Source organism: Macaca nemestrina, chromosome 19 (assembly GCF_043159975.1).
Source record: "Macaca nemestrina isolate mMacNem1 chromosome 19, mMacNem.hap1, whole genome shotgun sequence".
Taxonomy (NCBI): domain Eukaryota; kingdom Metazoa; phylum Chordata; class Mammalia; order Primates; family Cercopithecidae; genus Macaca; species Macaca nemestrina.
The window spans coordinates 1,905,629-1,977,717 of record NC_092143.1 but is presented as its reverse complement, the minus strand read 5'-3'; the positions used below and the strand labels follow the sequence as shown (position 1 = coordinate 1,977,717).

General features: G+C 46.1%; 1 long non-coding RNA gene across 2 annotated transcripts; it reads right to left on the bottom strand.

Annotated features, from left to right (window-relative positions):
* Positions 1 to 26,153: 26,153 nt before the first annotated feature.
* On the bottom strand, positions 26,154 to 55,335 carry LOC139355329 (uncharacterized). 2 transcript variants are annotated; one of them, XR_011617260.1, is made up of 4 exons: positions 55,065 to 55,335; positions 30,633 to 30,709; positions 27,043 to 27,146; positions 26,154 to 26,631 (listed from the first exon to the last, which is right to left on the bottom strand). It is a non-coding gene; the product is annotated as an uncharacterized lncRNA (long non-coding RNA). The 2 variants fall into 2 exon arrangements; XR_011617261.1 differs by lacking the exon at positions 30,633 to 30,709 and having other exon boundaries at positions 55,065 to 55,327.
* Between the last annotated feature and the right edge of the window lie 16,754 nt (positions 55,336 to 72,089).

The window sequence follows — 72,089 nt, the reverse complement described above, 5'->3', positions numbered from 1 at the left end:
TGGAAGCTGGGTTTGGCTTTCTTTATAAAAATTTTGTGGTAGTGAAATGAGTAAATTTGTAGTATATTCCTATTTCTTGCAGTAACTATTGTATAGGCTCATGTTTGATCTAAGAATGAAAAAAAAAAAGTCCTTTTCTGATTCTTGCAATAATTCTTTTGTAGCATAAGATCAAATATCCCCCTACAAAAATACTTACCACAAGAAACAGAACACTTTAAAATTTGTAAGTCATTTTTCTCACGAGATCGATAAGCTCAGTCATCTAAAAATAGAGTAGGAAGTCAAGAAGGAAGGAGAAACCTTGAGAATTTGAAGCCTGCATTGCTACATTTAAAACAATAGAATCAGCTATCGACTACATAGTAAAATATAAAGAACAAGAATCTCTCCCATTAATGAAAGCAAAAGATAGATTAAAATTATAACTGAGAGGTAGCTGGACTTTGAAATTAATGTCTACATAATAGAACTTAAAGAGGCAAAAGTACATAGAGAAAATAACCAAGAAAATAATTTTAAAACCTTAACTTCCCATGGGATCTAAACTGTGTCCCCCAACTTTATATCACAAATGTACACTAAATTCAAATTTTAGTTGATATGTTGAAGCCGTAACCCCCAGTGCCTCTGAATGTGACTGTGTTTGGAGATAGGGCCTTTCTGAAGAGGTAATTAAGGTAAAATGAGGTCACGGGGTAGGCTCTGATCCAATCTGGCTGTTGTTTTCGTGAGAAGACCAGACACACACAGAGGAAATACCACATGCAGCCATGGTGGGGAGTGACGTGGGATTCACCCACGGAGAGGCCTCCAAAGAAACCAGCCTGCTGGCACCTGGATCTCGGACTCCCAGCCTCTAGGACTATGAGAAATGAGTTCCTGCTGTTTAAGCTAGGAAAGCTGTTGTATTTCCTTACGGCAGCCCAGCAGACTGATGCCCTTTACCTAATTGAAAATTGCTCTTCCAAATGCAAATCAAAAGACAACACCACGTTCAAGAACAGTGTAAGAATTCAGGAGTTTCCACCCAGACAGAGCTCACCAAGTGCAGAGTGGAGGGAAAACAATGCCAGCCTTTGGGCAGGGAGGAATGTGACCCGCAAATGGATCTTACACTTTTACCGCACAGTGCCAGGCACTAGGGTTCAAGAAGGAAAAAATCTGTAGGCTTTTGAGAGGAAAATACATTCATCCAAGTTGGCCATCCTTCATGTGGTAGTAAAAAGCCACAACAGAAAGAGAGAGAGGGAAGGAGGGAGGGAGGGAGGGAGGGAGGGAAGTAGGGAAGGAGGGAGGGAGGGAGGGAGGGAAGGAGGGAAGGAGGGAGGGAGGGAGAGAAGGAGGGAAGGAGGGATGGAAGGAGGGAAAGAAGGAAAGGAAGGGAGGGAAGGGAGGGAAGGAGCAGGCATCACAGAGAAGCAGATGCTCATAAACCACCCTTCCTATGCTTCAAAGGCAGATAAAGGTAAATAAATAAAAACCTTAGGAATGGTGGATTCACAGCATAATAGAAGTAACTGTAAGGAAAGAAACCACTAAAAGTGAGATAAATCCAAAGAATTGTAGTATAACATGAAATTTAATTAAAAGAAGATGAGTAAAGAAAAAAATTATAGTAATTTAAATAACTGAATAGTAATCTGGCTCTAAAATCCAAGATTATGTCAATACACACTAATAATAATAAGAACAAGAATTAGAGATATTTCTAACTATAAATGTACAAAGTCAGTATATTAATTTCTTTTTAAAAAATCATAAGAGGAGCAATTTAAGTTCAAATCTTTTTAAGACATACAGATTAACATTTCTAGGATAAAAACAGAATGTAATTTTTCCGTTTGCAAAGAAAAAAAATGATCAAAAACATTATAGGTTACACAGAAAAGTAGGTAAAGTAAAAGAATAAATAAGTATAAAACAAGAAAACAGAAGTTAAAACAAGCTATATTAACAAACAACATTAACAAGTGAATAGGTTAAATGCCACACCTAAAGATAAAGACTCTCAGATAAAATAAATAAATAAAAATCAATAATTCAAACACGGTGATTCTGAGAGACAGAATGGCAGACTCCATATCCTGGCATCCCTTGTGACACTGAAAATACAGGGACACCAAATTAATGAATGTGTGAATCAATCATTTACATCCACTTAAGCAATACTGTGTCTAATTGTAGAAATCATATTCTCAGAACGTTCAGGAATATTAAAAATTCTCATGATATCTTATTAATTTTTAAAGCCAGTTATGAGACACAGAATTATATTGACTACATAGAAAATACCCTTGTTCTCAGTTGGGACATCTCAACTTCATCCGTTTGTGAGTCCTTCCTAGATTAATTTATACATTTAATTGATTCCAATAAAAATACCAGTGACATTATTTTTATGGAGCTTGACAAGTTGATACTAAAGTTATGTATAAAAATACACATATGAGAATAACCACATTGCTGGTGAGAATGTAAAACGGTACAGCCACTCTGGAAATATTTGGTAGTTTCCTTTTGAAACTAAAAATGGCCGGGCGTGGTGGCTCATGCCTGTAATCCCAGCACTTTGGGAGGCCGAGATGGGCGGATCACGAGGTCAGGAGATCGAGACCATCCTGGCTAACACGGTGAAACCCCATCGCTAGTAAAAAAAAAAACTACAAAAAAACTAGCTGGGCGAGGTGGTGGTGCCTGTAGTCCCAGCTACTCGGGAGGCTGAGGCAGGAGAATGGCGTAAACCCGGGAGGCGGAGCTTGTGGTGTGCTGAGATCTGGCCACTGCACTCCAGCCTGGGTGACAGAGCGAGACTCCGTCTCAAAAAAAAAAAAAAAGAAAAAGAAACTAAAAATGGACCTACCACGTGACCCTGTGGTTGCACTCTTGGGCATAGAATGCAGAGAAAAGGGGCGACAGGTGTGACAAAGTTGCATGGACCCCCACGCAAACTCGCACAGAGACACACATGGGTAGCTGGAGACAACTGTCCGCACTTTACAGATGCAAGGATGTCACGCTCCCGCCTGTGACCCTGCACTGTGGGTATGCAAGACGTCACCCATCATCGGAGGCTGTGAAGGAGGCAGGAGACCTTCCTGTGTGTGTGTTTTGCAACTTGCTGAGAATCTGTAATTATTTCAAATAAAAACGTTTTGTGAGAAACACATTCACCCATTCAAACCCAAAGAATGGACTCAGAGACCCAAAGAACAACAGAAACAGGACCTTTAACGGCGGTCTTGCAAGATGGGGCGTCTGGTGGTCAGGCACACCTGCGGCAGTTACAGCAGGTAATTTATCTCCTAGCACGCAAGTCCCTCCCCCAGTTCCCCATTGGTCAAGTACTGTGGGGTTACAATCTTCCTGGATGTGGCCAAAGTTCCATATCCCCTTATAAAGTCGTACCCCAGTCCCCTTCCCTGCTTAGGTTTTGGTTTCCCAATAATGAAACTTTATTCCTTTTTAGGGGCTGTCCCCTCCTCTGCATCCTGTCTGCTTATCCTGACTTTTACGGTGCATGAGCCGTGCTATTTGTCACATTTGCAGACTGGCTGCCAGTATTTAGATCTACCATGCCTTGAACACGGACCATGAAACTGTTTGCTCACGTTTCCAGTCATTTCTCACACTGACCTAGTAACACAACTCTTAACAGGTCAGAGGGCCGGCTCCCCTAATCAGTAGCTCCTTGTCATGTAAAAACTACGAAGAAAATTCACCAGTGCCAAAGAGAAGCAGTAAGTGACCGCGCGTCTCCTCTCAAGCCAGCTCTGGGAATCCAGGGGAGCAAAGGAGCAGAGGCTGAGGAGGGCGTGGGTGTGAAGCTTAGCAGAAGAGGTGTGAGGTGCTATGGGACCCATGGCCAAGGGACGTCTAGACACTGCTAACTGCACCCTGACCCTGGGGTGCCGGTGGCCGGCATGATCACCTGCCCTCTCCCCTGTGCCCTGGCCACAGCCAGCCCTCCCTCCCTCCCTGCTGACGTCCAGCCACACACCAAGCAAACTTGGAAGTGCTCGGGGAGGGCATCGGTTCAGCAAATCATTAATGCCTGGTTTGTTTGTTTGTTTCTTTTTGGGTTTGTGTTTGTTTGTTTGTTTTGATGGAGTCTTGCTCTGTCTCCCGGGCTGGAGTGCAATGGTGCAATCTCGGCTCACGGCAACCTCCGCCTCCCAAGTTCAAGCAGTTCTTCTGCCTCAGTTCCCAAGCAGCTGCGACTACAGGTGCATGCCACCACACCCAGCTAATTTTTGTATTTTTAGTTGAGACAAGGTTTCACCATATTGGCCAGACTGGTCTCCAACTCCTGACCTCGTGACCCGCCCTCCTCAGCCTCCCAAAGTGCTAGGGTTGTAAGCGTGAGCCATCGCGCCTGGCTGCCTGGTTTGTTTTATTCATGACTCGTAAGGGCCGCTCAGGGGCCACCAGCTTCAGTTGACGATGTCATATTTTGTTTTGTTGTGTTTGGTTTTGTTTCCCACTGAGCCTAATGCACACAAATGGAGCCAGGCTAATGGAGAGGAAGGAGAGCTTTTTCCAAAGCAATAGACAAAGGCCCACAGGAAATGTTGAGCAGATTTGGCAAACCCAGACATTTATGAAATCATTGTTCATTCATAACTTTACGTAAGTCTGAGCGTGCAGACAGTTGCTTTGCTTTATTTTGGTTTTACTTTCCATTTTCTTGCTTAAGAAGAACCCTAGAGCTTCAGGTAAACTCGACCCCATCTTTCTAGAAATGTCACTCACGCTCATCACAGATGATGCCGACGCCGAGGAAGCCACAGAGAGCAATCCAGGTGCAGGCAGTAAGTACCAGGTTGTCTTGGGGTACTTACCAAAGTCGTGTCCTTGAAAAAGACAACTCCAAGTCCTAAGACCTGGAAACTGTGAACGTGGCCTTATTTAGAAAAAGGGCCTTTGCGGCTGTAATTACGGTAAGATGAGTCATCCTGAACGAGGGTGGACCCTAAATCCAATGGCCAGTATCCTTAACAGAGAGGACAGAGAACGGCCGCTGAAGATGGAGGCGGAGGCTGGAGTGACATGGCCACCGCCCAGAAACACCAGGGGCACGGGACACCGGAAGAGGCAGGAAGGCTCTTCCCTGAGAGAAGTCCAAGAAAGGAGGACGGCCCTGCACACACCTTGGTGTTGGCTTCTCACCCCCAGAGCTGCGAGGGAATCAGTGCCTGCTGTTTAAAGCCAACTAGTCTGTGGCACTTGCTTGGGGCAGCTCCAAGGAACCCACGTCTGTCGGTGAAGGAATGTGTGTGCTCAGAGCACAGAGAGGGGCCAGGGCCAGGGGAGGCAGGGGTCCCACCCAAGATGCTTGGACTGAGTCTTGCCTGTGCCTCTGGAAATATTTTCCACTTTAAAGGAAATATTTTCTACTGACCACATTCAAAACTGGCTTGCGGGAGCAAGGAGCCTTTTCCTGCATGGGGCCCGCAGAAGGAAACGCGGCCGGCAGCTCAGCATGGCCTCTAGGCAGCCCCAGTCTCCGCATTTCCTCAGAAGCTCCTTGCGGGAAAAACGCATGTATTCCAGGCCAGACGCTCTTTGCCACATCTATGGACAGAGCACAGATCCCAGTGAGGAACGTTCACACGCCACGCAGCAAAACCCTTCTCACCATCAGAAACTGACTGTTGCCTGAGAAACACGCTTTTGTGTAGGAAACCGAGCCTTCATCTCAGATTTTAGAGAAATCCCTGGAAAGAAACGACAAAAGCAGAGTGGCTCCAGCGTTCTCCGCAGACACAGACGCTCGCCTCCACCGTGGGTGTCTTCAGGCAGGAGTCTTGCCTCACCCCTTCTCTCCTGTACCTTTCAGGACTCGGCCTCCCAGTGCCTCCCAGAATGCAGGGGTGCCCTTGGAAAGATGGAAAGTCCAAGGAGGGTAGAAGTCACGGCCGCTCGGGTCCTCAGAGCTTCCCCGCACTGGGCATGTTGAAGGCACACTCTCTATCCCACAACACACCATCAGATGCAGGAATACAAATGAGATCATCCCAGACTCCACGGGAATCACAGAGCTGGGGAAAGGAACGTCAACACTGGAAGGTTGGTCTGTGTCCTCAGCCTGAGATCTTCAGATTTAGCAAATAAAAACATGGGATGTCTGGTTAAATGTTTACATAAGCAAAGAACAGTTTTTAGCATAAAAATGCTGCATGCAGTATTCAGTGTCCTGTATCTCATCTGGCAGCCTCACCTCTCCAGCACAGCTATAGGAAGATGACTTTGTCTGCCCAGCCAGGGCCAGGATGACACCAGGGATGCTCAAAAGTCTACAGCCAGTTTGGTGACCCCTTGTAAATTTTGGAAATGCCACTGCTGACCCCTCACAGTGGAAATTCTTCACGTGGAACCAGCTCATAAATACGGTGGGTTGGAGGCACCTGGATGGTTAGGACTCAGGACAATATTCTCCCCAAATATTTTCTCAACATCCGTCTTCCTGGTGGGAATTAGTGTCTGAGGTTCTCTTTAACTTTTCCTTGCCAGGGGTGACTGCAGTCAGCTGTCAAGGCAAGAAAAGGGAAGTCTGAAAAAGTGTGAAACTGATCATCAAAACACAAAACTTTAGGTGTTTTTCTCTGAAAGTGCATGAAACTGGCTGCTTAGCTTCCAAATGGAAACCCCACATTGTGTCTTCTCCAAGGCTTGTCTGCTTTCTTTTGACATTTTGACACTGAGCTCTGAAATAATAGTGTTAACCGTTGATCTTTTTTTTTTTCCTTTGGAAATTGGCTTTTGACACCAGACAGCTGGAAAATCTGAAAGGTTAGCGCACATCTGGTGCATCTGCCTCAATACAAATGCCAGTGTTCCATCAAAGCTTTTCATAGATCAATGAAATAATTATCACAGGTGCCAAGACACAGGGATTCACTAAGAGGGACAGCCTCACAGAATTATGACAAGGTTGGTGGTTGTTTTTGTTTTGCTCTTGGTGTTTTGTCTCTATTATTCACGGAGATTTGCCCCTAGAAACACCGGAGAGAGCCTACAGTGCCAACAGCACAGCTCACTGGCAGGGTCCCAAGAGCCACGGGAGGGCAGGGCAGGTTCGTGGCATGCCTGAGATGACTTAGCACACTGTGAACCAGGGCTTGTGAAGAGGCAAGTGTTACTCAAGATGGAGCTTGACTTTACAAAAGCAAGCTTGTTCCCCTGGAAGGCTTTCCGATTTCGATAAACTGTACTGTGCGTTCATGCCTGTTCATTTGAGTGACTGCAGATCTTAAAAGAATCGTTTTCAGAAGACAAAAATGCACGTAAAATAAGGCTGGGCGATGTGAGAGGTGACACTGTAACATTGGGAGGTGGTCCTGCTCTGGCAACAGGCAACAGCTTCCTCAATCTCCTGCAGAGCCAAGGAAGGAATGGTTTTGCTGAGGAGTTCTGCAAAATTTAATGAGAAAGGCAGGTGTGAGGCCACATCACAGCAAGCGAACCTGCAGTTCACTTCAAATATGGGGAAGAGTTTTGAAGCCTTGACAAGAAACCACCTCTTTTTCAACATCCTTCTTCCTCTTCAGCAGCAAAGCTTTTTATTCCCACAGTACGGGGTAGAGACAGAAAACTGCTTGAACTTTCAAAGTGTACATTGGAAGACAAGCACCCTGTCTGCAATTGATTCTGCCTCCTTCCGGCTCAGAGCCTTGAGTAGCAGACAGGAGCAATTTCCTACCCTGCTGAGCTCCAGGGGCTCCCAATGGACCCTTCAAAGCTGAGCCCCTGGTAACCTCGCAGAGAACCGCTGTGTGGGAAACCAGAGTGGGAGGCTGGAGGCAGGTAAGAGCCGGGCCATCCACATCATAATGTGGAAACTGGGTTGCAGGGTTTGGACCAGGCTTGGGCGTGTGGCTGCTGCACCTGAGAAGCATCCCTTCTCCCATGCACGCCAGTGGCCGCACCGTTCTCTGAATAGGAACACCTGCTCTATGTACCCAGCCCAATGTGTTATAATATTTATCATGCTCTCCTGCTGTGGCTAGTTAAAGCGAAGTGACATACATTTTATGAAACTCGTGTCCCCATGTCTGTACCTTCATTCTGACATCACTGCTCTTGCCGGGAACAGATCAAATCCGTTGCGTGTTGGGGTTTGTTACTCCCTTGTTCTTCCCACTCTGCTGGCAAGAGGGCGCGGGCAGTAAATGAGGTCAGGAACACCTGCTCCATCGCAACTCCTTCTGGACCAGACCTCAGGCCACATGCTCACCAGTGCTAGCGTTGAGCCCTATTCTGTGACCTGACCGCAATGAATATTGAGGCAGAAGATCGTGAATACAACAAGGGCCTGCCCTCATACACCTGAAGAAAAAGGAAGATATTTTAAATGAAATAATCTTCATTGTTACATTTACAACTGAGGGATAAAAACCAAACACATAGAAAAATATTTTTAAAATTCCTGTGTACCCCCAGCGACATGTACTGTGACACCATGGGCATTTTGGCATCTATCCATCCAGATATTTTCCTACCTGCATGCAATGGCCAGGAAAGATCCAGATACGGATTTCCATGCCCGAACACCCTACACCTAGTGGGTGTCCCAGACCTGCTATCCCATAACTGACTCTTCCCTTAACAGCAAATCTTACATGTCCTCTCAGTCAACAGACACACATCAGCCTCGTCTTCAATGTCTGTCCAGTATTTGTGCCCTGCCACTCCATAATTTCTTCACAAAAATTCCCCATTTCAGGCAATTTAGGTTTATTGTTAAGCCAGTCACATTTAGCAGTGTGGGGTCGTGTACCAACTTTAGTGACACCAATGTTAATCAGTTCTGATAACCAATAACATTGGACTAGCCAGGATTTTTTTTTAATTCTTTCTTGTTTCAAACAACACTACATGTTTACAAGCAGGCTTTTATAATTCTATATTTGCAAAAAGTGTGTATGTGTCCGGTTCTTTTCTGAGGATACATTTCGGGAAGTTCAATCGCTGGGTTGGCATTTTGCACACTTTAAACATTTCTCGTACGTGTCCCCAAATTGTCCTCCAGAAAGTTGGCACTGGGTCACACCACACACAGCGCGGTGTGAGGCCTGAGACGAAAGTGATTCCTGTGTCTCCTTCCGAGACACAGAAGCTGCTGATTTCTTCCTGTTCTGGAGACTGACACTTAAATGTGTCTCAGAAGAGGTTTGGGGAAAAGTAGGGGCAAACATTTTCATGTGGAGGCAACAAATTTAAACAATCAAACGCAATGAACCAAAATTGTTGATTCTCTGAGTTGTTTTATAATGCCTGGAAGAGCGTCGTGGAGACTGGACACGTCAGTTCTCTGAGTCGTTTTATAATGCCTGGGAGAGTGTCGTGGAGACTGAACACACGTTGAATTGCAGTGACTACTCAACGTCATGCTCTTCACATCTAGTCTGGATGGAACATTCTAGAAGGACTCTAGGAGACACATGGATTCTGGAGTTAGTTGGTAAATAAATATGTTAAAGGAAGGTAGCTCTTATTTTACCAGAGCCAGTCCTTTGGTTTTTGTTAAATCCAGAGTATCTTAAAATTTAAGAATTACATTTTCAAGTAGAAGCTTCAAAACTGTTTATTTGAACAAAATAGAAATGATTATATTAACAAGGCTTCTTAAAGTTTATTGAATTCTCAATTTTTTATGACCTTATCATCTCCTTATGAAATAACTGTTACTGAACAAGAATTAAGTCTTATTGTTAGTTATCAAGGTTCCCCTGAATCCCCTCTTGCAAAAAGAGCTTCATACCTTAAAGCATTGACCATGGTCGGCCTTTGAGGATGAAGGGCCATATTTCCTAGTCCAAATAGTTCCATTTACGACTCTCACAAATAATAGACAGTTATTCTTCTTTTCCTTCAGAAACGCTGACCTTTTTTTTCTCTGCTTTGCATCATTTGAGATAGATCCTTAAGAAACAGCGAAGGCCTGGAACTCCAGCACTATGGAAAGCCGAGGCAGGAGGAGCTCTTGAGCTCAGGAGTTTGAGACCAGCCTGGGCAACATAGTGAGACCCCACCTCTACAAAAAATAAAAAATTAGCCAGGCGTGGTGGCATGCACCTGTAGTCCCAGTTACTCAGGAGGCTGAGCTGGAAGGATTACTTGAGCCTGGGAGATTGAGGCTGCAGTGAGCTACGATCACACCACTGCACTCCAGCCTGGGTGACAGAGCAAGATCCTGTAAAAAAAAAAAAAAAAAAGAAAAAAAGAAAAGAAACAGTCCCCAAAAGTATTATTAAAAGTTGTTCAACTTGATTTTTTGCACATCTAAATGTTTCTACAAATGGTCATTTAAGTTCTCTATTTAGTGTATTGTCTTCCAAAAAATTTCAAACTGAAAAACTAAAACAGGCTACTCAGAAAGATGTATGTGTTCTCACTTAGTTTTGTTTTGTTTTGTTTTGTTTTTAAATAGGACCATAGCTTCAGAGTTGAAGAGGTAATGCATATTTTTTGTTAATCTGCCCATTGGCCTCAAGAACATAAGCTTAGAAATATTTGTACATATAGTGTAACTCCAATGCTTCCACCAAGAGCTACATATCTTGAACTATGAAGAGGAGAAACAATGTAGCCAGCAGAGAACCAGTGCACGTGTGTGTCTATGTGTTTTCACACCAGACGGAGGGTAGGGAGACCCCACAACAGAAGTGTGGATTAACCACACTGATTTGTTTTGCCCTCATGGAGAGTCATAGAAAACACATTGTTGATTAAAATTATGATGCCTTTAAGAGAGGAAACTTTACACTCGGGAGATGGGAGTAGCTTTCTTAAGAAGTAATTAACAACTTCATGGAGCTCCTATTGTATCCATCATAAGCCATCATAAGCCTATCTGTTTGTTTTAGTAACTCTGTTTCTCACTCATGTTTCTAACTTTTGAAGAACTGCCCCTTCTCTGAGTCTCCTGTGAGTTGCCTTTTTCTCTAAGTCAGAAAATGACGTCGTGTATTCCGCTGAATAACATTGCTACCTTATGTCCCTGGAGCTCTCAGTCTCTTGGCTGTAGACTGCTGAGTCCCTTGGATGCAGTTGTTTTAATGCCATGAAATGAAGTAATGCAGAAAATTGATAATAAGTGGATATCTCTCTGCTTCTGCATTCAAATGAGTACTTAGCACGAGGGCACAGATGCACCATGATCCATATCCTCCACCTCTGAAAATGGCAAAGTGGGTGAACCTGCAGACCGGGAGAGCACTGCAGCCGCCTTCCCGTTACTTTTAGGTATTTTGTGTACTCGAAAGCCTGAACTGTCTTTCCAAACCCTAGTTGGAAATGAGGAAAAATGTTTGCAAGTTATTGAAGGGATAAAGAATGAGAAAGATGGGTGGCAGGAGGAGAAAGAAGAAAAAAGAAAGAAAGAAGAGGAGGAGGAGGAGGATGGGGTGGAGGGGGGAGGACAGGGAGGAGTCAGGAGGAGGGGATGAGGAGAAGGAGGAGGGAGAGAGACAGAGGACATGGGCAGTGGAAGAGAGTAGAGTGTGAGGAAAGACACAAAACAAAATGTTTAAATGAAATAGTAAAAAATTTTACACTGACCACTTGCATAGGAAATATTTATTTTCTTCCAAAAATTACCCAGTGGAACCCTCATTTCCCAATTCTTCGACAGCTACAAGCAACTTTGCGTGTACACATAAGGGCTCCTATTAAACTGCAGACATTGCAGGGAAAGAACAGCAGCGCATTTCTAAACCGGCAGAGGGTTTTGAGCGACAGTCTCCGTTCTAACATTTCCTGACTTTTGGAGGAGTCATTGTGCCTGTCAACAGGACGAAATCCGTGTTCTCCCCAGCAGGGTCTCCGGGCAGCCTGCAGCCTCCCCTACAAGACACTGATTTTTCAAGTGTTATGGAAATTGATATCAGTTGGTTTTATGTTCAGTGTTAATCCTCCCCCCTTTCAGGGATTATCTGTAATCCTATTAATTTCATACAGCAATCCTCTTGGGAGGAAATGGAACTAGACTGAAAAGTTTAGCTTGATAATATTTTCAACCTTGTCGCTGATCTCAGGCAGCAATTAAAACCAACCTGTACCAGGCAGGGATCCGAGCTTCTCCTGGCGTTCCACGCATCATCAGATTCTTGGTTCAGGTCCCGTTGCAGTCAAGCAGGGGCAAATAAATGTCAGGAAATTAAGAATTAAGGCAACCTGCATGTCGATGCGAGCCAGGTGGGAACCCATCTTTAATTATGGTTTACATGAATTAGACCTAAGGAGACCAAGTCACTGTGATATTTACGCTCTCCCAAGAGACTCCATGCAAATGAAGACGAGGGGAAGGAGGAGACGAAAGCGGTCCGTGGACGCAGGATCTTTGCGTGTGGGCCAGAGCACGGCCCCGGGGCCCTGGTGTGGGGGTCCTGAGTGCAGGCCCCGTTCCACCATCGCCCGGGGGGGCCCTGAGTGGGCTCCTGATCCCTCGTGGTGTATCATTCAGAGAATGTCCCCCAGCATCACCGGGAGCCCCAGCTCCGCCCAGGCCTCGCCCCGGGGCCCTCTGGCCTCTCCACTGGTCTCCTCCAGAACTGCCTTCCGGGCCTGACCACGCCCTGACCCCAGGCGCGCGCGCTGGGTTTCTCCAGGTCCCTCACCCTCAGGTGGGAGCCAGCTCCAGTCCGCTCCAGTTCCCCAGCCTGGAAGAACCCTGGTCTCGACCGGCGCCCTCATAGCGGGGCCCCAAGGCCCTGGGTGCAGTGCGGTCAGTCCCGCCCACGCCAGAGTTCCTGCCCTCGCGCTCCCGTGGGCTTCCCAACCAAAATGCCCCGAAATCCGTGACCCATAGACGGGGCCTTTCCAGCCGTTTCCTGCTGCACCCCTTGGAATGTTATTTCCAAAGTAAGCACTGTTGAAGGAGCTCGATGCGGCCTCCCCAGGCCCCCCCCGGCCGCTCCATCTGCGAGCACAGAGCGTAGCCCACGTGTCCTGGCCCGAACCCCATCGCGCATAGGCCCAGGTGCAGCGGGAGGAGCGGCCCATGGAGGGCGGGGCCTTGAAGAAGGTGTTCTCGCTGGACAGGAGTCCTGAGAGGGCCACACACGTACACACTACACACACACACTCACTGTACACAACTGCACACGCACTCTATACACACTGTGCACACACTGTACACAACCACACACATGCACACACACTGTACACAACCACACACATGCACACACACTGTACACAACCACACATATGCACACACGCTGTACACACACGGCACATGCTGCACACATGTATATACTACACACACTCTACACACATGCACACACACTGTACACACAGGCACACAGACACACACCATACACACACTGCATACACACACAAACACAGAGCACACATGCAGACACACACTATACACACACCACACAGACACATATAGCACATGCTGCACACATGTACACACTACACACTGTATATACACTGCAATCACAGACATACACAGTACACACTGCACACACACAGACACACACCATACACATGCAGGCTGCTATACACACTGCAAACAAACACTCACACTATGCACATATGCACCCACACATGCACTTGTTATGCAGGTGGAGTGGCCTGGGCGAGGCCTTACAGGCTCCATGGGAACTGATTCAACAGTGCTTGCATCGGAAATAACGTTATGCCATATACAGACACACTCGCACACACTACACACACTGTAACCCTCACACACTCTCACACAGTACACATGGAGACACACTCACAGATACCACACACATTATATGCATTCACACACGATACACAGACACACATATACTGTGCACACACACACCTCACACCTACACATGTACACCATACAAACACACACATAGTATACACAGTCACACACTACACACACACTATGCACAGACATACCAGACACACTCACACTATACAGTGCACACACACAGCACACACTACTTGCACACATATACACACAGATACACACACTATACATAGACACACACAAACATACACACCTCACATACTATACACATGCACACATGCACACATGCACACACACCATACACAGACATACTCACACTACACATACTATACACCCTCACACACACAGATGGCATACATGGACACACACACTGCATGCTACACACAAACACACACACTACATATACACACAGAGGCACACACACATACTACACACACTATACACACACTCATACACAGTATGCACACTATACAGAGACACACTATACACACACAAAGACACACACACCCACTACGCACACACACCTCACATCTATACACGTGCACACACCACATACACTCACAAATACTATACACAAACACACACTACACATACACATACTACACACACTCATACTATTTACACTCACACACACACACTAGTCACACTCTACGTACACAGATACACATATATACACACATATACATATATACACATATACACATTATATACACACTGTTACGATCACAGAGACATACACACTAAACACACAGACATAGACACACGCACGTATATGAACAGAGATGCACAAAGACACACTGTCACACACTATAGAAACACAGAAACACAGACACTCCCATTCACACACCATGCATGCTACATACACACCCATACACACAGACATAGATGCACACGCTCTCACACTATCCCCACAGAGACACACACACACAGGTGCATGCACCACACACACTGACACACTACACACACCCCACAGACACACACGCGGACACACCTGCCACAAAGCCGCCTGCACAGCAGGCCCTCAGCACACAAAAGGTCTCGTCGCCCTCGCGCTCGTGGAGACCTGCAGGCGAGCGGGCTGTGCTAGTTCTGAGATGCAGCAGCCAGTCTGTGACCAGGTTTTCACTGGTCTGCAGCAAAATAAGAAACGTAAGAACAAAAATCTTTAAATGTTGCATCTTTCTTCAAAAGATGGTCATAATAGGTCACATTCTGTATTTTGAGTGTGTAACTGTTTCCAATTAAACAGATTTTAAAAGTTGATGAATTTATACCAATCTTTTATTTTTAGTTTTACTCCTTCATGAAATTCAAATAACTCGAGAAATACAGATGAGGACTCCTAAATTCTCTGTTCTTCAATAATATTTTATCTTCTCAGGCTCCTTTGGAAGCTCTTTTTACTATTTCAGGAAACTTAAGTTACACCAGAAAATTTGGAGTTCGCTTAATTTAAAACAAGAAAGAATGTACTTGGTTACATTACCCGTACTTCTCTCTCACTGGAATATTAAAACTTTGAAAATGTACTTTGAAATTACATGAATATTTATGGAGATATGTACTTAAAACTCTACTTTCAAATGAAAATACAGAATGAGTCACCAATCAACAAACAATATTTATTGACTGCTATTAGTCCTATACTCTGTATTTAAGAAATAACATGAAAGTAAAGATTGGAGAAGAATAGATAGCAATGAAATATTGTTTGATGGGTCTTGCTATCATGTGAATATAATTATTTACAGAACTTCTCATATGATTACAATTCTAGTAATATTTTTAAATTATCTCCCTGCTGGGAACTATTTAAATATATATTGTTTCTAATGTTCTGAGGGATCGAGTAGAAAAACAAATAAACATGTGGCTGTCACCAACAAGTGCATATTTCAAGAAACAATCAGATCACTGTTCGAATTCCCTGAGAACTGAAGTCAGCTCTACAGAACTACCCAGGCTCTTCCCCTCCCATGTGTCACAAGTAGCCCCAGGAGCTAGTCTGCTAGGAAACCCATCAGTCATTTCTGGACCCTCGGAGTTGCTGGTCTGTCTCCACCATCTACCTTGCAAAAAGAATTATTTACTGGATGTAAATAGTGCCTAAAGCTGTCATTTGACTACTGTACTGTCAAGCTGAATTATTCATTTCTATTTGTGAGAAGCACCAAAAATATAGTGAACAGATGTTGTTTGCAGGGGACAAAAGAAAGCGGGAAAATATAGGAGGAAAGGTAAGCTACTTAGCATACTGACAAAGCTGTTATATTTTCTCCTTCTTTTCCATTTGTGAGGAATAAAGCTCCTTTGACTAATCAGAAATTATGGAGCATTGCCACACATGCAGATGGATGGCAGTTTTTCTAAGGAATGTAATATTGTAGGTGTAACTGTGTGGCAACGTAGACATACAGCTATATTTCATCAGAGTTGTAACACCACTTATGTAAACTACTGACTATAACCTCAACCTGTGGGATTCACGAGTGTAAGCACATGGCGAATGTAATGGAGGCAGCATTTTCATTGAGATGTCATTTAGGAAGTGGCAGATACTAGCGTTTCCTTTGGTAAAACTCCCACTGGTAGCAGATATAACATTAGTACAGAGCTAGCTTCAATAGACCACAAGCATCTAAATTAAATTCTGTTGGGTACTGAGACTTTCAGAAAAGTCTAGTTGCCTATAGGCTGCCCAACTCTACAGTTCAGAGCTGCAACTAGTGAATGTCAGATGACAGGTGATGCTGTACGGTAGGAAGTAAAGTTAGTGCACATGGTCATATCAATTGATGCCAAAAAAAGTATGGCAAACGCCAATGCACATTCAAGATTAAAAACTCTTAGCAAACTAGGAATAGAGGGAGTTTCTCTAACTTAATAAAAAAAAATTACCCCCAATCTCCTACAGTTAACATGACTCGTAATGGTGACGACTGGAGGCTTTCCCCTAAGGCTGAGAACAAATCAAGCATGTCCCCCAGCACTCCCATTCAGGAACATAGTAGAAGTCCTAACTAGTGCAGTAAGACAAGAAAGAAAAATAAAAGGCACAGATATGAAATGAAAAATCAAACTCTCTTTATTCACGGATGGCATCAGTGTTTATGTATTAATAGATAATCCCAAATAATTTAAAAAATAATAAGCAATAATAGCACAGTCACAAAATGCAAGGTTAAATACAAAAGTTCATTTTTTCTTATATATCAGCAAAGGACAATTGGAAATTGAAACTATTAAAAACATACCATTTATAATAGCACAAAAAATAAAATGCAAAATATATACAGCATCTGTGTCTTAGGAAAACACAATAATGAAAGAAATGAAATATTTAAATAAGTAGTGAGACATTCTCTGCCCTTACATTGGAAAATTCAACATTGCCAAGGTGTGAATTCTCCTCAAGTGGATCTATGGATCTAACACAATCCCAATCAGAATCTGGGCAAGCTATTTTGCCAATACTGGCAACTGATGCTGAAGTTTAAATGGAAAGGCAAAAGACCAAGGTTAGCCTATAGAATATTAAAGACAAAAGAGTTGGAAGACTCTCACTACCTTACTCTAAAGCTACAGAAATCAAGCCAGTGAGGTATTGGCCACAGAAAAGACAGATCCATGGAACGGAATAGACACAGCAGAAAGAAGCATACACAAAGACAGTCAACTGACTTTTGACAAAGGCACAAAGGCAATTCCATTTTGGACATCCGTATGCAAAAAAAAGGAAATGAACCTAGACACAGACCTTACACCTTACATTAAAATTAACTCAAAATGAGGCCAGGCCTGGTGGCTCACGCCTGTAATCCCAGCACTTTGAGAGACCGAGACAAGTGGATCACTTGAGGTCAGGAGTTTGAGACAAGCCTGAACAACATGGTGAAACCCCATCTCCACTAAAAATACAAAATTAGCTGGGCATGGTGGCACATTCCTGTAATCTCAGCTACTCAGGAGGCTGAGGCAGGAGAATCGCTTGAACCTGGGAGGCAGAGATTGCAGTGAGTCAGGTTGTGCCATTGCACTCCAGCTTGGCCAACAAGAGCGAAACTCCATCTCAATAAATAAATTAATTAATCTAATTTAATTAATTCTAAATGTAAAATGAACAATTATAAAACTTCTGGAAGAAAACATAGCAAAAGTGTACATGACCTTAGGGTTGGTGATGAGTTTTTAGGTAGGTACAACACCATCCATGGAAAAAAGAATTGTTAAACTACACTTTATTAAAATTTAAAGTTTCTACTATATGAAAGAGATTAGTATGCAAATATATTGTTAAGAGAAAAAAACAACAAAAACAGGAAGAAAATATTTGCAAAACACCTATCTGGTAAAGGACTTGTATCCAAAATATACAAACAACTCATAAAACTAAACACTTTTTAAAAATCTAATTTAAAAACCAATAAAAGATCCAGGCAGATACCTCACCAAAGAAAATACACAGAAAGCAAGTAAGATATGAAAAGATGCTCAACATCATATTTCATTTGTGGGAATTAAAACAAGAGATACTACTATGTGCCTATTAAAATGTCTAAAACTGAAAAAAACTGACAAGAACGTGGAACGCTGGTGACCCACAAGGGTATGAATGTAAGATGGCACAGCCACTTTGGAGGACAGCTTGGCGATTTCTTACAAAGCCAAACACAGTCTTAGCCTGTGATCCAGCAATTGCACTCCTTGGCATTCAGTCACCTGATTTTAAAACCTATGTGTACACAAAGGCTCTTGAAGCATGTTTGGAGCTGCTTTTTAAATAATTGTCAAGAATGGAAAGCAACCAAACTGTCCTTCCCCACGTGAATGGACAGACAAACCACGGCCAAACTGTCCTTCCCCACGTGAATGGACAGACAAACCATGGCCAAACTGTCCTTCCCCACATGAATGGACAGACAAACCACGGCCAAACTGTCCTTCCCCACGTGAATGGACAGACAAACCATGGCGTATCCGTACAACGGAATGTTATTCAGTCATAAATGCTCTGTAATTAGGTAGCAATGATAGTTGCACAGCCTGATGAATATATTTAAAACTACTGAATTGTAGTTTAAATTGAACACTTTTACAGTAGGTTTTTTATATCTCCTTTTTTTAAAAAAAAATAGAATGTGATATTAAGCCACCAAAGACATAGATGAATCTTAAGTGCATATTGCTAAGTGAAACAAGCCAGTGTGAACAGCCAACACACGATATGATTCCATTTGTGTGGCATTCTGGAAAAGAGAAAATGATAGAGACAGTGAACAAACCAATGGTTGTCGGGGAAGAGGGCTCGGTGAAGCACAGCAGATTTTTTAGGGGGATGAAACTATTCAGTACACTTCTATAACAGTGAATACATGACACGTTGTGTTTGTCAAAACCCATTAAACTTTATAGCACAAAGAACAAACTCAAGCATATGCAAAGTTTTTAAAAAATCATTTGGAAACCAGACATAGAAAAATAAATATCTCATGTACTCACCCATATGTGGGAGCTAAAAATGTGGATCTCATCGACATAGAGAATAGAATGATGGTGCAGGGGCTGAGAAGTGGAGAGGCGAGAGATGGAGAGCAGTTAGTTAATGTTTACCAACATATGCTTAGGTAAAAATAATTAGTTTTATTATTCAATAGTACAGTAGAGAAATTACAGCTAACAATAATTTATTGCATATTTCAAAATAACCAGAGAAGAAAAATTATAATTTTCCCAACACAAACAAAAGATGAACAAGGTGATGAATATCCCAATTGCCATGATTTGAACACTACACATTGTACACAAGGATAAAAACATCAGTCGTATGTCAAAACATGCAAAATCTGCATAACTACAACACATCAATGAAAATATGTTAAACATCATTTGGAAGGTAGGGAGATTCCGGCATGGAATGAAGCCTGTGACAAAAGCATTGTGATTGTATCCCAGGGTGTGAAGCAGCCTCCCTGCAGGGGTGAGTAGGTGCAGCATGCTGAATAAGTGACTTTGGAAACAGATGGGATCCATGAGGCACTGAGAACTGTTCTCTGGCTGATAATGTCATGTATTCACTGTGGGCCCTTTGCTCACTGATCTCATCCACGTCACACTCTTGTGATTCTGCACTTACGTCCAACTGCCTTGTGCGGACTGCTTCTCTTCTTGGAGGGCAGGAAGCGAGTCTCAGCAGCTTTTGATCTCCAGCAACTGGAACACTGAATTCAATCAGTGTTTTTTTTAAAGGGTGGATTTTAATTAGCTGGGCATGGTGGCACAGGCCCGTAGTCCCAGCTACATGGAAGGTGGAGGCTGCAGTGAGCTATGATGGCGCCACTGCACTCCAGCCTGGGTGACAAAGTAAGACCCTATTGCCAATGATAAAAAAGAGTAGATTTAGGTGTATTATTATATACTACCAGGCACTGTCAAGGTTTTACCCTTTATTGTGTGGTTCAGTAAGCAACACCATTGAATATCTCTAATAGGCAACAATGTGACTTTCTAAGTCAAATTTGGTACATAAAAAGAAAAAAACCGTTAGAAGCACGTTCCCTGAAAGGTAAGTTGCGTGGTTCTCCGAGACGTGGACCCAGGCATTGCTAGGATGAGTTCTCACGCCTGGGACGGGAGTGCTCTGTCCCAGTGCCACTTAGTTCCTGCCTTGGTCAAGACAAAGGGGCCCTCCTCTCCTGGTCTCACAGGGCAACCATATAATCAGTCGCCTCAACCATGGTGTTGTTGAGAGTGAAAGGTGCTCTATTCATAATTTTGGTGGAACAGTTGGCAGAAAGCGGGGTTGGTCTGCGCATTCAGGATATCGAGTTCCCCGGCTCACAGGGTCTGGGCTGCAGCCCTGGTCTGAGGAGGGCTGACAGCGAGCCGGGCTGTGGAACAGATGTCAGATGGGGGTGATGGCCCCAGCGTGCCATGGTATCAACTATCCCCAGGGCTGAACGGGGCTCTTGGCTGTGGTCACCAGGAACGTCAGCCCCCTCTGCTATTTGTGGGCCCCAAGCCCACATCTTTCCTTTCCTGAATAACAGCATCCTTTATCTAGTGTGCAGAAAGGAAAACATCTTCTTACACCGGGCCGCAGCCATTGGATTGAAGCACCAGGTGCCCCAGCCTTTGCTTTCTGGTCCTGCGGGGAGAGGTCCATGTTCTTCTGTCTGGGCAGAGAGGGAGTCGGCATTCAAGGAGGGAGAATCATCCTGAGGACAGAGTTTAAAGAGTCGTAAAGCCCTCAGTGTCATCATTCAGAATGTTGCTCTGCCACGTATCCAAAACACACACTTATATTATTAGATAATGATGAGGAGCGTCACATAGCCAGATGGTCCTGTTTAGGACTGGACACACAGGATCCTAGGGGCAAGAATAGACACGTTATAAACAGGACACAAAACACAGGAGCAAAGGCGAACCACCCAGCTTACATAGGCGCTCCTGTGTAAATGGTAACATTCCAGTTTTCTCCACACTCGGATCCTCAGCGTCGCTTTAATATCTGAGTAAACCTGGATTGTGCCCCATCGGATTTAGTGCAAGATCTGCAGGTGGCACGTCCACCTCCCGGGCAGCTCAGTCCATACACGTGGAAACCACGCTTTATGCTCCATGGCCCCGGCCCTTCCCACCGTACATCTCCAGTCTTCCCCTGTCTATCTGCAGGCACCGCTGCCCCAGCCCAGCCCTTGCCTCCCTCTGAGTGAGCTGGCGTGGAACACCAGCTTCCAGTGAATCTCCTGGCTTCTGCACTGGCTTTCTTGAACTCCATTGCCCAAGAGATTCCAGAGTAATGTTTATTTAAATGCAAATCCAGACTCATCACTTCTCGGCTTTAGACCTTTGAGGGTTCCCTGTGGCTCTTTGAACCCCTCCTGTAGCTGCTTCATCTTCCAGATCCCGGGTCCAGTCCCCCGTGGCCGTCCTCCCTCCTTCCCAAGTGCAGCTTCGCCAGGCTGCACCTTCCCTCATCCACTTCTTGGACAATGCTCGCCCACGGTAGGGTGTCCTATTATCCCCTCCGACCGAGATCTGATGTTCACAGCTCTTAGCACAACCTGTGATTGTTTCACACGTGGGCTGTTTCGTATCTGCCCCCTCGGTTTCCTGCCAACAGCAAACCCTGCCCCAGCAAAGATGGCACAGCCGTGGCCCACGTGGGTTCCATGTCCTTCGTGGTGCCCGGAATTTGTATGCTGAGATCACCATAGACACGCATGCAGTTGTCAGGAAGAGAGAGATGCCTGGCGTCCTTTAACCAGTTCTGCCCCTTGAAAAATGATAGTAACACCTCAGCACGAGGACAGATACAGATGCATTCTTCACACGAGGGTCCTTCCTGCGGGCCTTTTGTGGCGACAGCCACTTCCCTCCCACCCCCTCCTCCCCAGCCCTTGGAACCACCTAATCTATCCTCCACCCCTGTAGTTCCATGACCCTCTGCAGAGCTGTGTAAAACGAGGCCTGCAGGGGCGGCCTTGCTGGCATGGCTCTCTGGGGTGGGCGTGGCTCCCTGGGGGTGGGCGTGGCTCCCTCAGGGTACGTGGCTCTCTGGGGTGGGCGTGGCTCCCTGGGGTGGGTGTGGCTCCCTCAGGAGACGTGGCTCTCTGGGGTGGGCATGGCTCCCTGAGGTGGGCGTGGCTCTCTGGGGTGGGCGTGGCTCCCTCGGGTGGGCGTGGCTCCCTCGGGTGGACGTGGCTCCCTCGGAGTGAGCGTGGCTCTCTCGAAGCTGTCTTGCAGGCATGGTTTCCTCCAAGCAGCGCCACTTCCTTTGACTCCGTCCACGTGGCTGGCATGTTGGGTTTGTGCCTTTTACTGCTGAGTGGTGCTCTCTGCCTGGGTGCACTGCAGTTCATCAGACCATGGAGACTGTCCTATGTGTCCCCCTGGGTGGGTTCTGTGGGTTGTCTCTGTTCATTCAGCTTGAGATCGTGGGGCTCTCGGTCTAATGAGCACGTGGGTCTGAAGCTGGGACACCACCTGCTTCTGAGACTCTGGGCCTTACTCAAAACGTTAGTTGCAGCCACCTTCTTCTGACATAGTTCAGTGGAGACCTGGAGATGCTAACTCCATTCTCCTGCCAGGTGGAAGGAAAGTCCAGCCCCCACCCAGCCCTATCCCTGCCTGGGCAGCTGTGGTAGTCCTAGCTTCCCCTGGGGCACCCACTGACACTACTGGGGGACTCCTTGCCCCTGGGGCAGGTGAAAGTCCTGACTCCCTCGGCCTCCTCGGAGACTACCCAGCAGGGAGGGGCGGGGACCTTGTTCCTGCCCAGGGGAGTGGACATCAACTCCCCATTGACCACGCCAGGCCAGGGTTCATCACAGGCCAGCGGGGGGCCAAATGGCAGCTCCCCACGGGACCTTCTCTGAGACCACCTGGTGGGGGCCAGGTTGCCCTATGACAGCCTGACGAGGGGAAGTTGGGGCCCGGGCCTTTGCTGGTGTGAATGACCCCAGCTGCTCAGGGTGTTTGGCTGGGGTGAGGCAGTCACTGTATGAAAGTTTTCTGTCTCACTGGGCTGTCCCATTCTAGGTCCTCTGCCTAGAAGGACAAGGCTTCTGTTGGGTTGGTTTTTGCTGTTGCTGTTTTGTCTGCGCCTGTGGGTATTTCCCGGCCACCAGTTTCTTTACCTCCTGGTCTGGGATGTATGAGGCTACGGGAAAATGCAGGCAGCCACCGCCCTGGCATCCCTGGTCCCGAGGTCCCCAGACGGCCTCCTCACCACCGTCAGGGGCCCTTCAGGTTTAGGCAAGGATTGCGTCCAGCGTTTCGGTTGTGCTTAGTGGGAGGGATCAGAAATGTCCTGCTACTCCATCTTGCCAGGAGCAGAAGTCCCCTAGTCACCAGACTTTATGCTCTCTGAGGGCAGAAATTTTTGTGCCTTTATTCATTGGTGTACTCCTAGTGCTCAGAACACACAATGAGTCATCAATAAGTATTTGTATCTTTTTTCTCCTATCTATAACTGTGCTTGCAACTTCAAAGCAGTGAATGTATGTCATGCTCATTTATCTTCCCTTTTCAATCACTTTCCTTTTTTACAATAAGAAAGTGAAATAGAACATCTTTCACAAAATGTGGAGGGGTTTTTTGCTTGTTTTCTAATATGGAAAACTTTTAAATTTCCTACGAATGTAAGTTGCAATGTTCTATTCCTACATTCTTTTTGTAAGCTAATAATTAATTTGTTTCCCTTGTCTCTGCAGGTAAATTCATCGATATGAATTCATCAAAATGTCTTTGTTCAATATCTCTCTGCATGTCGCTGTATTCACTGTGATACTAATAAAGGTAAAGATAAGTGGTCCCAAACCTAAAGAAACTTCCAAGGCAAAGCAGCTAACCATGGTCTGTGCCCCTCTCAGGGACTGGCTTCTCAGACAGAGCTGCACTCGGCCTTTGGTCTCAGATCCCAATTTCATAGCCTGAATTATGAGGTTCACTATGAAGACCACTGTCACTTTGGTGCATTTCACCCTGTCCCATGGGGTTCACATGGCACCTGACACCCAGCAGGGCCATGGACCGGCTTTCCCAGTGTTAAGGAGCCTTGCCTAACAGGAACCACCTGTTCACGGCCACTGAAGTCCTCACTTGATGAACGCTGAGGAGAAGCCATCCATTATTAAGTTGAGGAATTTCAGAGCGAGAAGGAATCTTAGAACCTTCTCAGACAGTGATCATGAACCATCCTCAGATCAATGATCATGAAGATGAGAAAGAGTCTTTGGGTGCTGCACATGCAGGCAGCTTCTAAATCACAGCGGTCTGCAGCCTCCTGTAGGTCCCCGTGCAGCACTCCTGTGGGCCTGTTTCTCACAATATTAGTTTACCTGTGTGTGGGCACCTAGTGCTTGTCTTCACTGGCAGGCTCGGCTGGACTCCTCTCCTGTAAACATGCTTCAGTGACACAACACAGACACAAGGCTCATCCATTTCATTACCACTCACACGGTCCTCTCAAATCCATTATGGGAGCCATCCCACCAGCCTGGATGTTAGCATGTTCTTATCACGGTTGTGAACGTGCAGACAGTATGGAGCCCAGTGCTTCTGCCTATTTTCAAACTGGCTGCAGACTTTCAATAGGGCTGCTCTGTAAAAACCAACTCCCAGGGTCTGAGCCTGACCACACCCTGGCCAGGCAGCACTGTGCTTGGACTTTTCCTCGAAAACATGATGCATCTATTTTTTGTTTTCCTAATGAACCAACACCTGGGCCCTTCCGCGAGCTGCCACCCTCTTTCCCATGGGAGTCGTGCTGGGTGTATGTGTCCTGCTGCTGAAGACGCATTTAAACCCTCACCACTTGACCCGTTTCAGTCTCTGCTGTGGTCCGGCTTGTCAGAAATGACGGAAGTAGAAACAGACGTGCAAAAGGCAGACTGTCCTGAACGACGTCTTGAGAACGGTTTGCGGTATCAGTGACTCGGGCATTCTTTGTGGTTAGCGTGAGAGCTGAGAAGCTCTAAGATTCCTCCATCCCCTTCCCCTTCCCACTGAGGGCACAGAAATGGAGACTGTGCTGCCTGCGTCGTCGCTGTGCCGTGTGTGCGTGCCTGATGAAGCTGTGAAGGTTTTGGCTGCCCTTTCGTGGCTTCTGTTGTTTTCTTGGGGGCTCAGTGGGATGGAGAGTCTGTTCTGCAGCAGGACATGCCAACAAATTGCATCACTTCTGCCTCGGTGACCGCGGACAATGACATGCCATATGCCAGCGGCAGGAAATGAATGGGCTCATTTACACTGGCACCGGCGCTGCGGCCTGTCAGTCTTCAGAGGCCGGCCACGGCAAATTGGAAGGTGGCGGAGACGCAGAAACCTCCCAAGCTTCCGGGCCACATTAGTCTGGAAGCTTGGAGCAGGGGCCGAGGGAACGCAGGCAAAGGAGGTGCCCCTTCTTGCTAGGAATGTTAGCCTTGCAGCTCCAGAAAACTGACCTGGTGAAACCACCACTCTCTGCCCATCCCCTGCACCAAAGGAAAAGAGAAAAGGAAAACTGTCGAGTGCATTCAGCTGCAAGGAGAAAACAAAAACACAGTGGGTGCCGTGCCCTGGCATGCAGAGCGGCTTTCCTGCACACACACAGGCTGCCCCAGCGGCCTGCCCCTACGGCGACCCCACCGCCTTGCCTGGGCACCCAGCAACGCCGCAGTTCACATCGGACCTCTGGCCTGTCTGGCCTCGCGGCATCTGTCTCCGTGCGCGGCAGCCGGGGGTGGCCGGCAATGATTGAAGAGGCCGCGTCCTGGCGACCGACGCTGCTAATGAACGGGAGCGAGCGGGTCAGGGATTGCCCGCGTGGCAGCCCGGCGAGGGCGGAGCTGCCGTCCATTGTCCCTCGCATTTGTTCTCAGGGCAGCGAGGGGGGTCGGTAGCAATCACGCGCTCTCTTCTTCATAATCACTATAATTAGCAGCATAATCAGAGCTGGGTGAGCTTGGGGCAGCTTCCTGGCAGAGTCACTCACTTTTTAAATAATAATAATAATAATAATAATAATAATTGGCATTGCAGGGCCTTTTCATCCAAGTTTAGACCGCCTTATGGAGATCAACTGAGTCTGGATTGCACCCTGCCAGAGAGGAACCTGAGACACTTTGCAAGAGGCTGGGTGCAAAGCAGCCTGGCCTGGGTCGCAGGGAGGTGTCGGGATGGAGGCTGGCATCCCATGAGGCTGGATTCACAGGTTCTCCACCCATGGCAGCCTATAGGGAATGCCTGACACCTTCACTACAATGGACTGATGTTAACTGAAGGCGTAAACAAAAGGTCTCTTGTGCTCCTGGACATGAGCAGGTGGAGGCTCCCTGGGACACGGCACGTGCTGCTTCCTCCAGGCCCCGCTGTCCCTGCCATCCGCTCACCTTTCCCTCCTCGGTCAAGAACTCCTGTTAGGAAAGAAACAGAGAATGGAGTGATGCCCACTGACCTGGGCCCAGGCACTTCTCATTTCCAGTTGGGTTTATGAGAGTCATAAATATAGATTTTCCAGGTTTTGCCCTCTTAAGGAGTGCATTTAAAATAAAATTATATAAAACCCTTTTGATTCTAAGCAAGCATCTAGACATTCACAGGTGGGAGAGAATGTGTTCCAAGCCTCCAAAGAAAGATCAGACTCCAAACCCCCAAAACCCAACACCTCACACCCTCAAACCCCCACACCCCAGACCCCCACACCTACACACCCCCTCACCTCTCACACCCCCTACACCCCACACCTGCACACCCCACAACCTCATACCCCCACACCTCCTGGACAGTGTAGCCCGGCAAGCTCACCCCAGCACTCCTTGCCCCACCTGCTCAGGTGGATGATGCCATCAGCCTCACGCTGAGCCCCAGAACAGTCCTGGCACGCAGGTGTCTATAATGGTTTCCCCGACGTCCCCAGCCCCAAATCGCCCTGTGGAAAACACTGAACTGAACCAACAGGGGGAGAACCCAGCCCTTCTCCTCCTCCTCCTCCCCCTAAGGCAGGAGGAGAACCCAGACTTTCTCCTCCTCCTCTCCCTAACTCAAGGGGAAGACCCAGTCCTTCTCCTCCTCCTCTCCCTAATCCAGGAGGAGAACCCAGCCCTTCTCCTCCCCCTCCCCCTAAACCAGGAGGAGAACCCAGCCCTTCTCCTCCTCCTCTCCCTAAGCTGTGCATCCTGAATGTGACTGCTGAGTCCTGAACCCTTTCCTGCTCTGGAGTTTATCACCACCGTTGGAGCCTTCTGTTTTGAGAGGTCTTGAGAAAACTTGCTTTTAATCCCTTAAAAGCCCCACTTTTAAACTGATGGCCTTTAACACTTTGGGCCCTGTGCACTGTGTCGTGTCTAAGCCCCAGTGTCCATCGCCCTGCAGGGGCCAGAGTCAGGCACCTTCCAGATGGCCCTGAAGTGCACAGCGGGGCCTCCATTAGACACTTCGCAGATACAATGAATGTGCTTCTCCCTCACAAAGACACGAGTGTGGGGAGTGAAGTTATTTGCAGTCTGGGTTTCACAGTCCTCCGGCCCACGGGCATCCTTTTCCTTTTGGCGGTTCCCAAGCCACAACTCCCACCCCCACCACTGGGGTGGCAGGGAGGTTCTGGAGTGGAGCCATGCTGCCCTCACTCCGGGAATCCTGGCCTTGCAGGGAGATGGTAGTGCTGACAGGCGGCCCGATAGAGTATGTCCCAGGCCAGGTGATGCAGTGGAGTCTGAAGAAGCAGTGAGTTCAAGCCGGGGCCTGTAACTTGGGGGAGGAGGCAGCCGCTCCTGGAGCCCTGGGATGAAGAGCATGTGGAGACAACACGGGCAAAGGAGTGGGGACCAGGAAAAGCAGCAGCTTGGAGAACCATCAAAGGTTCTATGAGGTGATGCAAAGCCACAGTGAGCAGAGGTGCCCTCATCTGGATAGAAACACAAAAGGAAAAACAGGTTTGGTGTGTGTACATGGGTGTATATGTTCGTGTACGTAAATGCTATGCTTCTCTGTGTATATGTGTGTGTGCTGTGTCCATGGGTGCCTGTGTATGCACGTGAGCATGTGTGTGCTGTGTGTCCATGTGCATGTGTGTGCTGTGTGTCCATGTGTGTGCTGTGTGTCCATGTGCATGTGTGTGCTGTGTGTCCATGTGTGTGCTGTGTGTCCATGTGCATGTGTGTGCTGTGTGTCCATGTGTGTGCTGTGTGTCCATGTGCATGTGTGTGCACATGAGCATGAGTGTGCAATGCGTATGTGTACATATGTGTCCACATGAGCATATGTGTCCTGTGTGTCTATGTGCATGTGTCTGCTATATGTGTGCATGTGAGCATATGTGTGTGTTGTGTGTCCACGTGCACGTATGTGGATGAGGGAGGGAGACTTTTGGGTCTGTTATAGGCATGTTCAGTTAAGTGATGTGAAAAAAACAACCACCAGGTCCGGAGTTTGAGACTGGAGATGGAAATTTCACTGACGTTCTAGGCTGAGTGGGATGACTGCATAAAGTGAGAATAGGCTGGGCAGGAACCTCACATTGCAAGACATTAAAGTGGAAAATTCAACAGAAGCACCAGGACGGGGTCAGGGTACCAAGCAGGACTCTCAGGGGGCACCCTTGAGACTCAGTTGTAGGATTCTGGTACCCACTTAGATGGAGATTATAAACAGCCTAGAAACATAGCCTTTGAAGAGGATTTTGTTGGGAGAAATTTTAGCAAACTGTGCTTTTCTAAGAGGAAGAAGGCATAGGGACTGCTTGTCCTTCATCTGATAATCAACAGAGTCTTCATCACAACCTCTGAACCAGATACATACAATCTCATTTTGTCCTTTAAGAAGGTAATGTGTGACCTTGGCCTGAGGAATGGATGGTAAAAGCTTTTCTGTGGCTGAAAATCTGCAAGAAGCATTGGAAACTCTAAACCCTAGAGAGAAGCTCAGGATCCTTTGAAAAAAAGCAAACTTGCATTTCCCATGCAAGGGGTAAGGGTGTAAGTTAGTAAAAGAGACAGTTAGAGGAGGCAGTCTTTGGAAAACTTAGAACAGTTTCCAATCAAAGGTTAATCACAGATTAAGGAAATTGGACACCATCTCTGAAAAAATTATCCAAAGAGGCAAAAACTTTAAGAATAATTAAAATGTCTAAATACTTTTTTTGAGCATCTGGTTCCACTAAGATGGAGCAGCCCTTCCTCTCAGGCCCCGTGTTAGGACTAAAGCCCTGGGCACAACACAGGAAATACAGAGAGAAGACTCTGAAAGAAGGAGAGGAGCTGGACAGACGAGGTCCCCAGGGCTTGAGGGTGGCCTGGGGCAGATCCCCAGTGTGTCCTAGTCCGGGAACTGCAGAAACTTCCACGCTGGAGCCGCCAATAGGCACAGAAAGAAAATCTGAAAACTGTTTCCCATGACAGCGAGAAGGCCAGGGAGAAGGGCGGCCCCAGAGAACAGAAAGGTGTGTCAGCAACACCCACTCTGCTCTGCCAAACACCCATGGAACACTCAGGCCCCCCACAGTGTCACGGGCTGGCCAGACACTGAACCTCCACAGCATTCGCAGAGGTGATGGTGAGACCCTGCTGAGGTCCTGACTGTGGCGCTGAAGGGAGTGGATCTGCGGTGCCCAGCTTGCCCGCACGTCCACCTTCCCAATGTCACCTGCAGGGAGTGGATCTGCAGCACCCAGCTTGCCCTTCCTGGTGTCACCTGCAACCAGGAGCTGAGACAGCACCCCTGCTCAGAGGCCATGAGCTATGGGGTTGCTGTCCACCTTCCCTGGAAGGCATCAGTAGGACCAACAGGGAACTAAATGCCCCCCTCAGCTCATCTGCAGTGAGGCAGTGTGAGCTGGTCCCCCACTGTGACCACAGAGATGTTAGGACTCAGGAGGGGGCTTGTGGAAAGCTGAACGCACCCACCCACACCTCGCCAGGGGGACTGCCTACTAAGACACATTCCTAAGTAGGATCCAGAATCTCAAATGTCATCAAAATGGCCAGGATCCAATCAACTCACTCATCACAGGAAGATGCAGAAAAAAGTCACAACGCAGATGAGAGGACAATCGACAGACACCAACACTGAAATGAACCGGCGCTGCAATGTCTGACAAAGACTTTAAAGCAACCATCATAAAAATGCTTCCATAGCAATTACACATTCTCTTGAAACAAGTGAAAAATGGAAAATCTCAGCAAAGAAATAGATCCTATGAAAAAGGACCAAGTGAAAATGATAGAATCAAAAAAGGCAATAATTAAAACTTAAAACTTGCTGGATGGGCTCAATGGAGTGAAAATTGCAGAGGAGAGAGATATGTATTTGAGGACAGATCACTAGAATTTACCCAACCTGAACAATGGAGAAGAAAAAAGATTGAAAGAAACAAAAGCACTGTCTGGGGCACAGCGAAGAGAGGAGCCGACATTCTTACCCGCAGAGTCCCAGAAGGAAAGGAGGCAGCATGAACTAAAACACCTTTCAAAGCAGAACGGATGGACTTCCCAAATCCTGCAAATGAATAAACAAATAAATACTCAAGATACTGAGTGAATCCAAAATTGGACAAATCCAAAGAAATCCATGGCAAGGTGTATAATAATTAAACTTCTGAAAATTAAAAGCAGAGAAAACATTCTTAAAAGCAGCCAGAAATGACACTTTACTTACACGGAAAAGCCAATTCCCATGACAGGTTATTTCTCATCTGAAACCACAGAAGGAAGGAGAAAGCCAGAGCCACGGAAGGAAGAAAAAAACCAGAAGAAGTAACAGAACATTTCCTAAGCACCAAAGAAAGAAACTGGCAACCATACATTTTTACATCCCTCAAAAATCTCCTTCAGGAATGAGGGAAAATAAAGACATTTTAAGAGGAAGAAAAGGTTGTCACTAGCAAAAATACCTTTAAATAATGAAAGAATTTCTATAAATAAAAATGAGGTTGAGCACGGTGGCTCAAGCCTGTAATCCCAGCACTTTGGGAGGCCAAGGTGGGTGGATCACGAGGTCAGGAGTTTGAGATCACCCTGGCCAACACGGTGAAACTCATCTCTACTAAAAATACAAAAACAAAAAACAAACAAAAAAAAAACCTGGTGGCACGCACCTCTATTCCCAGCTACTCGGGAGGCTGAGGCAAGAGAATTGTTTAAACCTGGGAGGCGGAGGTTGCAGTGAGCCAAGATCGCACCACTGCATTCTAACCTGGGCAACAGAGCAAGACTCTGTTTCGGAAAAAAAAAAAAAAATTACAGAAGAATGCTGAGAACTTCAGATAGGAAGGGTAAGGCATTGAAATGGGTACAAAATGGGTAGATATAGTATACTGCCTTCCCATGAATTTCTTAAATCATATTTGATGGTTGAAGCAAAAATTATAAAACAACAAGTCATGTGCTGATCACTGCATGTACAGGAGATATTTAAGACAATTATATTTTTAAAAGTAGGGAGGAAAATGGAATCTAAGTGAAAGTAAGTTTGCTATACATTCCTCAAAGTAGTAAAGCATCAATACCAGGAGACTGTGATAACCTATGCATGTATATTACAATAGCTAGAGCAACTGCTAGGAAAATTATACAAGGCAGTATGTTCAAAAACACTAAAACACCTCAAGATGTATGTTTTAAAAGTATTCATGGGAAAACAAGAAAAGAGAAACAGAAGAATGCGAAACAGAGGTTACAAACAGAAAACAGGCAATAACATGGAAAACTTACATCTGAATACATCACTGCTTACCATAAATGCAAATGGTCTAAATACACTGATTAAAAGGTAGAGATTAGCAGAATAAGTTAGAAGAAAAGAAAACATGATCCAACAATAGCCTATGTATAAGAAACTCACTTCAAATACAGCATCAGGTAGCTTTTTAAAGTAAAAGAATTTACTTTAAAAGAGAGAGAGAGAGCACAAATTTTTTAAAAGCAGGAATGTTATATTAATATTAGACAAAATAGACTTCCAAGCAAAAAAAAAATTATTAAAACCAAGAAGGGATGTTACATTTGATAAAAGGATGAATCTATCGGGAAAAAAATAACAATCCTAAATGTGTATACTCCAAAAAACAAATGAAAATTAGAAGACAATATATCAAAATGTATGGAGTACAGTTAAAGCCGTGCTGACAGGAAAATTCATAGGACTAATTGCTTACATTTTTTAAAGAATGAAAATCTCAATAATCTAAGTTTCAACCTCAAGAACTAGAAAAAGAAGAGAAAAAATAACTAAAGCAAGTAGAAGAAGGCAAATAATAAAGAAAATCAAAAATCATTGAAATTGAAAACAAGAAAGCAATAGAGAAAATCAATAAAACAAAATGGCTGATTCTTCAAATAAATCAATAATTATAACCTCTAGAAATATTTACAAACTTCAAAAGAGACAAATCACCAGTGCCAAGAATGAAACAGGGATTTCACTGCAGTTCCTGCAGCCATTAAAATGGTAAGAGAATATTACAGGCAACTTTACGGTCACAAATTCAACAACTTAGAAAAAACAAACCAGCCCATTAAAGCCCAAAATATACCAAAACGCTACCAAAATAAATGAGATCATCTGAAGATTTTATACGCATTACAGAAATTGAATTTGTAACTTAAAAGTTTTCAAAAAATAAATCCCAAAGCCCAGATTGTTTCACTGAAGAATTCTACCAAATGTTTAGTATTGATTCTTTATCATCTCTCTCAGAACACAGAAGAGGAGGAAACATGTTTTATGAGGCAAGTTTTACCCTGAACCAAACCCAAACAAAAGGGAAAACTATAGGCCAATGTATCGAATGAATCTAGATGCAAAAGTCCTCTTAATAATATTAGCAACTTGATTCCAATAACATATTAAGAGAATTATACACCACTGCCAAATTAAATTGATTCCACATATTCTAGGATTATTCAATATTTCTAAATCTACCAAATAAATCCACTATAACAATGTAAAAATAATAATAGTAAGCTCAGATCAATTGATGCAGAAAAAGAATTAGACAAAATCCAACACCCATTTATGTAAAAAAAACCCCAAAAACCAAAAAACAAAAAAAAAAACTGTCACTAAAAATAGAGGAAAACTTCCTCAACTTGAAATAGGGCACCTACCAAAGCATCCTACTGCTAACATCATCAGTGAATGACAAAGCCTTTCCTCTCCAATTGCAGGGAATCAAATACACACACATGTGCACACACACACAGGCACAGGCACACACACACACACACACACACACACACGAATGCATGTAAAACTGGTGCGATCTGAATAAGGTCAGTGGATTGAGCCAGTGGCCACTTCCTGGTCATGACATTGAGCTGTGATGGTGCTGGATGTTACCACTGGGGGAAACTGAGTGAAGGGTACATGGGATCTCTCTTTATTATTTTGTTACGACTGCACAATTGTCTCAAAATAAAAAGTTAGTAAAATAGCTCTTCTTTTGTAGTTTGCAAAATAAAACTAGGAACGTTAAGCCATATTGATTAAATAGCTATGTATTACAGTCATTAATTATAAAATTACATTTGAATGGGTGTCATAAAGATTTTAATAAAATAAAACCTAACAACTCTGAGTATTTCTGTAAAACAAAGCAGTTTTTGACTAGATTAAAAATGTTCTGTGACCGAAAGAAAGCAGTGTCACAGTTAAAGTTGATAAAGTTTGAACAACATGACTAAGTGTGAGTTCTTGTAAGGCAGAACCACATTGTACGTAAGCATTTACTTTTTAAGGTCTGATTGTTGTAAATTTTCTACTTTCTACTTAATATTTGATGCAGTGTATACCTGCATTAATTTCTATTTTTGTGGAAAATGAGTTAGGAAAGTTCATAGTTTTACCAATTTCAGATACAGCAAACACTTTTCTTGCTACTCAGACTCAAAGACTTGAGCCCCATCGCCCTCTGGGGACAGTGTTCTCATTCAGGCAAGGCGTGGGGGAGCAAAAAGAAAGACAGTGACTGAAGAAAGCAAAGGTGGTCTGTTCCATCGGAAACTGACTGAAGAAAGCAAAGGTGGTCTGTTCCATTGGAAACTGTCATGATAAAAATGACGTCAAATTCCAAAGGAAAAATGGTTGCCATAGTCTGGATTCGATTTTGTGTTAGGAAAGGTAAGAACTAGAACATAAGCAGAAATACTTGAGCCAGTGCCATTAGTGTGGATTATTCACTTCTCGGAATGCAGTCAATCGCACGGCGGTAACAGGATCACGTTCCTCGAGGTCATAATTTCGTATTTCACCACAACACACCTGTGTAAACGTGGCCGTCAGTGGAATCTCATGCCCAAGTTGAAGGCCTACAGTAGCCTCAGTGAGCTTGATAGCTTTCGTAGAGTAAAGGCTCTTAAAGAAATCGTCAGCATTGGTTTCAGAACCAAGATGCTCCAGGAGCTCAGTAGAAGCTCATTAGTTGGAGATGAAGGCAAGACCACATCACTCAGATTGTTCAAGAAGGGTCTGCTGGGGACAGGTGTGATGTTCCAGGTACAGCAGGCCACCCCTAAACCTGAAGTCAAGGCTTCATCAGTAGTGTGATCTTTGGAGAAAGACACAGCTAATGAGCTCGTCATCACTGCCTGGAACCTTTCTGGGCGATCGTCTTAAAATGGGTGAATAACCCAGGGACCCCCAGGTTCTGGGACTTGGTGGTGGGTGGTCTCAGAAGAGCAGGGCAGACGCAGCCTGTCTAAGCAGTCGGCTAATTGATTTGCAATGACTCCTCTTCGAAACAAACAACAGGATTCAGCAAAACAAGATTCGACTCCGTTTTACTGTGCGTCCCTGGCAGTCATGAAAATCATGTTGATTTTCATAAACAAAACCTACCCGTGCCTCGTCCATATCCCTTGCCCATCACTGTTCCCCTCGAAGGCTTCTCCCGGTGGGGAGGTCCCTGACGCCCCAGACCCCGAAGTCCCAGTGCTCTGGATCTGGCAATGCCAAGGCTGGGGTCCCTCCCTGGTGAATGCAGTCTGCATTTCTGTGGCCAGGCTGCGCTGGGTACATGAGCAGGTGCTCCTCAGCAGAGCAGGAACTGCATGGATGTCCATCAGCAGACAGTGTGAAGTCAGGAGACACCTGTTGCACGCAATGCATTGAACAGGAAATGAAGGCCTAACTGGATAACCAGGAGCAGAACAATGGCAGAAGTGCATGAAGCAGGTAACTGATTTCTTGGTGACATAAATCAACCCAGTCCTCAAAAACCATGCTCTGCAAAATCTCATAATCACACCCTTCAGTCCAACAAGCAGCCAGGCCAGTAGCTGTTAAACCCTAACGAGCAAACTAAAATAAAAGGGAGTGAGTTTGTATTTTGTTCATTTCAAAACAATAAATAACATTTGTTCAGACTAGATAGAATTTCCTTGATTGTGTTCACCCCTCAGTGGGGACATCTGTGCTGGTAAAGGACGAATTTGCAGCATGAAGTCGGCTCATAGGCAGCCAGTGCTCTGGGATGGAGATGGCGGGGAATGGGTTCATCTCGGGCAACTTGGTGCTGTGGTGTGAGCCAGACCTCACCAGGCACCGGGCCCACAACCACAAACCAGGACAAAGCTGGGTGATCCACCTCACCCGTGTGTGGCCTCAGAGAACATACTTGCAGCAGATATTTTGGGGCCGTACGAATTTAACAAATGAATTGTTTTTGTGATGAACTCAAATTGTGCATTTGAAATGGACACCTCCTCCCTCTTTTTTCTCTAATCAGCACACAGGAAATCAAGACCTACAATTTAATATTTGTTAAAAATAACTGTAATGTCATTGAAAAGAATTGCTAGAAGAATCTGTGTATCTGAAAAGCTAATCTTGACTTACAATTCCATTCTCCCTCCGACTAATTTCACTAGTTTCCCTTCAACTAGTTTCAGATTTAGTGAAACAATGACACTGTTACAGTGTCACTACACTGGTATGAAAACTAGGAATATAATGAACTCTGTGTTGCACTGGTCAGCCGGAGCCAGATTCACGCCGTATGGTGCCTCAGCCTTTATCCCTGGGGAACAGCAGTCTCCAGGGATGTCCCTGTCCCAGTCCTCGGAAGTTGTGAATGGTTACAGGTGACAGAAAGAGAGGTTCCCCATCAACTGAGTTTAACTAAAGAGGTTTCCAGGATGGTCCAGGTGCTCCAACATAATGGCATGGGGACTGCAATGTTGGGGAGAAAGGCCAGAGAGCTGGTGGCAGGAAGATGCTGTGTGATGGGTTGATCAGCGCTGCTGACTTTGGAGGTGGAAGAGGGAGCAGGAGCCAAGGGGTGTGGGCAGCCACCAAAGCTGGAAAACTCAGAGATGGATTTTCCCCTAGGGCACCCAGAAAGAACTCACCATGCAGACACCCCACTTTTAGCCAATGAGATCCCTGTTGAACATTAACCCCAGAACTGTGAAAGAATAAATGTGTGTGGTTTTAAGCCACTAAGCTAGTGATTTGTTGTACCTTTGCTAGAAAGCCACACCAGCAAGGAGTTGGCATGGGGCACAGAGCAGGTGGCCCTGTTACTCTGACTGAACCCACATATGCACATCCTGTGAGAATCACATGAAAGCAAAGTGTGTGGGGCATGGATGCTTCAGACCTGTGTCCCTGCACAAATCTCATGTCAAATTGTAATCCTCAATGTTGGAGGTGGGGTCTGTTGGGAGGTGATTGGACCACGGGGGTGGATTTCCCCCTTGCTGTTCTCGTAACAGTGAGTGAGTTCTCACAAGATCCATTGCTAAAGTGTGTGGCACCTCCCTACCCCACTTCATCCTGCTCAGGCCACATAAGATGCCTGCCTCCCCTTCACCTTCCACCGTGATTGAAGGTTTCCTGAGACCTCCCCAAGCAGATGTTGGCACCATGCTTTCCATACAGCCTGGAGAACTGTGAGCCAATAAAACTTATTTTCTTTAAAAATTACCCAGTTTCAGGTATTTTTTGTGGCAATGAGAGAATGGATTAATACAGAACATAGGTGCCAAAGAGTGGAGCATTGCTATAAAGATACCTGAAAATGTGGAACCAGCTTTGGAACTGGGTAACTGGCAGAGGCCAGAAGAGTGTGAGAAGCTCGGAAGAAAACAGGGAGATGAAAGTTTGGAACTCCCTAGAGACCTGTTGAATGGTTGTGATCAAAATGCCGATAGTGATATAGACAATGAAGTTCAGGCTGAGGAGGTCTCAGATGGAAATGAGGAACTTATTGGGAAGTGGAACAAAAGTCACTTTTGTTTCTTAGCAAAGCAATTAGCTGCTTTGTGACCTTGCCCTAGGAATCTGTGAACTTTGAACTTGAGAGTGTTGATTTAGAGTATCTGGCAGAAGAAATTCCTAATCAGCAAAGCTTTCAACAGTGGCCTGGATGCTTCTAATAGCCTATGCTCATATGCATGAGCAAAAAAAAACCTAAAGCAGGAATTTATATTTAACAGGGGAGCAGAGCATAAAAGTTTGGAAAATTTGCAGCCCAGAAATGTGGTGGAAGAGTAAAACCAATTTTCTAGGGAGGAATTCAAGTGGGCTGAATAAATTTGCGTAAGTAAAGAGGAGCCAAATGTTAACAGCGAAGACAATGGGAAAAAGTCCTCGAAGGCATTCCAGAGACCTCCAGAGCAGCCCTACCCATCACAGGCCCAGAGGCATAGGAGGGAAAAGTGGTTTCCTGAGCCAGGACCAGGGCCCTGTTGCCCTGCCAGCCTTGGGACACTGCTTCCTGCATCTCAGCCACTCTACATCTACCTGTAGCTAAAAGCAGACCAGGTTTAGCTCAGACCACTGCTTAAGAGGGTGCAAGTTATAAGCCTTGGCAGCTTCCACATGGTGTTAAGCCTGCCATTGTGCAAAGTGTAAGAGTTGAGGCTTGGGAGCCTCCACCTAGATTTCAGAGGTTATATGGAAAGGCCTGGATGTCCAGGCAGAAGCCTGCTGCAGGGGCGGAGCCCTCATGGAGAACTTCTGCTAGGGCAGTGCAGAGGGGAAATGTGGGATTGGAGCCCCCACACAGAGTTTCCACTGGGGCACTGCTTAGTAGAGCTGTGAAAAGAGGGCCACTGTCTTCCAGATCACAGCATGCTAGATCCAATGACAGCTTGTACTGTGTGCTTGGAAAAGCCATAGGCACTCATACCCACTCATGAAAGCAGCAAGGGGGCTCTATCCTGTGAAGCCACAGGGGTGCAGCTGCCCAAGACCTTGGGAGCCCACCTCTTGCCCCAGTGTGCCCTGGATGTGACATATGGAGTCAAAGTAGATTTTTTGGAGCTTTAAGATTTAATGACTGCTCTTCTGGGTTTCAGACTTGCATGGAGCCTGTAGCCCTTTTGTTTTGGTTTATTTCTGCCTTTTGGAATGAGAATATTTACCCAATCATGTGCCTCCATTGTTTCTTGGAAGAAACTAACTTGTTTTTTATTTTACAGGCTCATAAGCAGAAGGGACTTGTCTCAGATGAGATTTGGACTTGGATTTTTGAGTTAATGTTGAAATGAGTTAAGACTTTAGGGAACTGTTGAGAAGGGGTCATTATATTTTGCAATGTGAGAAGGACATGAGCTTTAGGAAGAGCCAGGGGCAGAACTATATGGTTTGAATCTCTGTCTCTGCCCAAATCTCATGTCAACTTGTAACACCCAGTGTTGGAGAAGTCTGGTGGCAGGTGATTGAATCATGGGGACAGATTTCCCCTTTAGTTGCTGTTCTTGTGATGGAATTTTCATGATATCTGGTTGCTTAAAAGTCTGTAGGCCAGTCACAGTGGCTCACGCCTGTAATTCTAGCACTTTGGGAAGCCACGATGGGCAGATCAAAAGGTCAGGAGATCGAGACCATCCTGGCTAACATGGTGAAACCCAATCTCCACTAAAAATACAAAAAAAAAAGTAGTTGGGCATGGTGGCACATGCCTGTAGTCCCAGCTACTTGGGAGGCTGAGGCAGGAGAATCTCTTGAACCCAGGAGGCAGAGGTTGCAGTGAGCTGAGATCACACTACTGCACTGCAGCCTGGGTGACAGAGTGAGGCTCTGTCTCAAAAAAAAAAAAAAAAAAAAAGTGTGTGTCTCCTCTACCCCTCTCTTACTCCTGCTCAGGCCGTATAAGACATCTGCCTCTCCTTCACCTTCTGCTATGATTGTCAGTTTCCTGAGACCTTCCTGAGCAGATGTCAGCACCATGCTTCCTGTGCAGCTTGTGGAACTGTGAGCTGATTGAACCTCTTTTATTTACAAATTACCCAGTCTCAGGTATTTCCTGAGAGCCATGCAAAAACAGATTAATACAGAGAAGAAGATAGTCTGGCAATGCAGGTTGCATCTGACAGGAAGGTGCAGAGGATGGAGATCTGAAAAAGTAGAAACAGCAATAGGAGGACAGAGCCACATTCTCTCAGCATTCCCCACCTCCTCATTCCAGTCATCATTCCAGGGCCCTCCCTCAGTTCAGGGCTGAGGGTTCCAGGAGAGCAAATCCCCAGCCTGGGCATGGGACTGAGCTTGGAGCTCTGAGAGGAGCAGGCCAGTGAGTGAGGCTTGTTCCATTCAGAGACATCTCCCTCACAAAGTTTTGTTTTTATGGGGAACTTTGCTCTTTCCTGTTGGCTGCTCTTACTGAGCTAAGTGCAAAGACAGAGACATACCTGGGTACCCTGCTTGACCTGTTGGGAAGGTGCCAGGGTGACACTGGAGACCAGGAGCCTGGGGGGTCTGAATTCTGATGGTCAAAAACAGTTCCTTATCTTTCCATGTGGGTTCTCCTTTTCCATAACTTTGAGTTAAACAGCCTAGAAATATAGCCACAAATTAAAAACGGTAACCACTCACTAAAATTGAGTTGATTTGAATCGAATAGTGGAATGCTTTCAATGGAAAATTCCATGAAAAATAAAGCAAATCATCAAAATAATGTATGTGTATTTTCCTCTTGATGCTGGTGTTTTCGGTAACATTGTGGCAGAAGCATAGGAGTGCATTGTTTACTCTATTTATTAGGAATTCAATTTGGAACCTTAGGGCCTGTTTTATCAGAAAGAAGTGCAGGTGATTTAAAATAAAAATACAGTAGAATACAACAGCTTGACTCCTCTTCACATCTCCCTCGAGATGGTGAGACATCAGAAGTAACCGCGTAAGTAGCTGCCTACCAACCTTTTGCAAGAGACAGGAGAGGATGTGGAAGGGAAGGATAGAAGGACGCAGGGTGGCAGGGGAAGGAGGGGAGGGAGGAAAGAAGGAAGGAGAGAAAATAAAAAGGAGGAGAAAGCCAAAGTCAAGATTGTGGGAAGGCAAGCCTGGAAGGGAAGGAAGAGAAGGAAGCAGAGGAAGAAAGACATGGTCCAAACAAAACCATTGAGGAGAAAGATGTGGCCAAAAGAGGACACAGGGAGAAAGAGGAGGAGGAGGAGGAGGAAGGCTGCAGCAGGTGAGGAGGAGAAGGGAGCAGAAAGTTAACGAAGGCAAAGGAAGTGGGGAGGGGAGTGGGGGAGCCAGAAAAACAGAATGCAGGGCACAGGGACTTAGGGCCTGTGCCCCGTCTCCACCCACCCTGGGATGGAGCATTACTATTCCAGTGGGAGCTCTTCCTCCCCACCAACACCAGGAAATCTAAGACACATCAACCCCACACTGGTCACGGGTCTGCAGACGTGGTCAGGCCTTCCATCTGTGGTCCTCTACAACTGCCATCAACCACCACGGAGAGCTATGTTTGCATAATATTTTAGGCAGAAATAACGTGTTTCAACACAAAATTCTACCATCCACCCAGAAAACTAAAGACTAGAAATTCAGAAACACCTACACGCTTCACTTCTAACTTTGTACCTGATGCTTCTATGGATTTGTCAGAACTTGTTCAAACTTGTCTTTCTTTCTCCCCTGCATGACACAGGCCTGTTGACTTTGATGGTCTCTAAACAGCGAGGACCCACAAACCATGCTCTGATCCTGCCCTCAGGCAGCTTGTTCATGCGCTGAAATACAGAGAGGACAGAGGGAGAGAGCCGCTCAATGGTCCCTCAAGCTTATGGCAGCAGAGAGAAGAAGAGCCAGTATGCTGAAGAGAAGGAAGGGCCTCCTCCCCACCAGCCCACCTGCTGAGGGCTTGGGCCTAGGGTCAGCCCTGGGGCTGCTGCCCCTTGGAGAAGCAACCCCTGCCCCTGCAGGCTGTCACCACAAGGTGCAGACAACACAGAGACCTGAGCTTTATGAGCACAACCCTCTGAGGGCTTCCTACTCCTTCAGACCCAAACTCAGCAAAGCTGAGGGCTGCGAAGAGAATCCCAAAAGCATCAGAGATGGAGCCCTTGGCAGAGACAGATGTTTCCGTGGGACCCAGGAGTTTCTTCCTGGGTACCAGCAAAGGGCGCCCTCAGATTCTTCTGGTAGTGATCCAGTCACGTCTGTGAGAAACAAATAGAAATCCCAGTCGATTCAGTCAAACAGCCAATGTGATTGACTTTCTGTTGTTCACTGACTTGACCAATTATTTGACTGCAGTGATCTGTTTTTTTCGGAACGGCGTATGCAAAGCCGCAACCCACACAATCAGAAAGAAAGGGAGGGTTGGGGAAATGAGACAGCTTGGAAATCACCACGTTCCCCACAACTGAAGAGAAAGTGGAGGATCTGGTTTGTTCTTCTTGTTACCTCAATAACCATTGCCTTTCTGTGGGCTGGTGTAGACACTATCTCAGTAAAAGTAAGATTAGGCACTTAAAAAAAAATAAAGCATAATTGTGACCCTTCAAATGAAGTATAATACATATTAAAACAAAAGTGGCTAATTTTCAGGCATCGTTGTCAGCCGTGGGGATGGAGGAGGGCTGCCAGAGTTGCCCGCGTGGCACTATTCTAGTGGGAGGTGGGCAGTTGTCACAGGAAGCCTTGGGGACGCTGGGCATTACATTGCAAACTTTGACCAGGAACCAGGTGCTCTTCTTTCATTAAAGGGTTATCTAGCTGCAGTGACAGTCAGCAAGTTAAATTACATCAGGTCTCGGCAGCAGAGCACCCTTGTTAGGCTCAGAGCCCTGTGCTCCAGCCTCCACCCAGGGCCCTTCCTTCCAGAGGCTCGATGCCTCCCACACCCAGGGCTGCACTTTTCCAATTAAGAGCAGGCGGCCCCAGCAGCACCTGTAAAACAGCAACGTCGCAGAGACACACTATAACAATTCTTTGATGTACAGAGCTAATTTTAGAGCCTTTGAAATCAATTCCTATCACTGATGGGTAAAGTCAAAACGGAAGGCCGGTGAATCAGGGTGAGGTCAGGCTCCTGTACAGGTCTAGGTTGATTGGTTTGCAATAAAATCCCTGAGAGTGGCTAGTTTTTAATGAGCTTTCTAAAAGAAGTGAGCTTGTCTTTCCTGAGAGCGTGGAGCAGAAAGGTGAGCCCCTCGTGTCTGCCACGCAAGTGACTCGCCAGCCCAGCTGTGTGTGGACTTGAGAAACACTCACCAGGGCCCCCCGCCCACCACCTCCTGGCTAGGGAAAGAGGGGAGAAGGGTGGCCTGCAGTTCCTGGTGCTTGTGAAGTTGCACGGAGAGTGAAACCTGCTGGCCGCCCGGCTTCCCGAACACAGAGGACATCTGCTGGAACATGTCCATCTGCTGCCTTTAACCAGGGGACTGACCAGCCTGCAGCCAGCAGAGAACACCATCCCAACAGGCCACGTTCCGCAGTGAAGAAATATTTCCAAAGAATGTCTCACCCACCACAGCTGCTCAGCCCAGAGTCTGGTCCAAGTGGGATTGCCACATAGGGCAGAATCGGGGATATGGTTTATGTTAAATATATAGGGATTGAATAAATAAATGCACACCCCAGCCCCCGTTCCAATCAGACTTTTTAAATTACCACACTTGCTGAGACATTCCCAGTGTCAGGAATGTCACCTACGTTTCCACCAGACACATAATGGTCCTTTCTTTGGTGCAAGGGGGTCTCTGTTTTGGAATTTAAATAGCATTTTGATTGAGATTCAAAACTGGGTAGCTTAATAATGAAAGAACTAAAAAGCACATCAGCCTCAACCTAAGAAGTAACCATGGTTCTCAGTCCTGCTCAGTTTTATTCCATGATGTTCTCTGTCTTCATGTAAAACTTTCCAAACACCATCAGAGTCCACAGAACACTCTTTGGAATCACTGGTTCACAGATCATGACAGTGAGCGGCCACCCTGCGTGCCTGCCAGACGCTGTCTTCCCAAGCACCCTCGGCAGCAGGAACCCACTTCAGCAGAGGAGGTCTGCAGCTGGCTTTTGGACACAAGGGATTTTAGGTGACAGAGAAACATCCAAACTGAAAGTGCCTTCTTAGCTGGAAACCCACGACGAATGATCAGGGAGGACCTGGGGAAAGGACTCCCTCCCTGTGAAAACCCAGTATCCCTCACAGGTACCATCATGGTCAGGATCGGAGCCCCATCAAGTATTAGCTTTGCTTTCTCCAAAATTCTCTGCTGCAGGTGGCCCAGTCTCTAGATGTGATCACACACATGTGGAATGTGGCCGGTCTAACATCTAATGACCTAATGAATGGTCTCACGTCTGATGGTCTGCCATCTAACATCTAACATCTACCTGTCTAATGTTTAAGGGTTTAACATCTAAGTGTCTAACATCTGATGGTCTGATGAACGGTCTAATGTCTGATGGTCTAACGTCTAACATCTAATGTCTACCTGTCTAAGGGTTTAACATCTAAGGGTCTAACATCTAATGGTCTAAGATCTAACAGTCAAATATCTAATGGTCTAAGGTTCAAATAGTCTAATGTTTAGCAGTCTAACATCGAATGGTCTAACAGTTTAACATCTAACCAGCCTAACGTCAAAGGATTTAAAGTCTAACGGTCTAACGTCTAAAGACCTAACGTCTAAGGTCTAATATCAGTCTAATGGTCTAACATCTAACGGTCTAATGCCTAATGGTCTAATGTCTAAGGGTTTAATGTCTGACAGTCTAAGGTCTAATGATCTATTAATAACATCTAACATCTAAGCGTCTAAAGTCTAATGTCTAACGGTCTAATGCCTAATGGTCTAACACCTAAGGTCTAAGGATCTAATGATGCAGTCCTGACTCCCCTACATGCCTGGTGTGAACTTGGTCATTCTTTCCACTTCCCAGAGCCTTTTCACCCCTGCGTAAATGGGGATAACAATTCCCAACTTGAAATAACCCATGAGAAGGTGCTTGGTAAATTCTAAGGAACATGCGCAAAGTCATGGCATATAAAGCTGGTGCTCAATGGGCGTATTGAGCTGTTGTCCCAGAGCCTGGCTCTGTTCCCCTTCCATATGTAACTCATACTTCATATCTAAATTAGATTTATTTTCTCCCTGCAGTTCTAAGTTCTAGTATTTAATCTAGAAGGGACCAAGTAGCCTGAGTGGGGGCAGGGAAGGGGTGGCACTTCTCATTTTAAAAGAGTTGTTAATTAATTTTTTTGCACATGAAAGGATTTTATGAAAATTGCCCAATAATTAAGACCTATGCATAATGATGAGCATAAATATGTTCAGATACAAAACTCTGGTGTCCTCTCAAATCAAGGAAGCACTCAGCTGTGTCAGGAAGCCACCCCTGTGAGAGAAGTCGCCAAATTATCATCCAGTGGCCACCTCCATCTTTCCACTTGCAAAGCCTCCCCTGAGAGAACCACCACCCCTGCCTCCTCCCTACTCAGCTATCTCTGAACCCATTCTCCTTCCCTCCCTGCTCAGCCCGTGTCTGTCTCTGAGCCCATTCTCCTCCTTTCCTTCCTCCCTAGTTTGCCAAGGGATTCTCTTTCAGAAGCTGCTTGACTCTTCCTTCAACATGAAATCCTCTGAGGTTGGTCCTGGCCAGCAAAGCCGTTCCTTAATGCACACCCCACGAGGCACTCAACACCCAGGGGTCCCCGGGACCCCAAGGCCAGCATTGGCTCAGGCAAGAGCCCACTTAGGGACTCTCCTCACCTCTGCCAGCGCCTGCCTGGCCCCTCCTCCTGGCCGCCTGCATTGCTGGGTTCTGTACGACAGGCCAGCCCACCTGGAGGAGGTCAGAGTAGACGGAGCCAAGTGCTGAGGGAGGAGAAAGCAGCTGTTACTTCCAACCAGACGGTTCCCTGGAAAAGGAGCCCCCAGGGCCATGGAGCTGAGTGGGAGCAGAAACAGAGGCAGAATCGAGGTGACTCCAGCCTGCAGACAGAGGGCCCCCGGGGGCTCCATCTGGAGGGCGAGTATCTGGCTCAGTCCTAAAACTACAGTGAGGGCTGCGAGGTGTGCTGAGAACTGGCTGTAAATCAGGCGTAGCACACTCCCCGAGAGCCAGGTTACCTGAGCTGAGCCGACGGGTTGGACACACTGAGAACCACCTGCCCCACAGCCAGGCACAGAAGAGCATGCAGGGGTACTGATGTCAGCACCAGTACCTCTCAGATCACACTAAAATCCTGGGCCATGTTGGCTCGAAGAAAGTAAGGGTTAGAATTGTGGATTCTGGGGAACAGCAAGCGCTGCTTTGATAAAGGTCCTCAAACTCCCAACAACCCAACAAGAAGGTGTCACAGGCTGGACTGTGTCCCCCCGAAGACGCTGAAGTCCTGTGTACATGCAATATCCGGAAATGTGATCTTTGCAAAAAACCAGGTAAATACGAAATCTTTAGGCTGCTAACCTTACAGGACTCATGTCCTCGTGAGAAGAGGAGAGAAAGACACAGATGCAGAGGACAGCCAAGAGGCGAACCAGGGAGGGAGGGACAACCGAAAGCCCAGGAGAGAAGCCTCGGGAGGAGCCAGCCTTCCCACACCTTGATCTTGTACTTCTGTGTGGAGAGCTGAGAAAGTTAGCTTCTGTTGTGTAAGCTGCCTGGTCTGTGGGATGTTATGGAAAATTCCCAGGAGACTCGCACACTAGGGACCACTGGGCTGGACCCAGAGAACCACCTGCCAGTTTAGAGTTGTTCTGGAACCCAGCGAAGCACTGCCAGGTGTCAGAGGCAGAAGGGAGAGCTTGGGATGGACTCACGGACCCAGCTGTCCTTAGAGGAGAAACTGAGGTGTGTTTGTGTCCAGCAGCCCCCTGCCCAGGGACAGGCCAAATCCCAGCACCAGGCCATAGCACTCCTCTCTCGGCCTTCTTTTAGGTAATAAAATCCCTTTCAGATCGTGAACTAAACAATAATAATGTGAGTCTTAGAAATGAAAACACTTTGCTAAAAGAGGCTTTCTTCTTGATAGGGAGTGGGGCTTTTAAATCTCATTCCTGATGCACCAACATTTTGAGACATCAAGACTAAGGGGAAGGGATTGAAGAAAAACTCACTGGGCAGTGATGAGATACATCCAATAGTCAAGGCCAGGCGTGATGTTCACACTTGTAATCCCAGGACTTTGGGAGGCCAAGGCAGGAGAATCACTTGAGGTCAGGAGTTCGAGACCAGCCTAGCCAACATGGTGAAACCTCATCTCTACTAAAAATACAAAAATTAACTGGGGGTGGTGGCAAGTGCCTGTAATCCCAGCTACTCAGGAGGCTGAGGCAGGAGAATCACTTCAACCCGGGAGGCAGAGGTTGCAGTGAGCCAAGATCTTGCCACTGCACTCTAGCCTGGGCAACAGAGCGAGATTCTGTCTCAAAAAAATAAATACGTAAAACTAAAAATAAATATCTAATAGTCAAATAAATGCTGTAGCTTGGACATCGTTGTTGGTTATCCTGTAATAAAATCATAACCTGAGGTAGGCTTAATAGTTGAGAACAGTTGGAAGAAACGGACATATGTAAATGAGGATAAGAGCAGGAATTTAACACGTGAAGATGTCCCGAAAGTGAAGGGATTAAAATAATAAACCAAAACCAAACGTAATGAAAATGAAAGCAACACGTTACCATTTGACTGTCTTTGGGGAATACCTGCAGTGCCAAAAATCCAAGGAGGAGGGACGCGGGCTGCACCTGTCGGGCTCAGCGGGCTCAGCAGGCTCACGGTTCACCAATGTCCGCCTGCGTGGCAGAGCCCTTCACAGGGAGAGAGAGTCCACCTTCCAAAGACGAATGGAAATGAAGAGCTGTGTAATTATTAGTTTTGTTGCGCACAGATCAATCATTTGCGATGAACAGCGCTCTGCGGTCACATCTGATCTTCCAGCAGGTCTGGGCCCGCAGTGCGACTAGGGCAGCGCGGCCCATGCTGGCTGGATTACAGCAGCCTTGGCAGCGGGAGAGGTGGGCCTGCATCCGTGTCATCGGGACTCTTGTAATTATGACAGATGATTAAATGTGTTATTTTCAGCAAAGCAATGGCAGCTGGAATGGGAACTCAGGGCTGGGAAGAGGCGAGGCTGCGGCTTTTCCCTTGGTGACGCGCACAGACTGAGTACCCCGGCGCCCCGGGTGGCTGGGTGCCCGATGCCCCTCACTCTGCGCCCGTCGCCTCCCGCTGCAGCAAAGCGGCCGGGGCGTGCCCGGGAGACTGCAGGCACAAAGGTGCTTCTAGCCGAGGTGCAGAGGTCAGCCCAAACCCCAAACTGTCTCTGAGGATTTGGGGAAGGGGGACCATGTCCCGCTCTCACCTGGCTTCAAGGATGCTCTCAGAAAGGAGCTCAGGGACCAGCTCTCAGTCCAGACGACCCAGGAGGAGACAGGGTGGGCTTCCTGACAGGGGTGGAAGCTTCTGGAGCTGCCCCCTTAGCTTCCCTCACTTCACTGACATCAGGGCAAAGGAGGAGGCCCTTAAGGCTCCCCTCAACCACAGACGCTGTCTTCCGTTGGTGCCACATTATTCAGAGGCACCTTTGAAAGTAGTGGGGAGGGACTGGCCTGTGCAAGCTTCGCCTGAGAGCTGGTCACGGACCCTTGACGCGTCTGGCGTCCTCTGACAGTGTCCTTGGCTCCACTGAGGTCAGGTTTGCTCCAAAGGCAGGACTTTTCTTGGTAACTGGAAGGAGAAGCCAGTCCGACACTGGAAGAATCATCTTCCCCGAGGACGTCCCGCACAGGGAGACTGTGCAGCGGTGGCTCTCAGCCCAGGCTCGAACTGGTGGATCTGTTCCCACTGCTTTCGAAAGCTCCTCTGAATGATGGCGTGACCCAAACAGAAGACAGAACCTACATTTTCATCAAAATAGAGAGGGTGAGGCCGCCCAGGAGCCTCCCAGGCCTCCTGGGCCAGTCAGGGGTGGAGCACAGTCAGCTCCCAAGACCTTGGGGGACATCCTCGCAGGCCTGTGGGGTTTTCTCTCGCCAGCCTCATGTTCCTGAGCTGCTGTTGACTTACGCTTCTGCTCGCACACGCACAATTAGAGCTCAGCAGCCCGACGCCGACCCGAGAAATTCTCGGTTCCCGAAGTTTCTGGCCGACCTACAAGTCCGCTTTGTCCCAGCTCCCTCACACCCCATCCCCACAGCCTCCCGCAGTTTCCATCCATTTCTCTTCTCTAGGAAAAACCTTTATGAAAACAAACAAACACCAAAGCGAAGAAAAAAGCAGTGGCAGTGGAAGTTTCCACCACCAGATCCCCTGAGAGCTTTTCTCATCCAGCCTTGTCACCTGCCGCGAGTGGGACCACCCAAAGGGCCCTGGAGGACCCAGGCAGGAGGGGAGGCAGGGCCAGGCGCCTATCCCAGCTGCTAGACATAGCCCACAGCCTGGTCTTGGCTCTAGGCCAGCTCTGGGTGGCGTGAGAGTCTCTGTTGGCACAGCTGCTCCCTCTGTCCAGGGGCTGGGGCTCCCCGCTCTGCCTCTGCACTGTGGGGCAAGGTGGGGCACACAAGCCAGGCCCCTGCATTGCTGTGTCTCCTGTGCTCCCCTCAGGTTCTTGCAATTCCCTGGGGCCCTCCTAAAGCCACTCTGGCATCGGGGAGGCCCCTGGAGACCCACAAAGTAGCAGTGGCCCCTGTAGCCACACCAGGGTACCCCAGGCTCCTCAGCCTGGATTTGCAAACTCCTGCAATGGGCAGCACACCTCTGGGCAGAGGCTGCGGCAAGCAAACGGTGTCCTCTCCAAGTCTCCCTGTCCTCTCTGAGCCTCCCTGTCGCCTCGTGTTCTGAGCAGGGGCTCCTCAGCCATCTGTCCTCTTGGACAATCAGTGAGCTGGGAGCAGGCAACACTCGTAATACCAAGGATGGGGAGGGTGAAGCAGTGACTCTGAGTGACCTCCTATTATAAGAACCTTAGTCACTGGGGTCAGGGTCCACCCTAGACCAGCCTGACCTAGCTACAACCCCGTTCCCAAATCCTGTCCCCTTCACAGCTGTGGGGGTTAGCACTCAACACATCTTTTTGGAGGGACACAGTTCTACCCACAGCGTGGAGTTATCTATAATGAAGAAATCATTTCTGCCTCTATAGAGATTTAAAAATAATAAAGCCTCAAAGTTTGAACCCTCTTAGGTCAGGAGGAAGCCCATGCCTTCAGCCGTACCCCAAGCTTAGGAGGAATAAAGTGACCCGCTGTCAGAGTGAGCACTGACCCCTCCTGAGACGGGAGCTGCCAATTGCCAACACCTGGGGTGACTGAGGGGTTCCACTGCTATGGGTAGGGAAGGACACCCACAAAAGCCTGGGCATGAGTCGAGTTTTTCTGCCACCAGCTGCGTTGCTTTCAGCCAGTCGCTCGACTCCTGCAGACCCCAGTTTGTCCATCTGCGCAGTGGGATGGTAAAGTCGGCTCCCCAGAGCGTGAGTGCTTGGAACTAAGCACAGGCCGTAATGAGGATTCCTGTGATGGTTTTCATGATAAAGAAAGGGAATTCCAGAGTGCTCAGTATTTCACGTGAGTCGCAGGTGGGCCAGTAGCAGAAGTGGCGGCTCTCCCTCACCCTGCCACAAACTCTGTGCAGACATTGGTGACTGTTGTTCTTATTCTTCTCTGCTGAATCCAAATCACCTTTGCTCTACGGTCCATAAGATGAAAGTCAGTCTCTCTCCTCCTGCTGAGCAGCACATTTTCCTGGGATACCTTTATTAACTTTAGGACAGGAGCGTCTTCCTACTGACAGCCGAAAGGTTTTCCACATTCCTCTGCAAACTTTGGAGAGTGGCAATGATTGTGCCCAAATATGTGGCAATAATTGTGCCTATCTACAGATGCCGTGGAGAATCAGGAAGTTCCCAGCATTCCAGGAGAGGTTACTCCTTGCTACAAAAAAAAAAAAAAAAAAAAAAAAGAGGGAGGAAGGAAGGAAGGAAGGAAAGAAGGAAGGGAGGGAGGGAGGGAGGGAGGGAGAGATGGAAGGAGGGAAGGAGGGTGGGAGGGAGGGAAAGAGAGAGAGATAGAGAGAAAGAGAAAGAAAAAGTGAAAGAGAAAGAGAAAGAAAGAGGGAGGGAAGGAAGGAAGGAAAGAAGGAAGGAGGAGAGAGAGAGAGAAAAAGCGAAAGTGAAAGAGAAAGAGAAACAAAGAGGGAGGGAGGGAGGGAAGGAAGGAAGGAAGGAAAAAGAAAAGACACATGCACACGTATGTTTATTGCGACACTATTCACAATAGTAAAGACTTGGAACCAACCCAAGTGTCCATCAGTGACAGACTGGATTAAGAAAATGTGGCACATATACACCATGGAATACTATGCAGCCATAAAAAAGGATGAGTTCGTGTCCTTTGTAGGGACATGGATACAGCTGGAAACCACCATTCTCAGCAAACTATCACAAGAACAGAAAACCAAACACCACATGTTCTCACTCATAGGTGGGAACTGAACAATGAGATCACTTGGATACAGGGTGTGGAACATCACACACTGGGGCCTGACGTGGGGTGGGGGGATGGGGAAGGATAGCATTAGGAGATATACCTAATGTAAAGGATGAGTTAATGGGTGCAGCACACCAACATGGCACATGAATACGTATGTAACAAACCTGCACATTGTGCACATGTACCCTAGAACTTAAAGTATAATAAAAAATAAATAAAATAAACAAAAAAGAAAATAAAAGAGGAAGAGAGGAAGAAAGAAAGATAAAAGATAAAACTTTGCAGGGTGGAATGTTGATGAAGAGCCTGATAGAAAAAGCACTCACGGGTTGTGCTCAGAGAAAGGACAGAGCCAGCACACGAGGGCTGGTCAGAGAAACCTGCAGACACCAGGTCCTTGGGTCCCAGGTAAACAGCCCAGGACCCCCGAGTGCTCCACAGAAAGGCGGGTGCTCACAGGACCTCAGGCCAGGAGTAACCTGAGAACATGTTTTTTCCACCATCCTTTTCAAGCTGCTTCCAAATACATGCCAGTTGTGCAGATTTATTCACGACTTAGGAATGATCTAAATCAGGCCCCAAAATAGCTATTTTTATAGAATTCAGGGAGTTTTCAAATAAATGTTTAAAAGGTATCATGTTTTATAAAGCTGTGCATACAGTCTCATAATTCTTAGAGAAAAATAACCTAAAACTTGTACTAAACCTGTAATTTTAAAACACACAAGGAACTAAACTTCCACCCAAATGCCATTTATAAAACAACAGAAGCTTGTGGGAAGATCGGAATATTCATCATCCAGATATCCACACAGGCCCCGGCATTGTTTTGACACATTTCATACACAGGCAGAAGGTACTTGGCAACGTTGCGATGAGCCGCGCCACCAGCTTGATGTAGGCAAACCCAGTGTGTTCCAGGTACATGCCTGTGTGCAAGATGCATAATTACAAACACTAGAGACACCTGTGGTCCGGTTCAAAATTCCATCTACACCCTTCCATGCCAATCAGGCTGAGGTAGTAAAAGCCTTTTGCTTTCACGATAGAAACCAATGTGTGACTAAAGCTAAAAAGCAAAGATTTCAAGAAAAAATAGATGAGATTTTTTTTCCCATAAAAATGAAGGCAGTTCTTAAATATTTTGAGAACTATCTCAAAATTCACAAATTCTTTTTGTGTTTCTTGTACAGTGGACAAAAGTAAACCTATCCGCACCCCCCCCAAAAAAAAAACCAAAAAACCTCTATAGTGAGTTCAGTAGCTGACAGGGCTTGGAGGTGTTCACGGCATCGTCCACCAGAGTTCACAGCTGTGGCAAACAGTCTGGCGCGGCTTTAATTTCTAACTATGACTCACAATGAGTGGGAGCGGTCATCAATGTTACTTGTCCCGTGGTGAGAAACAAAATGATTCCACGTTCTGCTGCCAACCAAATCATCCGATTCTTTAGCAAAGCTGAGAATAATCATCTAAATAACAAAAACCAACAGGCGTGATGAACATCTTAGGAATGGCTACTGACATCTCCAGGGGAATACGCTCACATGGAACCCAAAGCTCCAGGAATTTCTCCAGTTTTCGGTGAAGATGCTGAACTTTCCACTGTACATTTCTTCTTCGGGTCTGACACGCACTGGGCCCAGCGACGAGGAGTTGCCCTTCTAGAGCATACTCTGCTTCCTCCACACACAGATTCCACATGGAGCCCCGTCCCTGCACACCCGCCGGTCACTCACTCAAAGAGCCTGAAGTCACACGCTGCTCCCCCGGCACTCACATACCTCATGGAGCTCTGTCCCTGCACACTCACCAGATGTCAAAACACAGACCTGGAAATCATGCTCAGTCATCCTCCCACAAAGGACAAGTGGCTGCATCCCGAGATCCGACCCTGTGATGGGCACATGGGGTGCACAGAGAATGCTATAGCCTGAGACCTGCCCCTGTGATGGGCACATGGGTACACACTGAACACTATAGCCCGAGATCCGACCCTGTGATGGGCACATGGGGTATACATGGAACACTATAGCCTGAGACCCAACCCTGTGATGGGTACATGGGGTACACACTGAACACTATAGCCCGAAATCCGACCCTGTGATGAACATATGACAAGTGCACAGAAGGCTGGAGCTCGAGATCCTTCCCTGTGATGGGCACATGAGGTGTGTGCAGAAGGAAGGGGGTGCTGCACCCCATCTGGAAGCAGGAGCCAAGCCACATGTTGCTGGGACTAGCAAGGGACTTGTGTTCTCATCGAAGCACAAGAAAGACAGGCTACAATTTAGAAAGGTGACTGCTGCAGAGACCAACCTTCCAGTCGGGGCCCACCGCTGTGGCCTCTTCCCTCACTCTTCCTGCCACTTGGACTTGATTGATGGCCTGGACCAGCGTGAAGACCACCTGCGAGGGCTTGAGTCCCAGTAGCCCAGTCAGGAGCACTTGACCCTGGAGGTCAGGGATCAAATATCAGAGTGACGTGCATTTCAGTGACTCTGTTCTGGTTCTTAAAGGAAGAGAAACGTTCACAGGAGCGTGAATGAAGCCGACTAAACATCCATGTCCGAGAGCCCCCCTGAGGGCTTTCAGAGAGCCATGCCACCTGCCTCTTGGGCACCTCGTCTTGGCCTGAGCCCCTCATCTTTTCATCTCAGAGAGTGAAGCGTACATACGCTCCTCAAGAATAATTTCGGGAAGACTTTGCACTGTGCTTGGGGGATTTTTTGGGGGAGCTTCTCTGAAGGAGTAAAGAGTGGTCCCAGGCACTGGGTGTCACGTGTTGTCACCTGCCCCCACTGCCCACCAAGCCCCACACTTGTCAGATGCAAGGCAGAGCAAGCTGAAGAAGGAGGGATGCCTCACAGGGCTGGCAGACGCATCCCTGTGCGCCCACCAGAGCCACACGCACCACCATTTCTCTTTAATACGAGCAAAGTCTAATACTGAGGGATTTTCTCCCGTTAGCAATATTCTCTCAGAAGGATTCCAAAAGAATCTATGAGGTTCTCATGAAGAGTCATCTGAAGGTTGATTGTGGGGAGCAAAGCTCACCCTTCAGTGTGAAGACAGCTTTCTGCAAGCTCCCTCCTGCAGTGTTCACCGAACATGAATGTGCAGAGAGTCGTCCATACCTACAAAATACCTGCAGTATATTTTGCCTTCATTGCCCCAGCATTTCTGAAGACATTGGTGGTAAATTTGCAATGAGATTTAGAACACACACGTCTATTCTTTGCTGAATTACGTATCACCTCTTCGTGCCCAAAAAATCATTTTAAAATGTATTCCTTGCTTTGCTTTCAGGAATTTGTTAATTCGGGCCTTTTAACGTAGGGTATCGCATTACGCTAAAACCTGACCTTCCCTGGCAGGAGGTATCATAAAAGTTACACAAAAGAGCTCCATTCACAAGGATGCTGGTGGTGCAGTCAGTCTGAATAATCAGAGCTTACTTAAAAGTAAGGGAACACAGAACCCATTCTCCTAGCCATTCATTTTTAAATTAGATTCTTTCAACTGCTTCATACAACAGGCCACACAGCATGGTCAGGTAATAAAAGTAACAACCCAACATGAAAATAAATAAATAAGAAAGCATTAGGGAGGAAAGACTAGGAGGATAATCCAAAGGGTTACATGTCTGTGGTTGTTATAAGGAATTATTTAAGTTATCATTTTCACCTGGGCTGTTCCAGCTCAGTGAAAATTCCCCTTACGGTGGAAGTGCAGCAATGTGTGTCTGTTGCTCTTGCTGTAAAGTTGACTTAGAACAGAATATCTTGCGTTTGGGCCTCACCTCGTGTTTATGGACATCTGAAGTTAAGAAAAGCATTCATCTTTCAGGCAATCAGGGCCCGAAGTCCCAAACCGTGTGAGGATTAGTTAATGAAGATGCTAATGTTGCTGTCATTTGCCACAGAAGTGATAAATAGGCACTGCAGACTCGGATGCAGACTGTGTTAACATAAACCTGGGCGCGCAGGAGGTGAAAATGAGAGCACAGAGCCGTCAGCTTGAGCTCGCTGGGGGGAACCTGAGCCAGGCCAGCTCCAGGACCTGTAAGGACGGTCAACATCAACTCTGATTTGTGGGCCGGGTTTTGGGAAAGTAACACCAGTTTGAGCTTCAATAAGACCATACCATGAGGCCACAGATAAACTTACATCTGCACACTGTCACTCTACATGAGCAGTCGCAAACCGCAGCTGGGCGCTCCAAGAATTTCCATCCATCCCGCTGAGAGGACAGGCACCACTGGATCAGAGGATGGAGCTGTGGCAATGATCTCTGCCTTCTTTGCGCTGTCTTCCTCCTCAGGCAGGGCCCCCCGTTCCATGGAAGCTGCAATTTTATCAGTTTAACAGCCTGTGTCCCAACAGTTTTAACGAAGGCCGGCTAACTCCCGCTAGCTTAGACGGGGCCACTTCCCGTCCCTGAGCTGACGACTGTGACGTCTCAGTGCCCCGGATTCTGTGCTCCCTACTGGAGGTAGGCGAGAAGTCAGCCACACCAAAGCCTCACAAACTCATAATGCCAGGTAAAAGGGCAGAATAAGGACGTCTGAAGATCCTGTCATCCATTAAAGCCATGAAAAAAATGGCAAAATGATCAGAATCAACATTTTCAGAACTCAGGGAATTAATCAAAAATATGCAGCAATCCAAGGATGATTTTTTTTTTTTTTTCAGGAAAAATGACTGACTCTTGGTAAGAACAGTGAGCACACTGGCATTTTAACATGGCCTCCTTGGCCGGGCGCGGGGGCTCACGCCTGTAATCCCAGCACTTTGGGAGGCCGAGACGGGCGGATCACAAGGTCAGGAGATCGAGACCATCGTGACTAACACGGTGAAACCCCGTCTCTACAAAAAATACAAAAAATTAGCCGGGCGAGGTGGCGGCGCCTGTAGTCCCAGCTACTCGGGAGGCTGAGGCAGGAGAATGGCGGGAACCCGGGAGGCGGAGCTTGCAATGAGCTGAGATCCGGCCACTGCACTCCAGCCTGGGCGGCAGAGCGAGACTCCGTCTCAAAAAAAAAAAAAAAAAAAAAAAAAACATGGCCTCCTCCTACCTTTCCTTTCCAGCTGTGCGGCAGACCTGAAAGCCAGAATCCAGCAGTCATGGTGAAAACCGGCAATCGGGCAGGCATGGGGGGGCAGATTCCCAGAGAATTCTCAGTACTCAATCTGCCTGGTGGGTCCCGGAAGGACCCCACTTGCAAGACTGTCTTTGTCTGACCTGACTCACAGCCCATCCAGCGTGAAAAGCCTTCTCCACTGCAGGTGTCCATTGGTTTCTCTTTGCAACACTTCTCCTCCCCTGTCTGATTTAAAGGACAACTGCATAAAGCAATAATTAGAAATATGCGTTAATGGGCACACCATATATAAAGGTGTAATTTATATGAGGATAACCACACGAAGGAACAGAGAGGGCATGGAGCTATATAAAAGCACAGTTTCTGTACACTATTGAAAGTAAATTAGTATTATATGTTAAATGTCATTTTTGTTTCTGTGTTTCTACTTTACTGCCTTCTTTGAGTTTGAATAGATATGTCTGTGTATCATTTTAATTCCTTCGCCTTTTCTTTTCCTTTTCAAAAGTTATTTTCTTATTGGTTGCCCTAGGGACTTTAATTAGTGTCTTAACTAATGACAGTGTAGTTTAGGCTAGTCCAAGTTCAGTTTCAATAGTAAACAAATTAAGTTGATATTAACCCAAACTAGATTAAACATATAGAAACAAATGTTAAAATGACATACATAAAGCTAAATTTATCAGTAACTGAATTAAATGTAAATAGACAAAGCACTCCAATGTAAAGGCAGTTTGGCAGAATGGATTTAAAGAAGAAAGATCCAACCACATACTGTCCACAGGAGACACACTTTAGATTCAAAGACATAAAAAAGTTGAAAGTAAAAGGATAAAAATAAATGTTGCCTGCAAAGAACAACCAAATTAAAAGACTTGGAATGGCTCTATAAATACCACACAAAATAGACTCTCAAACGAATGTTGTCACTAGAAATAAAAAAGGATATCTGATAAAAATGTCAGTTCATAAAAAAGTATAACATTTGACCGGGCATAGTGGCTGGTGCCTGTAATCCCAGCACTTTGGGAGGCCGAGACGGGCGGATCACGAGGTCAGGAGATTGAGACCATCCTGGCTAATACGGTGAAACCCTGTCTCTACTAAAAAAAATACAAAAAACTAGCCGGGCGAGGTGGCGGCGCCTGTAGTCCCAGCTACTCGGGAGGCTGAGGTGGGTGGATCACCTGAGGTCAGGAGTTCGAGGCCAGCCTGGCCAACATGGTAAAATCCCATCTCTACTAAAAATACACACAAAAAAGATATAACATTTGTAAACATATATGCACCTAACAACAGAGCCCCAGGATATATGAAGTAAAACTGACAGAATTGGAGGGAGAGACAGAAAATTTTACATTAATGATTGGAGACTTCAGCCTAACTTTCAGTAACAGCTATAACTAGACAGAAGATCGATAAGAAAATAGAGGACTTGAACAGCACTATAAATCAATTAGAACTAACAGACGTGTATATAAGGCGCCACCCGCAAGAGCAGAATATTCACTCCTCTCAAGCACACTTGGGGCACTTTCCAGGATAGCTCACGTTCAACCATAAAGCAAGTCTCAGTCAATTTAAAAGGTCTGAAATCCTACAAAGTATATTATCTAAGTACAATGGAATAAAATTAGAAATCAAAAATATGATATTTGGGAAATTTATACTGCAAGGAAATTAAACAATAGACTCCTAAATAACAATGGGTCAAAGAAGAAATCACAATGAAAAATTAGAAAATACCTTGAAGTGAATGAAAATGAAAATACAACATACTAATATTATTGACTGCAGTGAAAGCAGTGATTTGAAATTTAAAGCTATAAGTGCATACTTTTAAAGAAAATTCAAATCAACAACTTTATCTTTTGTGTTAATCTAGTAAAAGAAGAAGAAAATAAACTCAAAGTAAACAGAAAGAATAATAAAAATAGAAGTGAAAATGAACTAGAGAACAGAAAAACAACAGAGAAAAAATTTAAATTATGTAAATTCTTTCAAAGATCAATCAAATTGACAAAACTTAAGCAAGACTGGCAAAGAAAAAAAGAGAGAAGACCTACATTACTAAAATCAGTAATAAAAGAGGGTACATTACCATCTACCTTACAGAAATAAAAGGATTATAAGGGAATACTATAAACAGTTTGCATGCCAAAAAAAACCCTAAATGAAATAAAAAAATTCCTAGGAAGATATGAAGTACTCTAGAAGAAACTGAAACTATGATTCCAGAAGGAATTGAAAATCTAAATAGACTTATAACAATAAGTAAAGTTATTGAACTCATAGTGACAATTTTAAAAAATAAAAAATAAAACTAAATAAATAAAAACCTCCCCACAGAGAAGTCTGGGGCCAGATGGCTCACTGGTAGAATCTACCAAATATTTAAAGAAGAGTTAACACTAATTCTTTATGGAGAGAGAGAGCGAGAGAGAAGTGTAATGAATTCTTACAATTTTATGTTAACTTGGTTTTAGCCATTTTGGTGTTTGTTATCTAGCTCAAATAACAGGTTCTCATTTTCACTTCTGTGGTTGAGGCAAGATACCCCTCACCCAACACCCACACACAGCCTCAGAGCCAGCAGGACCTCAAGATAACACCTTCTCATGGGAAAGGGTTTCCTCAGTTGTTAGCTTTAACTGTCCAATTGCTACCCTGCCTCCCAAATGCCTAAGTTCTCCACCCTGAACCTCACTCAAGACAAGGACCCCAGATTCACACTTCCCCTGCCTGCACTCCCTGACCCCATTTGCGGGGTCTCCAGGTACGCCACACATCCCTCAGGACCTGTGAGGAATAAAATATTTATTTCCGTTTAATGATTAGCAGTATCTCTGCTAATCATTAAAAGTGTGCTCTCCACTACAAAGATCCTACAGTAAAACAAGGAGTGGAAAGTTTCAAGCCCTTCTGTAAGTCCAGTACTACCCTGATTCTAAAAGCAGACAAAGACATTACAAGAAAGGACAACTACAGACCAGTGCCCATGATGAATATAAATGGATTATCAAAAAATACATATATGGCTGAAATGAATCCAGCAGCATAGAAAAAAAAAAAGTTTATGCCCATGACCAAATGGAATTTATCCCTGTAATGCAAGATTGGTTCAACATACAAAAATCGGACATGTAATGCTCCATATTAACAGATTAAAGGACAGAACACATGATAGATACATACAAAGCATTTTAATAGATCTTAATAGATGCAGAAAAAACATTTGACAAATCCAACATACTTTCATGATAATAAAAAAAAAAAACACTCAATAAACTAGGAATCATGGGGAGCTTCCTCAACATGATAAAGGTCCCCTATGAAAAACCCACAGCTAACTTCTAACTTAATAGTAAAAACTAAGCTTTCCCTCCAAGATCAGAAACAAGACAAGGATATACATATGACCACTTCTATCTAACATTATTCTGGAGGTTACAGTCCTGGCAATTAGGCCAGAGAAAGAAACAAAAGGTATTCAGACTGGAAAGGAAGACGTGCAACTATCTCTAGTTGCAGGTGACATGTCATATATTGAAAGCCCCAGGGAGTTGCATACATGCACACAGAGTATTAGTGCTAAGTTCAGCAAGATTTCAAGAAGGGAAAGGTACATTTTAAGGACCAGACATTCAACATAAACCAAGTATGAAGGGAGAAGAGGTGAAGAACTAAACTGGAAGGGAAGGGTGCACAGTGGTCCCCAATCTTTTTGGCATCGGGGACTAGTTTTGTGGAAGATAATTTTTCCACAGACTAGAGTGGGGACAGGGGCTGGGTGTGGAGGGTGCTTTTGGGATGAAAATGTTCCATCCACCTTAGATCATCAGACATTAGATTCTCAGAAGGAACATGCAACCTAGATCCCTGCCATGCACAATGCACAGTAGGGTTTGCACTCCTATGAGAATCTAATCCCACCGCTGATCTGACAGGAGGCGGAGCTCAGGTGGTAAAGCTCGCTCACCCGCCGCTCACCTCCTACTGTGTGGCCCAGTTCCTAACAGGCTATGGATGGGTACCAGTCTATGACCCAGGGACTGGGGACACCTACACTACAGCCAGGACATATGGGGCCCTTGAATCATGTTAGGAAAGCACTTACCCCTCTTAGTCATCACTTTCTTATTTGTAAATGAAAACTATTTGCATAATATGGTATTCATGTGTGTTAAATGTCACAATGCTATGTACACAACATGGTGCCAGGCTTCTGGTAAATTCTTAATAAATGTTAGCCCTGCCATGATTTCTGAAATAATAAAAGCGTGTTCAATTATGAAGTTCAAACTAAGAGGCAGATGGGGCTGCCTGTGGAATGGCCATTCCAAGACACCAAACTTCGCATGCTGACCTCAAGTGAAAATATGTATGACGATGTGATGAGGGAAATTGTTACTAAAAATAAAGAATTCCAAACTTCTAATGAATGTGTCTCATGTATGATGCTATCACTTTATCTCTTTTAATTTCACAGTAACCCTAGGAGGTAGATTCTGTTAATATCCTCAATTTTCAGGCGAGAAAATTCATGCTCAAAAGAGCAAGCTCCTTTTATAAAGTGTGAACCAGTACACTTCGGTGCAATACCGTCTTTACTAAAAGACCAGGGGATAAAAATTGAAGTTGGGTGTGGTCATTTAACCATACATTAGGAGGATAAGTACACAATGCACCCCAGGGATAATAAGATGACTCAGCCACCAGCCTTGCCTCAAGGGACTGTGGCTCCTACACTAACGAGTTCCAGCAGATCCTAGACATGGGAGGGGCACTTTCTTCACACCTCAGCAAGAGAGCTGGAAATGTCTGGACAGCACGTGCCCACATTGTGGCCTTTAGAACCTGGAATCCCGCTGCTGTTCCCGGTTTGGATTTTTGAAGACACCTGTGCTGAGCACTGAATGCTAATAAACACTTAGATATAAGTTGCTGTCTATGCCAAATTATGATGCCAAAGTGTGGTGTTCCCTTTAACTGATGCCTCATGGGCTTCTCTTCCAATTGACTTCTCAGTGCAACTATCCAAGCCCCTTCCCTACCTAGAAGCCTACCCGTTTACAAGGATGATAGTTAAGTTGTACCTCTGTAAGAATTCCCATAATACTTTCAAAACTTCAATCATTCGATGCCTGCTGACAAATGATGGAGCCCAGCATGGCCTGGGTCTCCTGTGGCCAATGCAACCCGCAGCATAGGTGGAGCCCTGCTGGGAGTGTCTAAACCCCATATACAGTGCTCGGGAGGGCAGGCGACACCCCGCCATGGCACAGCTCTGGAGCTGGGCTGGAGCCCCAGTTGTCTCAGCTCTGATAAGGTTTGTCATGGCACCTGTGTGTTCTTTGAAGATTGCAGACCACTGGAGCTGATGGTGAGACTGAATAAGGAATACACAAGGCATTCGCTTTATTTCTAACAGGGGCAGCATTTCTTCTAGCCAATCGATTTTGCAGGTTAGAATGGTAAGCGGTGACGAGCATCAGCCTTGAATTCAACAGACTTGGAATCACTTTCTGGTGCCATTTACTAGTTGTCAGGTGTCGGTTCAGTGGTTTAACCCCTCTAAACCTCTGTGTGCTCACCTATAAGATAGACACTGTAATGTCTGGCACTCATGAGTCATTGTGAGGAGCTAAATTTCAACCCAATAAACATTTTTAATCTTCAAATGGTACTCATTCTTTGATAATATGTGGCATAATTAAATCAATTGTCCACTTTATCAGATTGTGTCTTAGTTTTCAAACTTAGGAAAAAAGAGATAACGTCTTCCTACCTTAGTTGCATTGCAGAATTTGAGACTTCCCACAGGGAGATAAAAAAATTTCACATATAAACATCATTGAAAAGCAAGAGTGACATTGAATCATCACTGCAGTACAATTATATTTTCCCATAAAATGATTTAAAATTGTTGTATTTATTAATATTTTTCTCAAGTGTAAATACAAGGAAATGATGCTAAATGTCATATTTAAGAAAGTGCCATAAAATAACATTAGTAGGAGTCATATGAGATGAGGGAGCAAGAGAAAGACAGAGAGCTGTTGCCAGCAGGAGCCATCGTGATTTAAGCTACAGAAATTTCAAAGACACTGAAGAGAAGTGAGTCAGAGCCCCGGCATTTCTAAGATGCTTTTGTGAACCGGAGCTTTCCAATAGTTTATGAGGTAATCACAGCAACCTTAAAAGATCTGGTCTAGAAGGGAGAAGGAAACAACACACCAACACTTGGAAGACAGTGTTCCATCCATGCAAAGCGAGTGACTTAGTGACATTCTCACATTAAATGAGCCAGGAGACCACACACTTAAATATGATTTTAAAAGTAATTATGCTTCACCTCATGATAGTACTTAAATTGCATTTAAGTTGTTTTTTCACGCGTTGGACTTGTCAGATGAAAATGTGTTTTTGCCCTGATGTCAAGCTACAGGGCCTGATGGTGAACGTCAGCTACCACCTCCCACCCCGCCACCGGGGAAAGACGGTGAGCTATCATCAGACTTCATCATTGTAAGAATCTTTCTTAATCAGCAAATTTACCTATATCTGTATTTATCTTCTCCTGGATTTGGGGAGAGGCAAAGAAAGAGATCCCAAGGCCCATGTGATCCCAAGGCCCATGGGGAGCCTGAAAAGAGGGTGGCGAAGGGTCCCGGGTGCGGCGTGACTCCCACGGTTAGAGCTCTATCAGTTCTGCAGTGAGTGTCAACTATTTAAATGATTACACTAAAAGTAATTTCACCATCATTATACCAGATTTGCATTTTGTTTAAATAAAAGTTTTTTTTTAACTGTAAACTTTAAGATGGTAAGGAATGTAACGATAAAAAAACAAACTTCAAACAGAATAATTCAGAAATAGATCTCAATCTTTAACTCTAAGTCATCACAGCAGGTCAGTCTACAGAAAAATTCCTCAAAATTTAAAGAGTGTGGAATTGAATACTTCAGTGTATTCTTCGGTATAAGCTTTAAGAAAAGAAATAAGGAAAATCATTGAAAATGATACAAAATGTTAGGTTCAGAGGAAGATGTCCTATTGACCGACAGAATCCCATAAGTATAGAACCTTCTGAGTAGTTCATAATAGAGATGGGGAAATCTCTTTCTTTGCCTCTCCCCAAATCCAGGAGAAGATAAATACAGATATAGGTAAATTTGCTGATTAAGAAAGATTCTTACAATGATGAAGTCTGATGATAGCTCACCGTCTTTCCCCGGTGGCAGGGTGGGAGGTGGTAGCTGACGTCTAAAGTTTGTATCCTAAGGGCCCCCACAGTCTGAAGCAGTATCTTTTTCAGGCTGTAAAGGTAGGAAGGACATCATTAATTGGATGACATGAGCAAGCCTCTCTCTCTTCTGAATGTTTTATTGTGGCTCAAATGCTTTGGCTAAAGTCAGTTCTACTGGATGAGCAAGTTGCACTGCTGGTGATATTTGCAGGGGTGTTTCGAAGTTATCAGAAAAGTCTTTTCATCCTAGACAAGCCAAAAGTTCGCAAATTTGCACGAGCACAGGTGTGCCTCTGTTGAAGCTGCCCTCTCCCTGTAAGCTGTTTGTTCTTTGCACAGGGTACGCATCTCTACACTGGAAACAGCCAGCCCGGTCATGGGCCCGGACCACAGCATCAAACCACTATGTTGCTTTTTCCAATGGATGGATAACTCTTCGAGGGTAAGGACCATGTCTTCTTTATTTGAACTTCAAAAACCTAGAATAGACCCTCGCCAACAGTTGATTCATTGCAAATATTTGCTAAACAAGTGAATGAACTGAAAAGCCACAGTTCTCATCACTCAGCCATCTTTGTAGACCAGATGTCCATTGCCAGAGCAGAAAGAAAATGAAAACAGATTTTCATGTCTAAAGCTACAGACGACAACCCCTCCAGCTCTACCACCATCCCACAGAGGGAGCAGTTGGCTGATGGCCTCACCACAGGGGCCACGCCCTGCAAGGCAGTGACCAGCGTCCAGTAGCTCAGTCTCACCTCGGTAATGAGCACCTCCCCTGAATTAAGGGGATTGTTTCTGACTCCAAACCTTGTTAAGAGATGAAAATGCATGAGCAAATTTGACCCAGTCTCACAAGCTATGCCAGGCCAAATCTTTAAGGTAGAGAAATGTTAGAAAGAGAAATCCATGGAAGAAGAGCATGGCGGAATGAGGTTCTGGTTCAAATCCCTGGGTCAGTAGGAGGTTCCTGTTCACCTTATCCCCTCGGCCACTTCTCCCAGTCTCCAGGTGAAGCTCACAGGTCACTCCACAGGGAAGAGAAGTGGCTTTCTGTGGCCTGAACCTGCACACAGCAGGAGATTCATGAGCGTTTAACACAGGAATGACTGTATGACAACCACAGGGGTCATGCCAGGGAGACCCACAGGTTACCATGCCTCAGTGCTTTGAACTCCATATGAGACATGCTCACCAAAAAATACGAATCTCAGCACATCCGAAAAGGTTAAAACAATTTTCTTTTTGTTCCCCACCCCACCCAATAAGATGTTGGGCTTAATGGCTCATGACACAATATTTGTGGAAGACAAAATGATAATGATGAGGAAATCTACTTTCTAAAAGCTTTCCACTGGATATACCTGGCCACCAATCAACAGAAAGTCAAAAAATGGGGAACAGGGAGCATAAATATCAAGAACAAGATTGTGTGTTTCCTTATCTTGGGATTATGATACTGGAGCACTAACGTGATGATCTTAACAGGATCTTCAAACGTTCCATCCTCAAAATCTCTGCCCCATGTGGCTGTGCCGTAAGCCAGAGGCCATCACCCTCCCTCTTGTCCCATCAGGTCAAGCATCAACAACTCAGCCTTCAGCCTCCCACATTGTGCACTCTCACCTCCCCGGTTATCCAGGTGGTCAGTAGACACATTGCATGACCTCCCATTCTATGTGGGGCACTCAGGGATGGCCTCCTATCTTCTCTATGGCAGTGCTGTCTTTTTCAGCTCTGCTTCTGATCACCCAACGCCCTCCACTCAGACTGGGCAGGCTGCCCAGGGGCACAGAGGCACACACCCATGGTCGTGCCCCAGAATCCAGAATGGGTGTCCCCATCAGCTCCACTCTGAACACACAAACACTCCTTACTCTCCTATTAAAGGGCTTGGAGTATTATTTTGTACACAAGCAATAAAACATGGTTTCAATAGATTACCCAAGTTTTCAGATGCCAAGACACAGAAAAAAGGTAGAGGTTTTTAAAATTATTTAAAACATCTTTTGCTGGGCTTATTGTCTTTGCTGTTTATTTGTGTTTATCAAACATGAAAAGAGGTCCCAGGAGAGGGGAGGAAATTCTCATTTACATATCGACTAAACCTCCTGGGGCCTCCTATTCAACCAGCAGTGACCCTGCGCCAGGGCTGCAGAGTCTGTGTGAGACGTTGAATGGCCAAATGAGCAGGGCAGCCTCCGGTGTAGGGATGGCTCCCCCTCGATGGAAGTCCGCCTTCGGAAACAGAGCCTGATAACGACCACTTAAAATAGCCCATTAGCATTTATTAACATATTCTATAAATGGATCCTTAGGTAATGGGGGCCGGAAGCAGCTTATCACCTGGAAATGAGCACATGTATCATTGATGCTAGGACCACGGAGAGCCAAATACGAAGGCTTACTGGGAAACCAAACACAGTGCCTTAGAGAGACGCTGCTGCCAAAACATTTGGGCTTAGAAACAGCAACAGCACACGACGGCAAGGGTAGCTGAGGCTCTATCACATACCCAGGACCAAGAGGCGTTCCTTGGGAGACCAGCAATTATTCTCGTGAATTTGCAACGTGTTCCAGTGTCTGAATCTGGACGTATTTGTGTCTGTCACTGCTTTCGCCTGAGGCTCACTTGGCAAGGGCCTGCTGACACACCCATCTCGGAGGCATAAAATTAAACATTTTGGTGAGCTGTACACAGCTATAAAACACTCTATTTACTGATTTACAGTAAAGAGGTGAAAACCTTGTATAGATTACTCAAACCTATACATGAAAATAACATGATTTAGGTGTGTTCATGCATTCATTACATAGAAACAGAAGACCCCAAATCTAGCCAGGATAGCAATCATGAAAGCACTGGAGTTGACCCAAGACATGGCTCAAACCGCAAAACACTTAGTAGCCAGGTGTCCATAGCATCAGTGGGAGCTTTAAACCCCACCAAGTTCAGCACTTTCCCCCTTTCCAATGTGACTCATGCCCTTCGAAGGAGGACAGAGAGGCAGGAACTGAGAAACAAGAGTGTGTCCTAAACAGGCAGAGATAAAGGTGAGATTAGAGCATTCCAGAAGCCACACCTTCTTCTCTTCTGTGTAGCCCCAAGTCTTCTAGCATGTGAGGGTCACGGGCATCCCAGCAGCATGGCACACGTGGAGGCCTCGGCTCCTGTGGCTCTCCAGAGCTGTCCGTGGTTTGCTTCATGTCTATCGGTGTCTGTCATGTTCCAGCTTAGTCTACAACCATGTGGCAGAACTCAGGCTCACAGCTCACGTGGGAAGCTGGGTTCGGAACTCGGGTTCACAGCTCACATGGGAAGCTGGGTTCTGAGCTGGATTCAGAACTCAGGCTCACAGTCCACGTGGGAAGCTGGGTTCAGAACTCAGGCTCACAGCCCACGTGGGAAGCTGGGTTCTGAGCTCAGTCTCACAGCCCATGTGGGAAGCTGGATTCTGAACTCGGGCTCACAGCTCACGTGGGAAGCTGGGTTCTGTGTTGATGAATTGCCTTGTGATTCATGAGGCATCATGGGCTCCAGTAAAACCAGAGTGGGAACAAAGGGAGGCTCTTTGGACAGTTATTTTGTGACTGATGTGTAGAAACTCAAAAAGAGAATTTGAGTTAAATTTTCCTCCTTTGTGACCCCAGGAAACAACTCATCCAATCCCCCACTCCTCAAGCCTGAGCTGCCGCCCAAGCCAGTGCTCACCCCAGCAGGCTGGCCTTGTTTCGGCTCCACGGGCTGTCCAGGCCATGTCCTTGGGAGCCAGACATCCTCACAAGGCTTTCTAGACACCTCCGAGATGGGTGTGTCAGCAGGACCCTGCCACGTGAGCCTCAGGCGAAAGCAGTGACAGACACAAGTATGTTCAGATTCAGACACTGGAACATGTTGCAAATACACAAGAATAATCGCTGGGTTCCCAAGGAATGCCTCTTGGCCCTGGGTATGTGATGGAGCCTCAGCACACCCTTGCCGTGGTGTGCTGCTGCTGTTTCTAAGCCCAAATGAACCTTGCTGATAAGTTTCTGGTGCGATCCTCTGTAATTCAGGCTACTAGAAATATTAGAGAAAACCCAGGTCATCGGAACGGTTTGTCCATGAGATGACTGCCCGCTATGAGACCATGGATGGTGAGGGGGTGGCCTCCTGGCCCGCAGTAGGGGAGTCTACTTCCTAAGTGACATGAGGCAATGATACACGTGATGAAGGTGGCACCAGTTCACACAGCAGAGCCCACTGTACATCTCTGGGCTCCCTCAGGCAGCAGCTGGGGCCTGAGATACACAGCGCGAGAAGGAGGGAGCCTGGATCGTGTGCAGCCCTGAGTCCAGGGGACGGTGCCAAGGGGGTCCTGCCTCCAGCCACCGCTTGAGCTCTCAGTGTGTGCACAGAGAGGCAGGTTGTGCTGTTCCAAAATCTGCCCCTGCCCCTCAGGACCCTCACAGCCTCACAAACCCAATCAAGGGATTTTTTTCTTATTTTTCTCTTCTTTGTTTTCAGTTAGCTGCCTCTGACTGTCACAACTCCTGGCGTGTTCTGACCAGCACACAAGAGGCAAGGGTCACACTCACACCCACGGACACACACACTCGCACACAACACTAAAAGTGTCTTTGTGTATCTTTGTCTCCCGTGATCATGGCATCTGCTGTCAGCATCTGCCTTCGTAAAGTTTTTAGATCAATATTAGAGTGTAATAAGCATTTATGTCACCAATTAATCAACAAGTATCTGTAGACAGTCTGCATACCCCTCACATTCTACCAGGCACTGTGAGAAACACAAAGAGTTGTGCGAAATGTTTCCTGGGCCCGGAGAATTGTCCTTGTGGTGAGAACACCCAGCTAACATCTGTAAACAAGTAAATGCCCACAGATTGCTGGCCCGTGTAACCCCAGCTCCAGAGCTGCCGAGAAAGGACCCAGGGTACCAGTGTGTTCAGGGGGGTGGCCTTCCTTGAAGAAGCACCTTCGGAGTTAGGCCAGAAGGGACGGGCGTGGGGTGAACTTGAGGAGAAGGACCTGCGTGTCATGAGGGAGACGCTGAGCAGGGAGCAGAGGGAGAAACAAAAACAGAGGACGTGGGGCCCATTTGTCTCGGGGAAAGAACAGACGAAATAAAAGCAGCCCAAATGGAGGGACAAGGATGCATTCAGATCGGATCAGTTGGTGTCAAACTCCGTTCACCACGATGTTCTCACCCAGCACTCAGGGAAAGCAAAGCTCAGTACGTGCAGAGCTGTCTGCGCCGACAGGATTCCAAAAATACTTCACTCCCGCAGCCCTTCTTGCCAAAACCTCGAGAAAGCTGACCTCCCAGAAATGTTAGTGTTGACCATAATGAGATCAAACTCTGATTGCCCCACAGAGGGGCCCGAAGCCATGAAACTCGTCGGTCTCTCTCTGCACAGCGCTGCCCGCTGCACCTCCCTCCGACCTCCCCCCGCCCCACCCCACCTTTCTGCGCAGGAAGCAGGCCCCGTGCTAATCATGATTGATTTACTGTGCTCTTAGAGGACTGTCTCCATCACCCCTCACACCAGTAAGCTCTAAATGACCTTGCTGAGACCACCGTTCATAGGACAGCCAGCTCCACAGCTCCCCAAGGCAGAAGGGAGCCCACAATTGTTAATAGGCTCCACAGAAGTGTAAAGATTGCAATGAAACCAATGAAAATGTGTAAAACCAACTCCTAATTAACTCACTTCCTCGATGACCAGGATTTACTCTCGGCAAACCCTCACTAATGAGAATTTCAAGAGCTGAAAGAAACCAGATGTACACAGTCTCCCGGACAGTGGAGGAAATCCTAGGGTCTATGGGATTTTGTATATCTTCAACCTATCAATAGTGCTGAAAGCACTCAGAGCGCTAGTCAATAAGTCATATTACCAAAATCTATGGTGTGGCCATTCTAAAGGAAAATCAATCATTTTGTCATAAATAGGCTGGTTGGGAGATTGTATTGAGATTTTTCTCTAATGTTAAGCATGATGTTCTATGTGGCACTCTTTTAATTAAAAACAGACAGGCTCTGCAAATCCACGTTTGCCGGCACCTGATTACACAGTAAGATGCACAAATATTCATGTTTGTTTTAGCATCGTGCTAATTTATGTTTTATGTTGTACTGATTGTCCGAATCCGACCAGTTAAACAAAATGTACCGTTACATCCTAAAGGATATTAAATTATGAGGTTGGCTACTCTTATCTTCTGTGTCATAATTTAGATAAGGTATGTAATTCATCCCACATCTTATATTTATAGCGTGCAATGTGTGTGTCATGCTCTGTGTTTAAACATACCTGCAAGTAAATTTAAAATACGTTTTGACTCCTACCAATTTACTGTGAGTGTATCCATTTTTCATAACATTCCCATAGCAGTTATAACAAATGTGATCTTCTGTTTACCATGTGGCTGATATCAACCCTGGGGGGAGATGTGAAAAGCCGGATACCGATAGCCAATTTCAATATTGTGTTTCAAAAGGACAGATAGATAGATATTCATCATTACCTATGGATTTTAAAAGAAAGTTAAACTTGGAGGAGCCTGGGATGAAAAATCAGGACGTGCTGTTTTCCGCGGGTTGTGACTAAAAGTCCAAGCGCATTTTGTCTCATGTCTTCCCCCAGGAAGAAGCCACAAAGCGCATGGCTGTCCTGGTCCTTGTGGTTTTATGGTGAGCTCCTGTGTTTGGTGCTTAGCTTATGCCAATAAATTATTCACGGAGACCGAGTCTTCATCGACTACCTTTTGTGCTGGTTATAGATTAGGTGTCTTTTGAAGCTGCCACCAGCCTCTTCTACAGCCAGGACATGTGGTGGATGCTGTGACTTACAGTAGGATTTCCGAAGTGGTTGCTGTGACTTACAGGAGGATTTCCAAAGCGCATCCTCTTCCAAATGAGCACTGATTCAGGTTCTTTGAGCATCTGGTTCAACCATTTCTGAAAGCCAAACAGTCAAATCAGATTTAGTTCTGATAAAGCCATGTGACTGCCCTATGGCCATTTTTTAAAATGGAGCATAGAAATAGATGAGCCATCCGGGTGCCCTGTGTTCCCCACACAAATGCCGCCCTCAGTGTCAGGGCCCAGGAACCTGTTAGGAGGCGTTTTGTCCACACATGCCCAGATGCCTGCTGGATCCCAGGCTCAGGCAAGCCACTGTCAGACCCGGGAATCCATCACACTTATCTCCTCCACCTAATAAAATGAGGAGATGTACCAATTAAAAGAACATTTAATTGTTTAATGAGGTTCTCCAAGATAGGCAGAAAGATAAGCAAAGGCAAGAAATGTCCAGATAAACTAAATGCTACATTTTAAAAACTGCATGGAGACAGGGTTTGCTGCTGTTTTTCAATGACCGGCTCACACTCAGAGACAGCACTCCAGTACCTAACAATGTAATTCATTTGCAGCTATGTGTAAATTCCACCAAATGAGCTGTGCCGAGGCTAGTTGTTGGTTTTTTTTTTCTTCTATGCCCTTAGTTTGGTCTTATTAGGCAGGTTATCTCATGTATTACTAAGGAGCTTGGACTCCAGTCAGAATCTCGAGGGAAGGCAAGGAGCTGTGTTCATTCCCCAGTAGAGAAATGTCCAGCCGTCCTCCCTCTGCATCCTAAGGACATGGCCCCATCCATCTGAAAGGTGTGTGAGGGCACGCACACACCACAAACACACACAGACACACACACACTATACACCATACACACCACACACACACCCCCGCACCCCCAAACACACACACCACACACACCACAAACACAGACATACACACACTAACACCATACACACCACACACACACCACACAAACACACCCCCAACACACACACCACACACACACCACAAACACACACAGACACACACACACACTATACACCATACACACCACACACACACACACACCCCCAAACACAAACACCACACACCACAAACACAGACATACACACACTAACACCATACACACCACACACACACTCACACTCCCAACACACACACCACACACACTCACACTCCCAACACACACACCACACACACACCACAAACACACACAGGAACACGCAGACACACACCATACACACACTAACACCATACACACACTAACACCATACACACCACACACACCCACATTCCCCGCACACACACACCACACACACCATACACACACCTCCACACACACCACACACACCATACAAACACACACACACCCCACACACACAACACACACACACCCACACACACCACACACACCATACAAACACATACACCCCCACACCCGCCACACACACACCATAAAAACACACACCACATGCACCACACAAACACACACACACCCATACACACACCACACATTCACACTACATACACACCACACCCCACACACACACACCTCCCACACCCATCACAGACACACACACCACACACACCATACAAACACACACACCACCCACACCAGTCACACACACACCACACATACCATACACGCCACACATACCATACACACCACACACACAGACACACCACATACATCACACCACACACCACACACACACACCACAAATACAGACCACGCACACACAACACAATCTCACACACACACACACTTTTCTCTCTTCTCTGTGGGTTAGACACCTGTTCAAAGCTGAAATAAATGCAGTTCAGCAACTTGAAATGTGAAGTGTGGACTTAAAGCCTTAGTCCTTTTTCCTTACATTCGAGGGGCCCCCACCTGCCAGTGTTCCCCCAGAATTTCATTTAATGAAGTGTCCCCACGTCGGCCACGTCCCTTCTTCTCTTGAGAAGGTCCTCAGGTCTCTCT